Here is a 72,089-nt window from a genome sequence, read left to right as displayed (position 1 = left end):
ACTACGATAGATCGACCATTATCTGTAGAAGGCAAGGAAGGACTGAAAACTGAACCTCTGAATGTTGATAAACTGAGGAACGAATGTAGTAATATGCCCACATGAGTGTGTTGCACTATGTCCAGAACATTCCTTATCACCCTCCCATGCATGTGTTGAACAGGTATGTAAGAATACTTAGCATTTGTGTGTTGTTGTTGTAGTAATGACGTTAGTAGTAGTAGTAGTAGTAGTAGTAGTAATAGTAATAGTCTTTAATTAGTAGATCACTTTTTGCAGGCATACTGGACACGTCTTGATATTACAATTTAGGAACGATAAATTACTGTAAGTCACATAAAGAGACATTTGCAGGCTTATAGGTCTAGAATGGCAAGAGTGCGACAAATAGTTAGCTGTGACCTTATAGTAGGAATAAACCTAGCATTTAGCGGATATGATTTAGGGATACCACGAAAATCTAAATTAGATGAGTAGATGAAGAGTAGAGCATCCACCCTCCCGAATACAAGGCCAGTCTGTTTATGACAGTGCTACCTCATTCGCTTTATCTCTTGCGTACAATACTTCAAGTGGCAGGGAGCTAGGTTGGAAGGGTAAGGTGCTGGAGCCCAAATGAAACAGTCTATTACACAATACGAATTCATCAAACAAACTCGATAACTTGAAAAATTACAGAGGTCCGTGTTTAATGAATTTTGCATGTTATATGAGCCACAGCCTATGAAACGTTAACAAAATTTAACTGTATTTTTACTCCAAGGCCGTCTAGCAACACTACTCACACTCCACAGATCAACAACAGCAGTTGCTTCGAACTTAACACCGAGTGACGCATTCAGTTAAATTCAAATAGAATGAAATAATAGGTCAAAAAATGAAAGAATCAATAAGTGAAATTAAATGTATATCAGGCTTGTAGTCAAATAAATTCTTAGTACACTAACCAATGGCAAAAGGTTTACTAGTTACATAGACAACAAAACCAAAATATCTTCATGAACAATATGGAGACGCTCTGTACAAGCAAAATCTGAAATAAGAGCTTCTTATACTCATTAGGTTTCCCAACAAAATTGTTCAAGGAATCTGACATGATTTAAAATTTACAGTCCTCGCTCCGAGAGACAGTTTGAAGTTACAAATCAGTACCGAAAATCATGATAAGCCACTCAGTTCAAACCGGCGAACTATTGGCTCAATCTATTATTTAACACATCAAACGGGCACGCTAAAAGGCGCCTAGTCTCTACAGCAATTAATCTTGCACCCAAACACAAAGAAACAGTGTGCTAATATAGAGATTAAGATAGTGGACCAACAATTATACCTGTTGTCACACACACGCCAGCACTCTGTGGAACCAATTTTTACGCTCTCTCGGATTCAGGAACTTACGTGACCAAACATCCGCCCCAAGGTAATGGTCTACCTTGGTCGTTTTAAAACAACTTCGTCGTAACTGAAACGTGTTGTTGTTGTGGTCATCAGTACAAAGATTGGTCTGTTGCAGCTCTCCATGCTACTCTATCCCGTGCAAGGTTCTTCATCTCCAAGTATCTACTGCATCTAACATCTGCTTAGTGTATTCATCTCTTGCTCTCCCTCTAAGATTTTTACCCTCCACGCTGTACTCCAATACTAAATTCATGATCCCTTGATGCCTCTGAAGATGTCTTACCATCGATCCCTTCTGCTAGTCTAGTTATGCCACAAATTCCTCTTCTCCCCAATTGTATTCAGTACTTCCTCATTAGTTACATGATGTACCCATCTAATCTTCAGCATTCTTCTGTAGGACCGCATTTCGAAAGCTTCAATTCTCTGATTGCGTAAACTATTTATCGTCCATGTTTCGCTTTCATACATGGCTACACTCCATACAAATACTTTCAGAAACGACTTCCTGACACTTAAATCTATACTCGGTGTTAACAAATTTCTCTTCTTCAGAAAGGCTTTCCTTGCGATTGTCAGTCTACATTTTATATCCTCTCTACTTCGACCATCATCAGTTATTTTGCTCCCGAAATAGCAAAACTCCTTTACTACTTTAAGTGTCTCATTTCCTACTATAATTCCCTCAGCATCAAGTAATTTAATTCAACTACATTCCATTATCCTCGTTTTGCTTTTCTTTATGTTCATCCTATATCATCCTTTGAGGACACTGTCCCTTCAGTCCAACTGCTCTTGCAGGTCCTCTGCTGACTCACACAGAATTACAATGTTATCAGCAAACGTCAAAGTTTTTATTTCTTCACCATGGTTTTTAATTCCTACTCCAAATTTATCTTTTGTTTTCTTTACTGCTTGCTCAATGGAACATAGGGGATAGGCTACAACCCTGTCTCACTTCTTTCCCAACCACTCCTTGCCTTTCATGCCCCTCAACTCTTATAACCGCTAACTGGTTTCTGCAAAAATTGTAAATAGCCTTTCGCTCCCAGTATTTGACAACTGCTACCATCAGAATTTGAAAGAGACTTCCAGTCAACATTGTCAAAAGCTTTCTCTAAGTCTACAAATGCTAGGAACGTAGGTTTGCCGTTCCTTAGTCTATGATAAATCGTTGGGTCAGAATTGCCTCACGTGTTCCAACATTTCTACGGAATCCTAACTGATTTTTCCCGAGGTCGACTTAACCAGTTTTTCCGTTCGTCTGTAAAGAGTTCGTGCCAGTATTTTGCAGCCGTGAAATATTAAACTGATAGTTCCGTTATTTTGACACGTGTCAACACCTGCTTTCTTTGGGATTGGAATGGAATTATTACACTCCTTTTGAAGTCTGAGGGTTCTTCACGTGTCTCATACATCTTGCTCACCAGATGGTAGAGTTTTGTCAGGGCTGGCTCACCCAAGGCTGTCAGTAGTTCTAATGGCATGTTGTCTACTCCAGGGGCATTGATTCGACGTAGGTTTTTCAGTGCTCTGTCAAGTTCTTCATGCAGTATCATATCTCCCATTTCATATTCATTTACGTCCTTTTCCATTTCCGTAATAATGCCCTCAAGTACATCGCCCTTGTGTAGACCCTCTACATAGTCTCGCCACTTCTCGACCTTGCCTTCTTTGCTTAGAATTGATTTCGATTTGAGCTCTTGATATTCATTCAGATTCACCTTTTCTCCAAAGGTCTCTTTAATTTTCCTGTAGGCGGTATCTATCTTACCCCTAGTAATGTATACCTCTAAATCCTCACATTTGTCCTGTAGCCATCACTGCTTAGCCATTTTTCACTTCCTGTTCTGGCGTTAGTAGCTTGCTCATTCTGTATAAGAAGTAGTAGTAATTAATAATAGTGATGCTGTCACTGTTAATTGGTAATATTTACTGGCAAAATAAAACCTAACACTAGATTGCGTACTTCCAGCTATCCTGTGTGGCCGTTTTTCAGTACGACTTAAAAAGAGAGAAAGATTATTAATTGACCACCGATGCGTCGGTTCTCGATTGTGTTCAGGTGACGTACTGATTGATGACGCCAAGGGGTTTTCTTAATTGACCTTTTGACCTGGATTGCCTTCACGCTATCAGAATCTTCGATGAAAATACCTAAGGGTCCTATGTGAATATAAAAATAGAAATGAAAGCAAATTGGTCGAATTTCGTGAGAGAAAGATTAACAGATCGGAAGTTGAACACTTTTAATGACGTATGAAATGAAGAGCGTAACATAAATTGTGCCTTATCACGCTACTTTTCCATGATAAGTAGTTAGCGTAATTAAATCGATACAGTAGTTTCAGTATCGTCCGATCCAGCTCTCCAAGCATTTCTCTATACATATCTAAAATTACTTATACCATGCATTAGCGGTGAACAGTGTCTGTTAGCTATCTTCTGTTCTGGGTATCGTAAAATTGGGTTCCCAAAAAAAATTTTAAAATAATATAAAAAATACTTCTTGCACTAAATTATTTTACTTATAATTGATCTTTGAAAGTATTTCAGCTGCACTCTGCCGTAAAATTCCTATGAGCGCATACGGTTTTCTCGGTACTGTAATAAGAGCCATTGAGTTGCACACTTCTTTCCTGCTACCTGATTTATTTGACACATATATGTAAAGCTGCGGTCTGTATCAACTGCTTTTCACGGGTGGTCTCATAAAAATTGTTATCAAACACTCCTTATACATAACAAAACATTTCCCTCCTAAGAGTAAGCGACCTTAATCAACTTTTACTTACGAGATATCATTCTGGTCCGAATGATCATTTTAATTTATTTCACTCAAGAGGAGAGAGCTTTGTTATACTTAAAACTAGTGGTATCAGGTGGCACTTAGCACGTCTCTCCTATATTATTTGTTTTTCAGCTCTTTGGCTGTGGCTGCTCATGGCTCAATTAACTTAAAACTTAACATCTAAGGCAAATCTTGCTCTCCTACAATAAATCTCTTTTATTTCAGGCACACACATAAATAACTTCTCTTGTGGAGGCAGGTGGACAGGGTGTTAGTCCTGTGCAATATTCTTATGTACACTTATATATATATAAAGTCTGCGTGATGAAACAATCCTTTTATGCATCCAGATACAGGGTCAGCTAATAGATAGCAACCAATGTGCGGCTTTCTTAGTATAACAAATGGTCCTTCATACAAGTTATGAAACGTCCCCTTTGAACAATTATACACGAGACTGTGCTTAACCTGACACACAATACTTTGTTAGCGCAACGCAATCTGACTTTCAAAATTCCCTACAAAAGAATGGCCCTGACTAACATTAAACTATACCTTTCACAAATCACTTACCTCACAAAAATCTTCGCTGCTCAAGCTACTGCAATACAGCAAGCGCCACTACTGCCAGCTAAATAAAAGATTCAAACTACTAAAGGCACTAACTACTGATAGGGATAGTTAGCAAATGAAAGATATTAATAGAGAACAAACAATGTATTTACCTTAATATCATCACAAGTCATAATATATATATCAGTTCATGACAAATTGCAAAGTTCCGCCATCTCTCTCCCCACATCCACCACTGCTGGCGGCTCACCTCCAACTGCGCAACGCTACGCGCTGTTCACAGCCAGCTGCCTAACACTACAATGGCGAGTATTACAACAATGCAAAGCAGCCACAGACTGCCCACAGCACAGCCTAGAGGTGGCGTTACTAATAAAAAACCTAAACAGCCTACTTACATAGAGAAAACATAAACAGCCTACTTACATAGCCCCCATGCTCCCCACAAAAAATTTTTACAAATGGTGTTGGGCACTGGCCAATACAGATTTGACAAAAATTTTTCACAATTACAGTAACAAAGATATAAAATGCACACACTTATTGATACAATGTTGGTCAAAAGCTAAAATTGTCTCACAGTCCATAAAGACAGTCCTAATCGTACATAACAGGAGAATAGCAGTGTTTTTCTCAAAGTCTGAGCAGTAAAAGAAAATGCACACGGAAGTAGTGGATTTCCATGCAGTCTTGAAGAAGTAGTGTTGTCCTTCCAACGGAAAGACAGTGCTGACTCTCGACATGCTGACAGGTAATGGGCCACAACAGAGCAAACCCACTGCAGAGTCAGTCGAAGTTTTGATGAAAATTGGTAGGTAGGTCACAGAGCAGACCCACTGTAGTCCTGGTAGAGAGTATGGTATTGGTGGGCCACCAGAGGTGCAGACCCGCTGCAGTCCTTGTAGAAATAATGGTATTGGTGGGCCATCAAAGATGTAGACCCACTGTAGTCCTTGCAGAGATAATGGTATTGGTGGGTCATCAAAGATGCAGACCCACTGTAGTCCTTGTAGAGACGGCCAGCAGCCATCTGTTGCGACTGTGCAGGTGCACAATCACCATCGAAGAGTCTTGCAGAGAATATAGCAAGTCCATAAACCACCACTTGTCCACTCACAAAAAAAATTGTTTGAAATGTCCTTAGAACCAGCAATGCTGTTATCCAGTCCCTTGCTGAATTATTAACACACGTGCAAACACTAACAGTCCCTACTTCTCACATATTGTCCACATACTATGACCAACAGAAACGTGTGCAGTGAAATGTAACTAACAAGTTGATAATGTCATGAACTGGTGACAATTACAATTTTATAACATAAGAATACAATTACAAAGGTACAAAATACATAATTAAAAACATAATAATACAGATAACATTTGTAGTACAGGCTTTACAAAAGAATAGAAATAAACATATACATCAGTGTTACAAAAATAGTGACATAAGTACATACATAGAAGATCAGAATAACTTGCGAAACATCAACTTCACACATGAGCATTTAAACAAAATGAATAATGTCTAACATCTTTACAAAGTAATTAACATATTATTAATGCCAATTATATTTGAGGATAACAGTATTCCTCATCATAGTGAATGTAGCTTAATATTAGAAGAGAAAAAAATTCTATGAAACAGTACACAGAGACAGGAAGAAAACAAATACTCAAGGGTACACAAACACATAGTGGGATAACACCAATAGGAAAGGACAAGGTTCGATTTCAGTGTAACATTTGGTACTGCAGTCCAACCCAAAACTTCATATATCTTTCCTCTTATTTCATCCTTTGTTTCCACCAAAAAAATTCTATCTAAGCATGCTTTCTGTATTTATATGTTCATACATTTCTTACCTCAACATTTATTTCCAAGAAAATCCTACCTAAACCTGTTTTCTCAATGCATTTCTTTACCTATTCTCCATAGTCAGTTTCTTATATAGTCTACCCCCTCTTAAGCTAACTTAAATCTACTGAGCTCAGATGCTAAACTAAGGGACGAGGCAATGCAGCAGCACATAAAACAATTAACACAAACAGCAATGAGAAAAAAAATGGAAATTTGCAAAGCAAGCTACAGTAAATCTAAATTAACAAGCAATGCAACATTACAACTAATGTGAGCCAATGCGCAGTAAACAAAAAAATTAAATCTGGCTTAGCAGAGTAACACAAATTAAAATTCAGTAACACTATGCCTGGCAAACAGCAGTAACTTATACCTAAACATGACATAGCTCAAGCAGAAAAAATAGTACACTAAAGATAACAATGCAGATAAGGCAAATGTATAATCACATCTTAATGTCTAAGTAATTAAAGTGGTGCACCACAAGAAGTTATTCTACCAAAAAGTTACCAATTACTTGAAAAGAAAATTATGAATGCAGTTACTAGTTCCTTCTTATTGTTCTTTCCTTTCCAAGTGCTCCTTTTTTAAAGAATGTGGATCATAAAATAATTATTTAATAGATCTGTTGACAGAAAGTGTTCACATTAGCAAATGCATTTTATTTTATAAAAGCAATGCTGCAACACAGCTGGAAACCAGATATCAAGTGAAATAAGCAATTATGAAAAGCAAAGCATAAAAATATCATTCAGTAGTCATGTGACATTTCATAAGTTAGTAGAAATTCTCTCAACTCTCGTAGAAAGACGCTTGTCGTAATCAGGTCTGCAGATGTACGAATATTTCCCATCAATTCATAAGCATTTCAGTAATTAGCACAAAGTGCGAGTAATCATATGTTTTCAAGTAACGAGGGTGTCACATTAGCGATGAAAGGCACACCCTAATGGCTTGTTCTCCAGGTGTTTGACACGTCCCACGTCCCCTTTTTTTTTTCTACCTGTGCCGCTGAAAAGGGCTCGCAATAATGGCTTTTTCTCCAGGCGTCTGACACAGCTGGGTGCCCGCGACGCATTACGTGCAGGTGGTCACTTAACTTTCGTACGGAAATATTTACGACAGCAGTTTCCGCTACCGTGGCAGTCATATAAAAATATTTCACAGGTCAAGAATTAGCGTTGCAAATCTGTAGAAACCAAATCCTATAAATATAAGTGTCCAAAAAAAAATATTCGTCAGCATTGTGATACAGTCACACATTTCATAACTCTTAAAGTGCGTTTCTTGGTTTCCAACATCCTTTTCATAAATCAGAGTCCCTAAACACTATTCATTACTCCTTACCTTATTACACATATACGTATCCATCGACACTCGTCAATATTTCGTCATTATAAATATGAAGCATAATCAAATAACTCATATAGCCTCAGCCTATTAATCATAAACATACCTCAGCAGCATAATACACATCGTCGTCGTAAAAATAACATCATAACACCTCAGTCAAATCTCAAAATCGTCGTAGCTTCCTCCAATAATTAAAAAAAATTCTCTGCTCATGTCAAAAGTGTCATCTGCCTCAAACGTACTTTAAAATCATGCTCCCTTACCAAATATATCATTCAAAGCTCTCATAGTATCACAATGGTTCCGAAAAAATATGAACAGTTTACAAAGTACAGACAAAATACAGTTTCATAAGTGTGAAGTTATCCAACTGTGTAATTGCGTAAACATGTGTCACTGATGTAGTAAAATAAATGTTTGTCTCTCTCAGTTAAATGATCAGATAGCTGTGTAATTTGTGTGTTAGACTGTGCTTAACCTGACACACAATACTTTGTTAGCGCAACGCAATCTGACTTTCAAAATTCCCTACAAAAGAATGGCCCTGACTAACATTAAACTATACCTTTCACAAATCACTTACCTCACAAAAATCTTCGCTGCTCAAGCTACTGCAATACAGCAAGCGCCACTACTGCCAGCTAAATAAAAGATTCAAACTACTAAAGGCACTAACTACTGATAGGGATAGTTAGCAAATGAAAGATATTAATAGAGAACAAACAATGTATTTACCTTAATATCATCACAAGTCATAATATATATATCAGTTCATGACAAATTGCAAAGTTCCGCCATCTCTCTCCCCACATCCACCACTGCTGGCGGCTCACCTCCAACTGCGCAACGCTACGCGCTGTTCACAGCCAGCTGCCTAACACTACAATGGCGAGTATTACAACAATGCAAAGCAGCCACAGACTGCCCACAGCACAGCCTAGAGGTGGCGTTACTAATAAAAAACCTAAACAGCCTACTTACATAGAGAAAACATAAACAGCCTACTTACAAAGTACTGCCACTTGCAATTCTTATGATAAGTCAAAAATGGTTTGAAGTCGGTCTTTAAAAGCACTCGTTCATTTACATGATACGATAAGACTTTGGTAATGTGTTTGTCATGCGCCTTTTTTCTTAGGTTGGCATGAGTGATTAAAGATATGAGAGCTTGTCTTAACTTGTCGTCTAATGTTACTCCAGGGTGTTGTAATTTTGTTCCGCAGCTTCCCTGTGGAGGCATAAAGAAGCTGCTACTAGTTTTCCGACATAGGTGGAGTTGAAATGTCAATTAATTTTACTTGAGTAGTAGGCTCAAAACTTGCGTTCGTATACCATACGAAATGTGCATCAATTGCGTGTCATTTGACATTGCGTTTGATGCTTGGTTCGCCTCCATGTAAAAAAATTGTCGGGTTTCCTTGGCTATTGTGACTGGCGGTGTTAAGAAAAGCATGCGACGGATTGTCCTGATTATTGTTCCTGAACTGTTGGTTGAGTTGGTGAGAAAGTGTCGCATTTTGAGGCTGCAAAGAATTCTTTTGATGTGAGAGAGTGAAGTGACTTGGCTGACTATACTGTTGTGGCCCGATATTATTGTTCCATTTCTTTCCCTCGTGACGCTTTCCATTACATTTCCAGTAGTTCGGATGCTTGTAATTACAGTTGTGATTTATTGGTGAGTTACCGTATTGTCGCTGTGTGTTTTGGTAAATCAGGTTGTATCTATTCTGTTTTGGATATTTGCTATGTAGTTTTCCATTGCGGCGGTTTAAATTATTATGACTGCTGTAACGCTGAGCGTTTGGTTGTCCGCTGTTATGCTGGTACGACATTCCGTTGACACAGTTTGCTACGTGCTGTTGCGAAGCGTTTGGTCCATTATTGTAATTATTCCGCGCACTCGCACGCACGTCCTCATAGATCATATCCCAATTGTCAATTGAAATGGAATTTTGCATCGTCACTAAGCTCTAAGTGTGGAAGAGAACTGTCATCCTCCATCTTTCCGGGAACGAAATTACAGAACTCCACACGTTGTCGTTTTGTTACCTTCACGAAAAGCTTGCCGTAGCAGAATTTTGTACGGTTTCGTATGTAAACGTCTACGCAACAAACGCCAGGACGGACATCGGGGACACGTTGAGCTGTCGTGCTGTGCGACCAACGGATTGCTGCGGACTCCTTGTGAAACTATGGCGGATGCGCTCGACATCTTCGTCAGACACTCGGGGACGGCCCGGCGATTTGCCTTTACACACACAACTTGTTTCTTGGAATTGTTCATCCCATTGTCTAACGATCTGTGCTATAGGATGTTCCACACGAAAATCGCGCTGAACGGTTATTACTGACCCGCAGTGCGCAAAACTTTGAACAAAAAGCGCTTTCTGTTGTCCTGACACCATTTTTACTGGAACTGAAACGGGCGCACACTGCTGCTGACTGGCTGAAATGGTGTAAAACTCGGACCTGCTCTTTCCACAAGTAAGTTGTTCATACACATACGTCAAATAATATAACAGTCACGATAGTTTTGAAATCGGATGACGCATTCTGATTCACCCTATGTTTCTTGGAGCACAGTTCCCGCCAGCACGACACTCGGAAGCACACGCTGGCGTGTCTCTAGCCGCCTGAGGCTCGTCTAGCTGGCTAAAGCACACTGCTGCTGTAGGCGAGACACAGCCCCTTCCTTCTCTCCGTCTGCATACCAGATCACCACGTATAGACATACACTATGGTTTCACTTGAAAAAGCGAAGTTGATCCCTGTCTCCTGCAATTAATACGAGTATCACAACGGACTATACGTCGCTCATACAGCAGTTTCTCGCAATTAATAGGGTGCAAACATTATAACGATCTCTTATATTGTTTCGACAGTATTTGTCTTAAACAGTGGAGCTGATCAGCCAGTATACATGGTGGTTCCTGAACATACTCAAATATTTTAGTATGTTATCCTACAAGTAAAACTAAAGAAAAAGTTCATATAAACATCGGTCCGCAAATGTTTAGTTACGAAGTTCTGGCTAATAAAGGATTTTTCCGGAAATCTAGCAACTTCACTAATACGAAGCCATCGCAAAACTGTACGAGGTTAAAGTAAAGCATGATTCCCATTTACTTCGTCGTCATTGATATGATGAATCTAATAAAAATATTTTCCCAGCACGTCTAACTGACGAGACGTACTTACAATTCCTTCAAGAGGAAAACCCCGCTTGCTCGAAGATGTTCCACTTGCTACGCGATTTCAAATGTGTTTCCAACGTGACGGCGCGCCTCCACATTTCGCCAACCCGTCACTACACATTTAATTGAACATTTTCGCCATTAATGGATTGGTCGAGGTGCTACACGTCTGTGGCCACTCAGAACGCCCGATTTAACACCAATGCATTTTTTTATATGCAGATGGGTGAAAGACATAGTTTATGAGGACAAAGTCAATACGCGTGAGGCATTACTTGCTAGCGTTGTGAATGCAATAGGCAAAATTAAGAACAACTCTGTGGAACTGAAACGAGCAACAAAATCAATTCATACATGTGTAGCTAAATTCATTGAACTCAGTGGATACGTTTTTGAACATTTATTGTGAATGTATTGTGTAACTGTATGCCCACTGTACAACTTCCTTAACACTGAGCTTTGTTTTATCCGCTGTAAGATGAATTCACGTGTGATATGGTATTAATAAAAGCAGATTATCTGACAAATTCATACAGTTTCAGTTAAAGTTATTAGCATCATTATTTCAAAATTAAATTCTCTACAACTTTTGCTGAAATCTTTGTGCAGTCGCCTCGAATTTAAAAAACTAATTGGGCCAAGTAATAAATTAAAAATTTTACGAAGTTACTTCGTTGCTTCACTGGATGTTCTGAAAAACTACTGCAGATACACGCCTGGAGCATCTCTTATTAGTTTCACCAGATGAATAACAACAAATTAAATGGAAATCGTGCTTTACTGTAACCTCGTACAGTTTTGCGATGGCTTCATATTACCGAAGTTGGAACATTTCAGACAAAATATTTTACTAGCCGTAACTCCGTAGATGAACAATTGCGGACCTTTGTTTACACGAACTTTTTTCTTTAGTTTTACTTGTAGAATAACATATTGAAATATTTGCGTACCTTCGTGAATCACACTGTATATTCGGAACAACGGAATGATATCCATCTTGTAAAATGGTGTAATTCATATTAATTTACACTTCTTTATTTACTATACAGGTAGTTGCAAAGAATTGTGTTTTGTGATTCCACTTGTTTGTAAAATTTCAGGTTCTTCATCAGACGGCAAGTTCGGTAAAGTTATTTTGAGGGAAAAGTTTTTTACTTGGCCCGACACCTGCGACCTTCCGTGATGTTCCGCAGAAACGCTAGTTGGTTCATCCGCATTTTTGTGGCGGTGGTCATGTGTAGTGGCTACAGTCGCCCAGTTTCCGTTACAGGTAAAAATTAAATTTTTTTCGATTCCTATGAGGCTGGGTATGATAATGGACAGCAATTTTTTTGTGAAGTAATGAAGTAAATGTTTAAGTTTTGCACTGAGATTTTTACGAATTTATTTTCCGGAATCGTGTACAGACGTCACCGTACATAGATTAACAGCCGACAACTCAGGTAAGTGTTTCATCCATTACTACTAAAAACACCTCATGGTCCAAGTGGTTCTTTTGGTGCTAGTTTATTTAATCACGGTAGTCTTATCTCTGGTTTGAGACGTCCCCGCCAGCGCCGTGTGAGTGCGGGCGTGTGCAAGCTTCCCTTCAGCTGCCTGAGACACCTGTTGCCTGCTTGTCTTATTCAAACACACTAAACTAGTAGCCTACTTGAATATATCGAGGTTCTATTTTTAGAACAGCGAGAGATGATATAAAATAATTATACCTCATTTGTTCAGAAATCTCTCTCGTCCAAGGGTCACACAGACTTGTATTCAGTTGCTCCTGCATGATAGGCTATACGTACGTCAGACGCTATTGTTATGCATGTAGCATAACTGGCAGAGTCGGGGGCGACCCACCCGTGGTACACACAGGCGTGAACTTGTTGGGGTAACTGCTTTGGGCCACAGGGCAGTCGTAAGAATACTGCGAGGGAACTGCGCAACATCGTTGGGTATCAGTGTATCATTGCCTTTGGTATTGTAGAAAGCTCCAGTTGGAATGTCATTTGGTCATCATGTTGCGTATACAGGGTGTTTTTCAAGTGGTTCAAATGGCTCTGAGCACTATGCGACTTAACTTCTGAGGTCATCAGTCGCCTAGAACTTAGAACTAATTAAACCTAACTAACCTAAGGACATCACACACATCCATGCCCGAGGAAGGATTCGAACCTGCGACCGTAGCGGTCGCTCGGCTCCAGACTGTAGCGCCTAGAACCGCACGGCCACTCCGGTCGGCAGGGTGTTTTTACCAACGTGTACAAACTCTGGGGATTGATCGATGACAGAATGCGGAACAACAAAGGTCTAACGACCTTACGTCCGGAAATGAATGATTTCCACGCTAGAGACCACTTATTCAATCATACACTGTTACGAAGACTAGTCTAATAGTCACTGTACCACGCAGCGACAGTTACAGTATGTACTGAAAATGCTTTCCATGTGCCTCAATCTATGCGTGTATACGCGCCGTAGCGTGCTCCGTCTCACACGCTCGCACCGGCCAGGCTGCATACAAACAGCGTCATAGGCAGGATGAATACGCTGCTCCAGTGTCTCCACATCTGGAATGCGCTCTGCGTACACGATACTTCTGAGGTGGCCCCATAACCAGAAACCGCACCGGTTGAGATTCTGTGAACAAACAGGCCATGCAAATGGACAACCTTCTCCAATCCATCAACCGGGGAAGACACGATTGAGATGCGTCCGAACGTTATCGGCAAAGTGGGCTGGAGCCCCATCATGTAGCAGCCACATAACCATTAGAATCATCAATAGCACTTCATCCAGAAAGACGCCCGCAAGTAATGCCGATAGTTCGGACCTATTAGGCGACGTGGATGGAAGACTGGTCCCAAAATATGGCCGCCAGTTATCCCGAACCACACATTCCGGCTGCACCGATGCTGTTATGGCCGTTCTGCATACCATCCCACAGATGGCTGTTATGAGAGTTGAAGACACCATTCCACGTAAAGGTTGCGTCATCTGTGAATAGGATGAATGACACAGATCCCGGAATCGTGGTTACCTGGTGAAGAAACCACTGACAAAACTTGTCCCGATGTGGAAAGTCTGTCGTTAATAAGTCCTGCACGCACTGTAACTGATAACGGTAGTAACAATCGTCATGGAGAATGTCCCACACGGTCGTCTGGCTTACCCTGTAGTGGTGGGCTCACTGCCTGGTACTGAGATGGCGGTCGCCTTCCACAGTGCTGATTACATTTTCTTCCAACTCTAGTGTCTGATCATTTCGGGTACGTCCTTCATGACTTCGTGCATCCTAGGTCATGATGTGCGAGAAACAGTATCACCCTCTAGGAGGATATCATGCATACTTTAACTGTAGCCGCATGGTGTTACACTGCAGCTTCTGTAACAAAGAATGACTGAATAAATGGTCTCTGGCATAGGGACCCCATGCATTTCCGGACATCATTCGACTTTTTTTGTTCCTTATCCTCAAATTGATCAACCACTAGAGATTGTACATGGTAGAAAAAAATCACCTTGTGTATTCCATAGACCCTTACAGTGATAAAAGTAATCTGTCTGTGGAACGTATCGGCAGAATTTTCGCAAAGGTTTAGCAACGCACCTTTAGAGACATTCTGATGTTGCAGAGTTCATTTTTGACAGGCAACTGCAAAATGTGACACGAAACCAGCTAAATGGAGAATCTAACAGTTCCCATTCCTATTTACTCATAATTTCGTTTACAAACCGACTTCCTCTACTTCCTTCACGTCAAAGTAAAATCAGATATGACAGACAAATTCTCCTCTAAGAGTCACGTCCTAAGACTTCACATAAATTTTAAACATTTTTGGTCTTAACTGTATTAAAATCCTACAATATACTCAGTTTTCGTACGCTGTGTACCATCAGAAACGTATTTTGTGCTATAACATCAATTGCGATCAACATTTATCCTCGATAAAAGTTATCGGAGTAGCAACTTCATTCAAAGAAACATTTATCCCATGTTTAATTGTGTATCAATGTTAATAAACGTAAATTTTATTTAATTTTCATAAGTTACCAGTGTTGTGTGGTACGTATGTCGTAGAAAATCAGTGTTTTTGTAGCGCTTGTTGTAAGCAACATGTCGTATCCCATTGTCTGGATTTACTGTAAACTAACGATAACTTTCATTTGGTTTTCGACTACAACCTCTAATAATTTCAAGAGATTAGTAGCGTTTATAGATGGTGCTACTGCAACTATATTGGAAACATCGATTTGCCTACGGACCGCTTCATATCTTAACAGTGGCTAGCTATACTTGGAGCTTAACTGCTCCAGAACATAAAAAAGAATCTGCAGGCTCACTTCAATGGTACCTGTTTACTGTTCTGTAGAACATTACGCCATCCACAACACACTGCAGCCCTGCTGTGAACACCGTCCTCGAACGTGGGAAGAGTTTGCTGATGTTTATAAGCTAAGATCAGTCGCCTGGAAGCTACTGTATATGGGTGTTCCTGGAGAGTTACCAGCAGTCATGTATCAGATATGCCACAAATACCTGATTTACTATCATCTCCTGCTGTCGCTTCTACAGGGAGTACATGACCTGTCCTCACTGATCCACTTGGCTGTCAGCAGCTTGTACAGGAAGTACATGATCTGTCACCATTCATCCACTTTGGTGGGAGCGACATGTCAGTGGCAGGACTAGGCTCCCTGTACAGGGGTGGCAGGAACCAGGGATGACTCAGCATGTGGTACTCATCACCCTAACCAAAGAAACTGAGGTGCTGTCTTCCACTGAAACCGAAACTGAGTCACTCAGACTCACTTCAGCTGATGGTATGTTCTGTGTCAAGAACAGGCAAACGCAAAAGGGTAGGATCTATTAACAGTAGGAAGTTCAAATGGATGGCGAGTAAAGGTATTCCTTAGGGAAATGGTAAAAAGAGAGAGATGGGAGGGAACACTAAGTGTACTCAGTGTGTATGGCTGGCAGCCTTATTCAGCCTGCTGAAGAGGCCATTCAGTCATCTTCTGAGGGAGTGGGGTGCTACTGGCTGCCGCCTGTGCTCTGCGGCCACACTTGGATCATTCAACTGGCAGAGAACCTTCAGAAAGCTCATCTAATTTCAGTGAGACTCTCAATTTGCAGCAGTGTAAAAGTGAGCATGCACTTCCCGTTCTGAATAGAATGAACGACTGACTCAGAGTTCGAGGGGTCTGTGACAAAGCAGGCTGAAATATCTTGGACTTGCATACTAGGGTTGAGTACTCTAGGGACACACCAAATGGGTCAGGCGTGTGGTACACATCAGAGGCTGCTACTCAGGTAGCTGTTCGGGTGTGGAGTAGCTGCGGTAGCACCTTCTATAAACGCTACTAATCTCTTGAAATTAGGTTGTAGTCGAAAACCAAATGAAAGTTACCGTTAGTTTACGGTGAATGCAGACAATGGGATACGACATGTTGCTTACAACAAGCGCTACACAAACACTGATTTTCTACGACATACGTACCACACATCACTGGTAACTTATGAAAATTAGATAAAATTTACGTTTATTGACATTGATACACAATTAAACATGGGATAAATGTTTCTTTGAATGAAGTTGCTACTCCGATAACTTTTATCGAGGATAAATGTTGATCGCATTTTGGTTTTCGACTACAACCTCCAATAATTTTCTGATGGTACACAGCGTACGAAAACTGAGTATTCAGCAGCCACTGATGAAGTGAAAGCACCTCTCAACTATCGGTATTATGGCAAGATGTACTAAACTGACTTTGGAGATGAATATGAATGAGTGACTGCAACATGATGCATTTGTTGAACGTTTTGCTGCACAGTTGTTTTATATTCTAGGACTTTTTTACACGCAATCTCTTTGACACAAAGGGCTGAGCGTTTTTAATTTTAACCTAGGCCTTTACTTGGGAACACGGGAAGTGGGAGGCATTAAAGATGATAGTATTCTCCTTGCCACCAAGAGTGAGTATCTGCTTTCTAATTTTCTTATCTGACAAGGTCTAGAAATAGAAAAAAACTCGCTCTTATTAAATATTTCGCTAAAATTAAGTCTTAACACAGGAAAGAAATGTTTAGATACAGGTACTGTAGACTGAGGTGAAGTAAGTGAACTAAGGGAACAGTCCCTCTCTTCTATCCTACGCAGTTGGCACAGTTAGGAAATGGAGCCTGAACTTAAGTAACAGAACTTCCAACCGTATCCTCCTCTAGCATTCCTTTTCCTCAACAGTATTTGTCGATACCAGTATTATTTTCCGAATTTAGGACAGGTCAGTATCATCTCAGTTGATTTTCGGAAAACTTTCAGATAATTTTATATACGGTATGTTATATTTCGAGCTAAAATTTACGAAAAGGAACTATTTTCATAAGATATTTTAGTTCTGATGCTATAACCGACACGTATTAATTGTGGATATATAGCTAAAATAATTTTTTTGCAAACATTGCAAATTGCTAATTATTGGCACACTTAAAATTTCTATAATTAATTATGTAACCCTGAACTGTTTACTGTATTTGTTTCTGGATTCATTTATGAAATAATAATCCAAATTAATAATGTAAATAAAACTACAAGGGATTCATTTGTTAAGAAAAGTGGTAAAACGTTTGGAATATTGTTATTTCCTCAGAGTAAGAGAGTCGTAAGCATGCTTATGATGTGATGGGATGTATTTTTGTGCGAACAATTTAATTTCGGCTTTCTTAACGTCAAAAATCAAAATACTGTATTATATACTAAAATGTGAGAAAACATATCTACATACAAAAATTTTTCCAACAACAACATTCAAATTTATTTCGTTTAAACCAACTGCGAGGACCTGATCTGACATTTACATCTTCAAGAATCAGACCCCTACACAAGAAGAACTGGAGCCAACTCAACATGGCACGCTAAGCATACTAGAAAGATTATTGTAAACTACGCATGTCTCAAATCCTGATAACAAACTTTGTTTAATGTGGATAATAATGGAAAGAGAAAGGGGGGGGGTGAGATTACAAACTGACGGAATGGTCCACCATTAGGATGTCAGGACTAAGGACACCTAGGTCCTGGGAGTCGGCTGTACTCAGTATCGAGGGAGGGGAAATTCGTTCTCACGGATTCTAATTTCCAATATGTAGGGGAAGGCAGAAGTAAACGAACTACATGCTAGTAAGAGAAAGGACACTTCTAACAGATCTTTTCTAAGAGTAGTTCATTTCAACTAGTTCGTTCATGAACTACGGATCCCTAAACATACCTATTCATCGATGTCAGTGCCGTCAACTTCTGCGTTTAAAACAAAGTATCAGGCGAAGCGACTGTATTTCTGTGCATTGATACTGCAATGAATCAGAATGAAGTTCTTAAAAATTCAATCAAGTTCCTGAATTCGTTGATTTGCCAGGCCTTTCGCTGCACGGTTTAAATCTGAAGATTTGCTTGGCTGTCATTCCTCTTCGAAACATATAGAAACTACGATTTTGCAGTGGTACCACGTTTTCTGCAAAAACCGATGATAATATCATTGAAGCCACAATGTTAAATGGGAACATGGCAGGAGAAGATATACTGCTACGACACATCCCAACGGTCCCAGCAGATATGCCGTTCAAGTTGAAAGGTTTGCTGTTCCCGATGAGTCTCACATTTTCAGAGACCACCAACAAAGCGCCGGCCGAAGTGACCGAGCGGTCCTAGGTGCTTCAGTCTGGAACTGCGCGACCGCTACGGTCGCAGGTTCGAATCCTGCCTCGGGCATGGATGTGTGTGATGTCCTTAGGTTAGTTAGGTTTAAGTAGTTCTAAGTTCTAGGGGACTGATGACCTCAGAAGTTAAGTCCCATAGTGCTCAGAGCGATTTGAACCCACAAAGCACAGGGATGTTCGCTACAAGTCTGAGTACTAAGTTTTTGCGAATCCATGCTTCACGAATGCTGCATGTGGCCTGATGGAAAAGTGTCATGATTTATTCGTGTGTGCACCAGACAGAAAAGGAGAAAAAATTCAGTAACCAAAATATTTGACTACACAGAATTTAAACAGAAATACTTCCTTTGTTTTGAGCGGCATGAATCACATGCCCAGTACTCGGTATAACTCGAAAATCGAGTCTTAAGTAATTAACGTGGCTGAAATAAAAGTACTGCGTTGGTCTGTGTATATCAAGCGATAAATATGAAAAGAAGACGATTGTCTGTGATTAGTACTTTTAAAGGAGTACGTGTGTGTTCACAGGAAGACAAATGAGAAGAACATTTAATGACTAAGCTTGCTAAGTTATGTCTGGATATAAATACGAAGCTACATAACCACCGGAATGTTTTCCGCGTTGTTACAAGTGTGTGAAAGGAAAAGCCAACGGGCAATACGCAAAGAACGTACTGGATTACTGGTATAGTCCTGCGTATTCAATTACAGAGACATATAAACAGGTAGAACACGGCGATGCGGTCGGCAACACCTGAAAAGGCAACAAGTGTCTGGCAGCGTTGTTAGTTCGGTTACTGCTGCTACAATGGCAGGTTATCAAGATGTAAATCAGTTTGACCGTGGTGTTACTGTCGGCGCAGGAGCGACAGGACACAGCATCTCCAAAGTAGCGATGAAGTGGGGATTTTCCCGTACAACCATTTCGTTGAAAGTGACAAAAGTGCAACGCTTCCGCAAATTGCTGTATATTTTAATGCTGGGCCATCAGCAAGAATCAGGATGCAAACCATTCAAGGAAACATCATCGATATCGGCTTTCGGAGCCGAAAGCCCACTCGTGTACCCTTGATGGCTGCATGACACAAATCTTCGCGCCTCGCCTGGGCCCGTCAACACTGAGGTTGGACTGTTGATGACTGGAAGCATATTTCCTGGAAGGGTGAGTCTCGTTTCAAATTGTATTGAGTGGGTGGAGGAGTACGAGTATGGAAACAACCTCATCAATCTGTGGATACTGCATGTCGGCAGGAGACTGATCAACCTGGTGAAGGCTCTGTAATGGTGTGGGGCGTATGCTGTCGGTGTGATATGGGTCCCCTGATACGTCCAGATACGACTCCGGCAGGTGACGCAAACATAAGCATCCTGCTTGATCACCTGCATCCATTTGTGTCCACTGTGCATTCCGACGGACTTGGGCAATTCCAGCAGGACAATGCGAAACGTCACACGTCCAGAATTGCTACAGAGTGGCTCCAGGAGCACTCTTCTGAGTTTCAACACTTCCGCTGGCCACCAGACTCCCCGACATGAACATTACCGAGCATATCTGGGATGCCTTGCAATGTGCTTTTCGGAAGAGATCTCCACCTCTTCATACTCTTACCCTGCAGGAGTCATGGTGTCAGTTCCCTCCAGCACTACTTCAGTGTTAAGTGGAGTCCATACCACACGTCGCCTTGCAGCACTCCTGCGTGATCGGGGGGCGGGGGAGGGGGGGCGCTATACGAAATTCCTTTGGTTCTTCAGTGTATATAACATGCAAATGCTTAACGTGTTTAGTTATTTATACGTCCAAATAATATACCTTCCTACGTAGACAGATATACATGGTGCAATGGGTATAAGTACACATATTTCTATCGGTGACTGAGAGCAGTCTACTAAACAATACCATATCAGTACTTACACCATTTGCAGATTAATAATTATAGCTGTTACAGAGCGTATATTTTTAGATATGTTAGAATTTGCAAGTGCGGATGGCACAAGCAAGTCATTAAAAATGTACCTTCCTGTGGTCAGGAGTTCAGGTCCTAAAGTGTGGATGCGTAGAGGCGAAACGAAAGTTTATAGTGACAGGGGTAGTCCACTTTGAGGTATAATTACGACGGTGCAGTACGTAAAATATATAAAAAAACTAAACATGGTTCCTAAATACTTAAATGCCTATACAACTAAAGTTAATACTATTAATCTTTAAATTCTGTGTCAGAAATCTTTAACTGTGTGTCAGAAAAATCTGGTAAAAACATAGAGGTAATATGTATACAGCAGAGACGTCTGTCGTTATTCAGGAATGAGACCAGATATTATAGGTAAATCCTAGAGAATTAATAAAATACACACAACAGTATAGTGTTCACTGACGAATCAAAGACGTAGACTGAAGCAATCGCCTGTTCTCTGCTGACCACCCAGGGGCAGAAACCCTAAAGGAGGAACGTAAGAGAAGAATTGTTAGTATATTTTGAGTATCGAGGAACACAATCTGTAGTCTCCAGACAGACTTGCATAGAGAGAAAAATATCTTTACAACCCCTCTTCCGTGGCGACCAAATTGTTTTGACATGGAATACGACGACCGTGGTGCAGTATAGCTTGCCGTTCTCAGTAGGGAGTAGTGTATCAGCTCTCCTGTAGGTGTGGCGGCCGTAGGGAGACATAATAGAATAACATTTAATGACTAAGCACTGTAAGATGTGTGTAGAGGGGGACATAACCACCGAAATGTTTGACAGAACACAAAATATAAACGTTTTCCGTGTGTGAAAGGAGAAGCCAAGATGCAATACACGAAAGATGTGTATGTGTGTATGCAGTGATTCTGTACACCTGTTTCAATATTGCCTACGTGTACAAGGGAAGCCCATGGTGTAAGTTGTTCTGAATCAGCAGCTTAAAAGTCCAAACCCCACGTTTATCAACCGTTTACCTGTCAGGTAGACGCGAGCGCATATTTCGTCCAAGCAACCCCTTTCCATAGTCGTAGACTTCGCACACGGCTCAGCTCCAGAAACAGGTGTTCCTCCAGCAGCAGTGCGTGTCTGCGGCCAATCACGCACTGAAGACAGTTGACAGTGATCAAGGACAGCGACAGCACGCCAGTGGCAAGACGCAATCAATACCTTCACCGCGCGATAACAACGGTGAAGTCACTGATGACAGTGCCACTAAAGCAGAGTTATTAAACACGGTTTTCCGAAACTTCTTCACCAAAGAAGACGAAGTAAATATTCCTGAATTCCAATAAATAACAACTGCCAAGATGATAAACATAGAAGTAGACATCCAGGTTGTAGCAAAGCAGCTTAAATTAATTAATAAAGGCAAGGTTTCCGGTCCAGATTGTATAGCAGTCAGGTTCCCATCAGATTACGCTCATGCGATTGCTCCATATTTAGGAATTATATACAACCACTCTCTCACAGAGAGTTCTGTACCTAAAGACTGGAAAATTGCTCAAGTCACACCAATACCCAAAAAGAGAAGTAGGAGTAATCCGCTGAATTACAGGCCCATATCACTAACGTCGATTTCCAGTAGGGTCTTGTAACATATACTGTGTTCGAACATTATGAATTACCTCAAAGAAAATGATTTATTGGCACATAGTCAGCTAGGATTCAGAAAATATTGTTCTTATGAAACAAAACTAGCTGTTTATACTCATGAAGTAGTGAGGATTGCGGGGAAAGTGACAGGGGATGTCATATTGATTCTATACTTTTAGATTTCCAGAAGACTTTCGGTACCATTCCTCATAAGCGTCTTCTAGCCAAACTGCGTGCCTATGGCATATCGCCTCAGTTGTGCTACTGGATTCGTGATTTCCTGTCAGAAAGGTCACAGTTCGTAGTAATAGATAGAAAGTAATCGAGTAAAACAGAAGTAATATTTGGCGTTCCCCAAGGAAGTGTTATAGGCCCTCTATTGTTTCTGATCTATGTTAACGTTATAGGAGACAGTCTGAGTAGCCGTCTTTAGATTATTTGCAGATGATGCCTCCACTTACCGACTTGAAAAATTATCAGGTGACCAAAACGAATTGCTAAATAATTTAGGTAAGATAGCTGTATGGTACGAAAAGTGACGAAGAAGAGTGAAGTTATTCACTTTAGTACTAAAAGAAATCCGCTGAATTTCGATTACGCGATAAGTTACACAAAACTGAAGTAAGGAAATTCAACTAAATACCTAGGGATTAAAATTACAAATAACCTAAATTGGAACGATCACACAGATAATGTTGTGGGTAGAGCAAACCGAAGACTGCGATTCATTGGCGGAGCACTTAGAAATTGCAACAGTTTCGCCCTATTCTGGAGTATTGCTGTGTGGTGTGGGTTTCACATCTGGTGGGACTGACGGATAACATCGTAAAAGTTCAAAGAAGGACAGCTTATTTTTTATTATCGCGAAGTAGGGGACATAGTGCTACAGACGTGATATGTGAATTGGAGTGGCAATCATTCTAACAAAGGCATTTTTGTTGCTACGGGATCTTCTCATGAAATTTCAATCACCAGTTTTCTCCCCTGATTGCGAAAACATTCTGTTGGCGCCCACCTACATAGGGAGAAATGATCATCACGATAAAATACGAGAAATAGGGGCTCGCACAAAAAAATGTAAGTGCTCGTTTTTCCTGCGCGCCTTTCGAGAGTGGAACAGTAGAGAGACAGCATGAAGGTAGTTCATTGAACCTTCTGCGAGGCAGTTTGTTGTGAGTAGCAGAGTAATCACGCAAATTTTTATGTAGATATTGTAGCAGCAAGAATTAACGACCAGCCCCATGCATCCTTCCATCGCCCAAGTGTTCCAGGTGTCCAGGCATCGCCGTTGCTAGCCAGCTGGCACCCTCCAAAAGGACCCACAGGCAGTGACACGATCTGCCTCCCTCACTCCTCGTGTTTCTTACGAACTACTCCCTGTCTGTCAATTCTGTGCGCCTGTTTCAATGCCGTCTCTATGCAATAGCTCTTGTCATTAGTAAAAGAACGCTATCCATGGAAGTAGGACAGACAATCGTTGCGTCAAGGCTGCTCCTGCGACCACTGGGTAGTTGTGGTAGCCTGGTTTTCCAGCAGACTCATGCTCTCCTGTCCTGCACTCACATCACTACGTTCGTTTTTCATTCATAATTGTGTCTTGCCTTCCAAAGTTGAAGAACGTGTACTTGCCTAAAGTGAAAGATGTAAGTGCAAGAGTCTGTCGTATTTTTGTGATTATATGGTTTAGTAAGGAAAGGCAAAACCTACGTTTCTAGCATTTGTACACAGAACCATTAAGCCCCAGAGCCATGGAACAGCGGTTGTGTTTCGCCAACACTATTGTCTACAGAACTGATGAACAGTGCTTTGATGTGAATATAGTTTGGTTTAGTGGCTAAGCCAACTTCATGTTGCGTGCGTTCGTCGATAAGCGTAATTGGCGCATCTGGGGGACTGAGAGTCTGCATTTGGCGGTCTAGAAGTCTCTTCACTCTCAACAGGAGATTGTGTGCAATGTCCATTCACCGAATAATCGGTGGATATTCCTTTGGTGACTACAGAATGGTACGTGAAGGTGTTGAAAAATGATTTCATCCCCATTATCGAAAGTGGCAGTGATTTCGACAAGATGTGATCTGTGCAAGTATGAGCTTGACCCATATCGAAGCACTGGAGCGTTTGATGTCCTTGAGAAGCACTTTGGAGACTGCATTCTGGTTCTGGGGCGCTCAGATTCCACTGGCGTGTGCCTCGATTGGATTCACTTTCAGATAAAACAGATATGCCATGCTTACCTGTATATGTAAAACTTCTCTCACTTTCTACATATTCGTTGAATAGATTAAGAATAATTGTTTGTAGCACACTTCCTTGCTGGACTCATTTCTGAACATGTGTATAACCTGTGTAGAGCGCACACCAATAAAAGTCCTTTCTTTTTGTATACAGCTTCCACAGAACATATCAGTGTCTGTGCATATTCCTACTTTCTTCTATAACTCAAAGTTTATTTAGCCATTTTACATTATGAAACATTTTCTGTATACCTACAAAAGCTGAGTATTTACATTTTAAAATTAAGTTTAAAGATATTATTCCTCCTTCGATACTTCGGGTTTTCCTGAATCGAAGCTGACTCTGATAATCTTATGTCAACTGTTCGAAGACAATGGAAGCTTTTATTTTATGAGGCATCTCCAACTAAGCTAAGACTTCGGTAATATTAGTATTTTAAGACATCCCTCCTTTTAGGATTAATATAATGATGTTTCTCTAGAATCTAAGGACAGTTTTCCCTCTTCATATATGTTACACTTAGGAGTATATAACACACTTATGATTTCGATTCCTCCAGGTTCGAGTAAGTCAGCAGGAATGTTGTCTTTCCCTTGTGCTTTCTTGTTCCTCAGGATTCTCAGAGTCAGTTGATACAAAATAACTGCAATAAATAATAATCATTTAACACGTCGTTTAAAGGATCAACCTGATCGTCTGATGTAGTAACTGGAACTGTGACTATCTTCAGCACTAATTATACCTTGTAATAAAGAACTTATATAAAGAAAGATTAGTTATCAATGCCATCTGGAACAATGTGGTAGCGTGACATCACTTATGAAATGATGGCAAATATGTTAGTTGAAAAGGTGGTATACTCTCCATAACTGGCCCTGACATATCGCCCTACAGTAATAGCTTCCAAACTTTCTGAGACCATATTCCCAGAGTGCAACCAGATACTAGCTAGGACTCGCAAACACATACACACACACCAAATCATCATCTTTAGCGATTAACTAAACTTTAAAAAGAAGAATATTTTGTTTGGTAATTTTTGTTTTCCAAATGATGAAACATAAATTATACTCAGCTTTTGTAGACGCTTTATTAAAACTCAGACTAATGAGTTAATGACACAATTTGTACTTCTTATTTGTAACAGCCATTTTCCATGGAATGTTAACTAACGCTCTACACTGACAGTATGCACTTGTTAGAAAACATGTTTCCTCTACACCACTTCTCTCTCTCATGACAGTCGCTTCACCCTCTCGCTGCAGCCTTACTTGAAATGAATCAAGCTATAAACCGCGCACTATACTTATTGTTTGTAAATCATATGACTGCTGGAATCCTTACTTCTGAACTGTTAGAAACCGTACGATTTCAACTTGCCACCCTTTTTGTCTGACTACACGCTACAAATAATAATAATAAAATGCTGTACACACCCTACAACAGAATAGTAGCCACTACATAGAAAGTACTGAGTTGAAGTTTAATTTATTTCGTTTATTGTTATGAAGTGAGTAATGAAGAAATTTCTGGTCTACTGCAATAAATTTTATGAGATATTTAACCATAAGTGATTTATATGTCTCGATTTCTTTATCGTAGGTGCATGGCAAAAAGTACAAACTATTCTGTATAGCACGAGGATTATGTGTGGAAGATGAAGCTCATACATCCATTTGACGAGCTCTATCTTCACCACATTGTGTCATTCGTTAATGCTATTATTTGAAAGTAAAAGTTAGCAGTAATAATAAGAGCGACGTTTTTTAAATAATTTAGTATTGTGAGCGAAACACAGTTAGGCACATTTGTTTTTATCCCTCACGAAATTTAATTTTATGCATTGTGGGTGGGGGTTGTAACTGTGCTACTACTCTACACAATGTTGGGTCTTGTGATATTGTACTATGTCAGAAGTTGCCATCTAGCTATGCCTGCCACCTTGATGTAATGTTTCTAGAAAGTCATTACAGACTGTGATAGCAGTTAGTTGATCCCCTGTGGGTATCAGTTCCAGCAGAGAAACGTGTTGGATTAGCAGTTAAGGACAGAGGGATACAGATTTCAGGCGTAAAATATCATTGTTGTCTTAAATAACTTTAGAAATCAGGACTGTGTGTTGAGTAAATTATGAATACAGTACCTTCTGACGCTCTTAGTATTGTGATAGATCTCCATTTTGATATTCTGAGCAAGTAATTGTAGAAAGACACTAACGACGAGAGGTCTCTATTCCTTCTGGGGCTTTATGTACAAACAAATGGGAGAGTTTTAAGGGAAGATGTAATAGATTTTGCTCCAAAATTTCGATTTTTTTCAAAAATGTCATTTTCTTGATCTACACAGTTTAATCTATGTTGTGTGCGAATTTTATCATGATAGCAGCTTTAGAAATGCCTTTATACTGTTAAACTGATTAAATCTGCACTGCTGACCACTCCCACCTCTCGTAACAATTGGGAAACTGGTTGCTTCAGCGGAATTTTTGTCAGTGTTAAAGATATTTTCTTTCGATATCTTTGGCTGGCATCCATATCTTTGCCTGAAAACTTGCTTGTATGTGGTTGATTTACGTTTTGACAATATTAACACATATTAGTAGGTGGAAAGTTGAATTCGCAAACCTTTATGTGGAAGTCTAAATTTATGCATAATGGGTGGTGGAAAAATTGTGTTTAGGAAACGGAGGTTTCAAGGAAATCGGTTCACCAACAAAAAAGAGGAATTAGCTAGAAATGAAGAACACAAGCTCTCAGTTTATCCACTGATGAAGCACCAATGCACAATCTGTGTCAAAAGACGATTGTTAAACAACAATTCCATTGGCTCTGAGCACTATGGGACTTAACTTCTGAGGTCATCAGTCCCCTAGAACTTAAAACTACTTAAACCTAACTAACGTAAGTACATCACACACATCTATGCCCGAGGCAGGATTCAAACCTGCGACCATAGCGGTCGCTCGGCTCCAGACTGTAGCGCCTAGAACCACTCGGCCACTCCAGCCGGCGTTAAACAACAGAACTGAGTCGTATTCATATAAACACTCATTACCAGAACATGTTATGAATGCATTTAAACCCACATTGAGGTTTGTTGCAAAACCTTCTTTATTGGGGAAGTGTCTTCATAGAAAGAGACAAAATGCAAATGAAAGCCTCAATAATTTAATTTGGATTATATGCTCGTAAAGGACATTCTGTGGACTTGAAGTACTCAACATAGGTGTCTATTATGCAGTTATATGTCACAATAATGGAAATAATTGCAGAACTGAAGTTGACTGTTGGTATAGATCTTGATGTGTTTACAAGAAAAGCATTTTACACTGTCGAGAAAGCTAACAGGTCAGTGTCTTACCTGCAAATGCAGGCCAGGCAGATTCGAAGAGGAGAGAAGAGAAACCTGAAGGATGAGGAATATCAGTATGGAGGATTTTAAAATTGAGGTAAGCTTATTACATGTATAAATATGAGAAGAAAATCTTTGAACATCATTTTCTCTGTTTCACAATTTTTACGTTATTAGAAGTCTTTTCTCAAAAAGTATATGCTCTAAGGCTTTGAAATTTTCGTGAACTGTTCACAACGTGCTGCTGTTTCCCCGGAACTAAAAAATTCGAGATCCTACAAATACGTTCGGATTTTTAGTTGATTATATGCAGAAAAAGTTAATTTTGGATGTGCAAGATTAAAAACATTCTTAATGACACAATTTGTACCATAAGATTCAAAACTGCGGTTCAATGGACTTATAACCTTCTTAGAACACTACATTATACATTTCAGATTAATTGCATGGTTAAAATATAAGTTATGGCTTTTTATAAGAAAACAATAAAAATAAAAAATTCAAATTAATGGCAAAATATTAATCCTGCTTATTTCAATATATTTTTCTGTTAGAACACTGCTCTTTTGTTTTATGCAAGGAAAATTTTAGAATTGTACATTAATAAACGTGGGTGTAATGATTTTTTAAATAAACATTTTCCATTACATACATACTGAAACAGTTTTTCTTAATGATTTGCATCTATTCGCTTGTGGCATCAGTCTGACACAGAAAGTATATCATATTGTTGCAAATGGCGTGTGATTGGAAAAATATCCTAACTGAAGGTTTATACAGATTTGATTGTGTGGCTCATACAAGTATAGAGGGTACTGTATGAGGGCAAAGGATTGCTGAGTGACACCATGTTCCAGAAGCCCTAACAGTGGGACGAGTTCATGAGGCTGAGGAGGCCACAGCCGTGGATCTGGGTGCCCTGCTGGACGCCGGGGACGGCGCTGTGGTGACTCTGCTGGCCGGGGACAATACGCAGCTGGTGGCTCACAGGGCTATCTTGGCCGCCAGGAGCGCCGTGTTTGCGGGCATGCTCCGTCGTCTCACCTTAGAGGCCAGCAGCAGCCAGCTCGTACTCTCCGACATAGAGGGCCCTGTGCTGCGCCAGGTGCTGGCACACCTCTACACCCTCCAGCCCCCACAGCTGCCCAGCATGGCGCCACAGCTGTTGGTCGCCGCTGACCAATACGGCTTGTCAGTACTGAAGGTGCAGTGCGAGCAACAGGTGGCCGCACAGCTGTCTGTCGAGACTGCATCAGCCACAGGTGTTCTCGCGATTCGGCACTCCGCTAACATGCTGAAGCAGGCTGCCGTCGCCTTCATAAAGGCCCACTTGCTCAGTGTGATGGCGACGCAGGGCTGGGATGAGGCTGTAGTCAACGACCCACAAACTTTTATGGAGTTGGTTCACCTGATTGCAGAGACACCGACAGACACCAGGTAAGCATGAGACAAGCTGCTCATCTATGTTACACAGCTCTAAGTGTGCGTACTGACAAGCCTACAATGTCCACCACTAAGTGTAATTAGAGGTGCCTGCGTCATAAAATACACTACTATTCATATTGAAACGTCCCCTTAGAGAAATTATACATGACTGTGCTTAAACTGACACACAATATCTTTTTAGCGCTACGCAATCTGACTTTCAAAAATCCCTACAAAAGAATGGCCCTGACTAACATTAACCTATACCTTTCACAAATCACTCACCTCACAAAAATGTTCGTTACTCGAACTACTGCAATACAGCGAGCGCCACTACTGCCAGCTAAATAAAAGATTCAAACTTCTGAAGGCACTAACTACTGATAGGCATAGTTAGCAAATGAAAGATTTTGATAGAGAACAAACAGTGTATTTACCTCAATAGTGTTCAAAAGTCATAATGTACACTCCTGGAAATGGAAAAAAGAACACATTGACACCGGTGTGTCAGACCCACCATACTTGCTCCGGACACTGCGAGAGGGCTGTACAAGCAATGATCACACGCACGGCACAGCGGACACACCAGGAACCGCGGTGTTGGCCGTCGAATGGCGCTAGCTGCGCAGCATTTGTGCACCGCCGCCGTCAGTGTCAGCCAGTTTGCCGTGGCATACGGAGCTCCATTGCAGTCTTTAACACTGGTAGCATGCCGCGACAGCGTGGACGTGAACCGTATGTGCTGTTGACGGACTTTGAGCGAGGGCGTATAGTGGGCATGCGGGAGGCCTGGTGGACGTACCGCCGAATTGCTCAACACGTGGGGCGTGAGGTCTCCACAGTACATCGATGTTGTCGCCAGTGGTCGGCGGAAGGTGCACGTGCCCGTCGACCTGGGACCGGACCGCAGCGACACACGGATGCACGCCAAGACCGTAGGATCCTACGCAGTGCCGTAGGGGACCGCACCGCCACTTCCCAGCAAATTAGGGACACTGTTGCTCCTGGGGTATCGGCGAGGACCATTCGCAACCGTCTCCATGAAGCTGGGCTACGGTCCCGCACACCGTTAGGCCGTCTTCCGCTCACGCCCCAACATCGTGCAGCCCGCCTCCAGTGGTGTCGCGACAGGCGTGAATGGAGGGACGAATGGAGACGTGTCGTCTTCAGCGATGAGAGTCGCTTCTGCCTTGGTGCCAACGATGGTTGTATGCGAGTTTGGCGCCGTGCAGGTGAGCGCCACAATCATTACTGCATACGACCGAGGCACACAGGGCCAACACCCGGCATCATGGTGTGGGGAGCGATCTCCTACACTGGCCGCACACCACTGGTGATCGTCGAGGGGACACTGAATAGTGCACGGTACATCCAAACCGTCATCGAACCCATCTTTCTACCATTCCTAGACCGGCAAGGGAACTTGCTGTTCCAACAGGACAATGCACGTCCGCATGTATCCCGTGCCACCCAACGTGCTCTAGAAGGTGTAAGTCAACTACCCTGGCCAGCAAGATCTCCGGATCTGTCCCCCATTGAGCATGTTTGGGACTGGATGAAGCGTCGTCTCACGCGGTCTGCACGTCCAGCACGAACGCTGGTCCAACTGAGGCGCCAGGTGGAAATGGCATGGCAAGCCGTTCCACAGGACTACATCCAGCATCTCTACGATCGTCTCCATGGGAGAATAGCAGCCTGCATTGCTGCGAAAGGTGGATATACACTGTACTAGTGCCGACATTGTGCATGCTCTGTTGCCTGTGTCTATGTGCCTGTGGTTCTGTCAGTGTGATCATGTGATGTATCTGACCCCAGGAATGTGTCAATAAAGTTTCCCCTTCCTGGGACAATGAATTCACGGTGTTCTTATTTCAATTTCCAGGAGTGTATATAGCAGTTCATGACATCCAGTATTACAAATTTCAAAACTCCGCCATCTCTCTCCCCACATCCACGACTGCTGGCGGCTCACCTCCAACTGCGCAATGCTACGCGCTGTTAACATCCAGCTGCCCAACAATACAATGGCAGACAACAATGCAAACTGGCCACAGACTGCACACAGCACAGCTAGTGATTTTCATACAGAGCGCTACGTGGCGTTACCAATATAAAAACCTAAACAGCCTACTTACAATATCCAGTTTCTTGTATACGCTATGTGATGAAAAGTATCTATACACCTGGCTGAAAATGACAAACAAGTTCGTGGCGCCCTCTATCGGTAATGCAGGAATTCAATATGGTGTTGGCCCATCCTCAGCCTTCATAACAGCTGCTGGAAGGTTTCTTTGGGCCCATTTTTCACGGAGTTCACGGCGTTCCAAAACATCCCAAAGGTGTTCTATAGCATTCAGGTCAGGACTCTGTGCAAGCCAGTCGATTACAAAGACATTATTCTCGTCTAACCAGTCTGACACAGCTCGTGTATTGTGAGCAGGTGCTCGATCGTGTTGAAAGATACAATCACCATCCCTGAATTGCCCTTCAACAGTGGCAAAGGTTCTTAAAACATGAATATGGGAGTGTGGTGTGATATTGCCACGCAAAAGAACAAGGGGTGCAAGAACCCTCCACGAAAAACACGACGACACCATAACACCACCGCCTCCGAATTCTACTGTTGGCGCGACACGCACTGGCAGATGACGTTCACTGGGCATTGACCTCAGCCACACCCTACCATCGGGTCGCCACATTGTGTGCCGTGATTCGTCACACCACACAACGTTTTTTCCACCGTTCAATGGTCCAACGTTTATGCTCCTTACACTAAGCGAGGCGTGGTTCGGCATTAACCAGCGTGATGTGTGGCTTATGAGTAGCTGCTCGACCATGAAATACAAGTTTTCAAACCTCCCACATAACTGTCATAGTACTTGCAATGGATCCTGATGCAGTTTGGAATAACTGTGTGATGGTCTGGATAGATGTCTGCCTATTACACGTTACCATCCTCTTCATCTGTCGGCAGTCCCTGTCCGTCAAGAGACGAGGTTGGCCTGAACGTTTTGTGCTGTATATGTCCCTTCACGTTTCCACTTCACTATCGCATCGGAAATAGTGGACCGAGTTATGTTTAGGAGTGTGGAAATCTCTGGTACAGACGTATGACACAAGTGACACCCAATCACCTGACCATATTCGAAGTCCGTGAGTTCCGCATAGCACCCCATTCTACTATCTCACGATGTCTAATGACTACTGAGGTCGCTTATATAGAGTATTTGGCAGCACAGTGCACCTGATATGAAAAACTCATGGTTTTGGAGGGTGTCTGGATTCTTTTGATCACATCGTGTAAGTAATGTATTTACAGCTGCAAGTAGGATGAGACTCCAGCTGTACAGTTCTCTGACGATATATTAGAATTTGTGTTGCAGTGGAGCTCGAGCTTAGGCTTGCCACTTTATGGGACAGTTTGCCTCAACCACTTTGGCTATCCAAGCACTCTTCCAGACCTCCAAACTTCACCATGTGTCCACATCCTGCATTTGCACAAATGCTTTGATTCTCACTCAGAAAGAGACATACTTATTATTGTCATGGTCTTTCCTAGACATGTAAAAATTTTCCATTCTCTTTATTTGTTATGGAATATCCTCCATACATGCATGCATATCTGAGGGAACTCACACTGCTATGACCGACAGCTGTATGAAATACAAGAAATGCATTCGCAACTGCTAATACAATGACACACCAAGTATACAATATAGGGTGAATCACTGGAATCTTGCAAATGATGTAAAAATAGAAAGCACAATTGATGTGCGGTTTCACAAAATTGATTAATAGTGAGGGACTCGTGTTATTCACTCATCAATAGATTGTAATAATACATAGAATAGGTTTTCTTGGTGAAAACATTCAATTCTTTAAAAGGAACAATGCCAGTGATACTAAACAACAAAAAGTAAGGTAAATTAGAATGTCCATGCTGTTTGGTGCAGGATTCTATGTGACTCAATTACGACATATCGTAGTTTGAAAAGTCCCCACGCCAAAACTTGTACCTATGGTCATCATCATCATCATCATCATCATCATCATTGGGTTGTCTGCCTTGCAGCAGGTTTTAACTGCCTAGCCCTCCATGCTTCTCCGTCTGCTGCGTTTCTCTTCATTCTTTGGTACCCACCTTGTGGCCTGCAGACATCGTCCAGCATCTGAAACCTTCTTCTGCCCTTCCTTGTCTTTCCCAGAAGGAAACGTTCAGTTGTCTCTACTAGAAGGCAATCTCTTCTTAGATTGTGGCCTATCCAGTTTAGTTTTCTGTCCTCCATCGCTAGCAGCATCCTCCGTTCTTCTCCAACTCTCCTCAGTATATCTGAGTAATTCCTAACTTTATCAGTCCAGCTGATCATCGTTCCACACCATATCCACATTTCACAAGCTTTCTCTTTTCATTCTGCTTTATCAAAGTCCACGTTTCTGCTCCATACAAGGCCATGCTCCATATCAAGCACTTAACCAGTCGCTTCCTTAATTCCTTGTTTAAACAACTAGTTAAGAGTCTTCTCTGCTTTTGAAATGCCTATTCCGCCTGAGCCATTCTCACCTTGATATCTTGTTGTCAGTCCGTATCTTCTTTAATCCAAGTTCTCAAATACTTGAATGCTCTTACCTGTTCTATGATTACTGACTCCAAATTAATTTTTACTTTTCTTTTCTTTAGGCTTATGGCAATGCTTTTGGTTTTCTTTTTATTAATTGTCATTCCATATACTACAAAGACTTCATTCAGGTCATTTAGCACTTGAGTCAGCTTCTCTTGATTTTTTACGAGGATCGCCATGTCATCTGCAAATCTTATACATTCAATATTTTGTCGACCTATCCTGACGCCTCCTGTCAGCTTTCCAGTACTTCCTCCTGACAGATGTTAAATAAGATCGGCGAGAGACAATAGCCCTGTCTAACAACTCTCCCAATCCTGTTGTCTCCAGACATCTCATTACCTATTCGTACCCGAGCTTTCTGATTCAGGTACAGATTTGCCATCAGTCTTCTCACATTCCACTTTACTCCCTTCTTTTTCTAAAGACCTACCAGCTTATCGAACTGCACTCTATCAAATGTCTTTTCAAGGTTTATGAAGACAGCACACACTTCTATGCTCTTTTCTATGTATCCTTCGCCGATGGTTCTTAGAAGCCCAATGGTATCTCGTATTCACCTTTCTCCTTACGAAACCATAGTGTTCTTCACCAAGTGTTTCTTGCAGTGTTCCATATAGCCTCCTATTCAGAATCCGAAGAACTACTTTTGCTACTTGCGGTAAGAGGCTGATTGTCCCGTGGTCTGCACACTTTTTACGATAATTAGTCTTTGGGATTGGGACTATTATACTTACGAGAAAGTCTTCTGCCTATTCACATTTGTCGTAGATGTAGTTGCAAAGAGAGGTCAACTCATTTTTGCCTGTTTCTTTTAAACTCTTCAAGATTTCCGTCGGAACGTCATCTACACCGCATGCTGTGTTTTTTCAAGTTCTCCCAATGCCTTATTTGCCTCTGAACCTAGGATAAAATCTCCTTTTTAATTTCATTTACTCATTCTTCCTCCTCAATCTGCAGATCAGAGTGTCTGTGGTAGCACACAATAAAGAAAAGCAGAAGTGCATACATTAGTTATGTGGATTCCGGCCAGCAACGTGGTAGTTGACCATCACAGGTTGTGTTGAAAAGCAGCACCAGAAACGGCAAAACACAGTTCCAGTCTGGTTTCAACGGCCGCTGCAGCGGAGATGTCCAAGAACGCTGCAGTAATACGTCGCTGCATATCATCGACTGTAGTCTGTATGTCCCTGTAGACAGAGACTTTCTGCTTCCCACACAGAAATATGTCTACAGGCGTAGAATCTTGGGAATGGGACAGCCAAGGTACACATCCTCAGCATCCAATCCAGCAATTTGGAAAGATTTCGTGAAGATATACTGCAGTACTTAGTGCGCTATTGGTTGAACAGCCATCATGTTGGTACCATAGGATCCTCCTAGTCTGCAGAGGAAGAGCAGAGCATCCATGGATTATGGCAGCTGTGATACTTGTTCGCGTTCAGATTTGCGTATATTAAAAACGGACCTGTGAACCGGCAGTTCACTATCCCACTGTATTTTGACGCCCATTGGTCGATGACGCTCCATCTGACGAAGCCGACAGCGATTGTCAACAGACCAACAGGGTATGTGTCGATGATTTACTTGGCACGTTTATTAACTGTGGCTTCATCACTGAACAAGATACATGATACACATGGAGTATTCTGTCTTAATGCCCATGTATAGAAGTTAACACGTTTGTCATAATCGTTTCCATGCAGTTCTTGATGGAGAGAGAGATGTGATAGTGGTGGAATATATGTCAGGGGACAATACGTCAATACGTACGACAATTGCCTGACTCGTGCCACGTCCCCATGCGATTACACGGCAGCTAACGTGCGGATCAACTGCAACAGCAAGAAGCACTTTAATTTGCCCCTCTTCTGTCGTCACTTGTTTTTTTCTGTTACGCTGTCTGGGTATTACATTATCTCTTTCACGTGAATGGCCTTAGAGGTTGATAAATAATTGGTAAGACGCAAATTAAATTCCTGTAGAACAGGCCATGAAGGCCCAACGGTACCGACCGGCCGCCGTGTCATCTTCATCCCACAGGCGTTACTGGATGCGGTTATGGCGAGGTATGTGGTCAGCACACCGCTCTCCCAGCCGTACTTCAGTTTCCGAGACAGGAGGCACTACTTCTCAATCAAGTAGCTCCTCAGTTTGCCTCACAAGGGCTGAGTGCATTCCACTTGCCAACAGCATTCGGCAGACCGGATGGTCACCCATCCCAGCCCAATAGCATTTAACTTCGGTGATCTGACCAGACCCGGTGTTACCACTGCCTTGGCCCTAATTGGTGAGATGGCTGATGTCAGTTGGGATCTCTCTACACATACACTGTACGAGAGAGAAATGCATTCTTCCCAGACTCTACATACATAATACAGATGCCAGCTTTTACGACCTACTGCTTGGATTCTCAGACACTACCTGAATAGAAAGTCGAAATGCACTCAAGGTACACACAAGCACTCTGTAAGCAAACATTACAACATTGTACCTAGCAACGAAGCAGGTTCAATACCACAAATAAATGGCAGTGTCGAAATTTTTCAGAATATTGTATCTCGAAAACGACTCGCACTATAATCCTGCAACAAACACCACTGACATTTGATTTGTCCCACTTTTAATTTGTTAATGTCAATAGGAGTTGTTCTCTTTAGAAAAGTGTAATTTTTCACTAATAATATACTTCCTAGTTACTAATACAATCTTTTGTTTGGCTAAAAATACGAGCTCGGAGTTCCAATCCACTGTATAAGAGCAGCACATGAATAGCACTTCCAATATCCGCCATTTTTTTCTGTCGAAGTTTTAGGAGATTCACCTGTATATTTGCGTCATAGTAAAACTTCTTCCAGACGAGACACGAATCCGGAATAGCAGAAGTTGTTAAGGCGACTGCTCGCATAAAGTGGGATATCCACGTTGGGGTCCCAGTCTGGCACAAATTTTCATACGTCACCAATAAATTGTAGAGCAAAAAAATGGTTCAAATGGCTCTGAGCACTATGGGACTTAACATCTGAGGTCATGAGTCCCCTAGAACTTAGAATAACTCAAACATAACTAACCTAAGGACATCACATACATCCATGCCCGAGGCAGGATTCGAACCTGCGACAGTAGTGGTCGCGCGGTTCCAGACTGAAGCGCCTAGAACCGCTCGGCCACAAGGGCCGGCAAATTATAGAGCACATTTCGTCTGTTCCTTCAGACATGAATCCTTGTCTGAAGGACATTCTATAGAAGGTTTTTAAACACAGGCACTGTAGGTAGTATTTACATGCCCAGGCAAAGGCCGCGACAACAGTAAGTGAGTTTCTTCCTGTGTGAGTGTTACAGTGACTGTTCTACAGCAAGACATGGAAACTCACGGTGATGTGTCGAGCTTTGGGTCGGTCATTGAAGCACGCTCCCATGGACGAAGTGGTTGCGGCGACCACTCGTGTACAGTGGGATATTCTGATTCCAGTCCAGGTCTGATATCAAGTTTCATACGTCAACAGTAAACTGTACAGTTGGAGTGACGTATTCGCCGTTGTGAATAAGTTTCCTGTATTTTACACAGCTGTAGATCACAGCAGCATCTGTTTTTTCAGACATGCATGCATGTCTGAAGGACATTGCATAGTAGGCTCTTATTTCTCTTCCTCGTGATGACTGGGTGTTGTGTAATGTCCTTCGGTTGGTTAGGTTTAAGTAGTTCTAAGTTCTAGGGGACTGATGACCAGAGATGTTAAGTCCCATAGTGCTCAGAGCCATTTGAACCATTTGAGTAGGCTCTTAAACACAGACACTGAAATTAGTAATGAGATTTTCTGATGGCTCACGAGGCTTTCGTTAAATTCTCATGAGAGTTTCATCAAATCACCGTACTAAACTGAGTATGCCAGCAGGTAAGTTAGCCTCCAAAAATCCTGCAATAGCAAGACGTTCATAGCTTTGTGAATGATTTTGGTCTTATTTGTAGTCGTCATTTGCATTAAATTGCATGTGTACAACAAGCTGTTATTTACGTTAGCTCATCAAGAGGTTGAAGAAAGACGAACATTAGCTCTGACCGCTGCAGGTGTCATTCTAGTGACAGACACAATGATGGGCTGCTCAGATCACAGACAGACACAGTGACATGTGCTGTTGGCAGCTAGGGCAAGCACGCTCTGTTCTTTGTGCTGTACATGCTACCCTAAACCTCTTCATTCAAAGTAACCTTACAAAGCAAGTGTCGATCAAACATGTGCCCCACTCTTCTCCAAGGTCACGGAACGGGGGCCTACCATGACCGGTTCAAGATGTCCCGCATCGCGATGGCATCGGCCTCTGAGTTAGGCATAGCTTCCACTGTGTGGGGTGTTGGTGTTTGATTACACCGCTTAGTATCCTGTGAGGCTTTCGACTGAAATTCTCTTTGCCTCTGCGCGTTATTCAGCATATTTGCGTTACTTTTCTGGCCGCATTCCGCTGTCTATTGGTTATTTGGTTGTCTGGTATTGTTTTGCGTTTGCCAACGATCGGCTAACTGTTGCCGGAGGCTTGTGTCTGTACATACTGTACAGGCTGGCCGTGCGCTTCTCGCCCTTTGTAGTTGTTTTTGCTAAAGTTTTGCCCATTTCTCTTATATTCGCCTTTACATTTACGACTTTCTCCATTGCCCTTGTGATTATCGTTACCATTATCCATAAATCTCTGTGACGCTGTCGGCTTATTAAAAGGCTTGGGTTGTACTTGTCTCTCTTCGTTTATCAAATCTATTGAGTCCAGTACAGATAGAAAGAATTCAATTTCCGGGATGTTAATGAGTTTTCCCCTAACGTGGGCAGGAAGACGGCTCTTTAAAATTTTCAGCTTCAGACAGCGGATTCGTCCAGGCCTGGTTTTATTCAAATATTTTTCAAAATATCCTCGTAAGCTTCCATACTTGCTATTGAACGGAGCTGGGTTGAATACTTCACGTCTGAGCCTCTCTTGTACGGCCGCAGACCAATACTTATCCAGAGATGCCGTCTCATTCTGCTCATAATAGTGACAGCGTTCCGATATGTCCGTAGCTCACAGCAGAACGTCACTCTGTGTGTTCAACAACAATTCTAATTTTCTGGGCTTCGTTCAAGGTACGAGGTAAAACATTTCGAAATGGTCTGATAAAGATCACAGGGTGTGTTCTTCTCCCTTCATAAGCAAACATCGGGAATAGTCGATGCGAAAGTAATCCCTCATCTGCAAGTAATGTTGACAAACACGCCGCTCTGTCAGTGACAGTCATGTTTATGTTCGCTTGTGGCGTATCCATGGTAACTGCGCTTGCTCGACAGGTGCAACTGCCGGCAAGTGTTGTTGAATTGTGCAACCTTCGCTATTTCCCTTCTAAGGGCTAATCCAGAATTGTTGGTAACCAGTGAAGGCATCTAAGAGCATAGCTTTGTTTTCTGTCATATGCTGTTTTGGAATGTCCGTAGTTTTAGCAACACTGCCTCGCAACCTTTCCTCTGCTTCGTGTAACACCAGTCTGTTTTAGCAGGAAGTCCGCTTTCCTTGTCTTTTAGAGCTCTAAAGAGCTCTACAGTATTTACATAAGGGCCACGCGGGGTAGCCATGCGGTCTAAAGCGTCTTGTCACGGTCCGCGCGGCTCCCCCCGTCAGTGGTTCGAATCTTCCCTCGGGCATCGGTGAGTGTGCTGTCCGTAGCGTAAGTAAGTTAAGTGTGTAAGCTTACGGAGCGATGACCTAAGCAGTTGGGTCCCATAAGATCTTACCACAAGTTTACAGTACCTACATAGATTTTGCACTCTGACACTACCTTTCCAGCAAAGGTGCTGCCCTTCTCCAGCATCCCAGCTTCAGCTTTTTCAGTTATTTCCTTTACATCTACACATAGTATACCTCTCTGTTTTTAGCAAATTCTGACTCTAAAATGATCTACTCTTAGACTCAAGTTTTGTATTTCTGTAGTTAGGTTTTTGCTTACGTCTTGCAGCTCGCTGACTACGTTCGTGACATTTTTTACCGACGCATCCACATGGGATTGCGTGTCCTGAACTTGACAAAATGCTTTACTGAGGTTTTTCAACTCACCTGCAAGTTGTTCCCGATTACAAATTACGGATCTTACCTTTTCCGTTAACATATTTATATTGCGGGACATGTCGGTAATTATTTCTTGTTTTAGTTGTTTACCGTGCTCTGTGAACTTACCGGATAATTCGTCAGATAATTCAGTGCCTACATTTTTGCCCACTTCTCTGAACTGTTGACTAACACTATTCTTGAATTCGTTAAACGCCTGGTTTTGCTGTGCAAACTGTAGTGTTAGTAGCATTAGCTGTGTCAGAGTGTGTGTCTCACTGGTATTTGCATTGCTTTTGTGAACTGTTTCCTGTACTTGTGTCCGCAACGTTGTGAGCAGATAATCAAAGGAATTTTCGCTGTTGCGCACTTCAGATTCACTATCTGAGAAAATGTTTCCCGGTGAGACCTGAGAAATTGGCTCATAAAGCGTCATAAGAGCGGCATCATTAGTTATATTACCAGTATGACAATTTTTTAATAATGGGACGCCAACCTCGTCGTTTTGGTAGTTATTGGCCAGTTCACGAGTTGGTGCGTGACCTTCAACTGTTGCCAAGCTCGGATTTCCGCCATCTTGGCATATTGTGGAGGAGGAGGATATTAGTGTTTAACGTCCCGTCGACAACGAGGTCATTAGAGACGGAGCGCAAGCTCGGGTGAGGGAAGGATGGGGAAGGAAATCGGCCGTGCCCTTTCAAAGGAACCATCCCGGCATTTGCCGGAAGCGATTTAGGGAAATCACGGAAAACCTAAATCAGGATGGCCGGAGACGGGATTGAACCGTCGTCCTCCCGAATGCGAGTCCAGTGTGCTAACCACTGCGCCACCTCGCTCGGTGGCATATTGTATTTTGTAATGAATTTTCTACAATGGCCATTTCCTTTGACTCCATTCTGAATAAAATTATAGAAGGAAAAGAATTTTAAACATGAAATTTTGTTTGAATCGCTATCCTTCAATTAAATCTTGACTTTACACATATCTTCGTCTTTTCTATAGAAATCCACTTTCCGTAAAGGATATTAATTGGAAGGAACAAGGATTATCTACTGCGAGAGAGACGGTGCCAAGCAGGGCCATATAAGCATACAGCGTAGCAACTTACTACTTTAACCGCTGAAATTCGCATTCCCAGTATATCTCGTTCGTAGGCAGAAATTCATTTTAATTTGCTCCTTCAAGTTGTTAATAGTTTCAACCTCACGGACATGTAAAACTCCAACAAAGGCCTCATTAGTTCTTTTTTTTCCCAATCGTATTGGCTTACACTTACTAGGATCACGTTAACAACTTCAGTTCCTCTCCTTCCTTTGTTGTTGTATCCTATTTTTTCAGGATTCCCTCATTTTATCCCCATGAAGTCTCTTCTTTTCTTTTGTCCATGTTGTTCACGATTTTTTATTTCTTCTGCTTTGAAAGCCTTCCAAATTTTGTATTTTGTTTTTAAAATGGTTTCTTTCTGCTATTTCTGATTCTTTTATGTTGTTTCTTTCAAGATCTTTTCTTACTTCTGTAATCCATGCTATTGTCGATTTCTTCTTCCAGAAATGTAGCAGTATTCGTTTTGTTGGTCTATTTCCATCCATTCGGTGGAGATGTCCAAAAAAGTTTAATCTTTGTTTGGCCATTATTGCAGATATTTTCTCTATATTTTTTGGAGATCTCCTCATTACTTCTTATTTTCCAACCATCTGCGGTTTCCATTGCACCCATTATTTTTCTAATAATCCTTCTTTCCAGTACCTCTAGTTTGTCCATCTTGTAGTTCATCGTTAGGCATTCAGATCCATATAAACATTCGGGTTGTACCATTGTGGTGCAGTGTTTTAGTTTTGTTTTTCTACCTATTCATTTCTTGTTGTAAATATTTTTGGTCAAACCATATGCCCTTTCCATTTTGTTAATTCTTACATCTATTCCATATTTTTCTAGTCCAATCTGTTGTATAGTTTCTCCAAGATATTTAAATTTATTTACTCTCTCTATTTTACCTATTTGTGTTTCTATGTATTTTGGTGCATTTTTTATATTTGTCATGAATTTTGTTTTTTCAGCTGAAATGGATCATTTACCTAAAAAAATTTTTTTCTTCAAGAATTGAAAGGTCTGTTCACATTCCTCTCGGCGCCGTCGTCTCACGGTTGCCATTGAATAGTGGCGGGGGGACTAGAAATGTGATATATAAATTGAAATCTTAATAAATATTTGCTGTTTAAATAATTAAAAAGAAAATTTTGAAAGAATGATTGAAAAAAAAATAAAAGGCACACATATCCTGTGTGAACTTTAACTGACTCTAATAGAAACGGACCTCCAATATATAGTACATGTATTCAGCATTCAACATTCGTAAATTTACATACATCCTTTTCTTGTTACCGCTATTGTGCACGAATATTTGTATGACAAAACTGGTTCGGATCGAACCTCCTCTGCTAAAGCGAATTCTTGTTGTTATCTTCGATCCTCTTGATGCAGAATTCCCGGCGCAGCACTGTAAAGCCACAACGACCTCTGACTGTGATCCCTGTATGCTTCAATTTATGTGTCAGACAGCGAATTATTAATTATGGAACAGTGACTCGTAACAGCACACTTGTTTCAATCCGTGTCTTCGCTCGTCTTGGGATTCACAGAATGAATAGCGTTCAGTTTTGAATTGGAATGCCGACACCTTTTATTTCACAGATAAGAGAGACATCAGTAACTACCGACCTATATCACTACTGATATCATTTTCCAAAATTTTTGAGAATGAGATGTATTCTATAAGATTATTACATCTTGGCAACAATAATGTCCTCAGCAAATCACAATTTGGGTTTCAGAACGGTTGCTTCACTGAGAATGCTGTTTACATGTTCACACACCAGATATTACAAGCATTACATAACAAAATAGTACCGGTAGGTATTTTCTGTGACCTATCCAAAGCATTTGATTCTGCAAATCATAGTATACTCCTTGATAAATTGAAGTTTCTTGGGATTGATGGTATAGCCAACCAATGGATCATGCATATCTGATCAAAAGAATGGAAAAATTTGTACTTATTAGTAATTCAACAAACAGAATCCAGGGACATAATTCTGACAGGGGAGAAATCACGTATGGGTTTCCCCTATGTTCAATCTTACGTCCACTAGCGTTTCTCACGTATATAAATGATCTACAGTCTAATGTACAACAAGCAGAACTAGATCTTTTTTCAGGTGACACCAGTATGGTAATCACTCCCAGTATACATGCAGAAATTGAAAACATGGTGAACAAAGTTCTCAAAAGTATCATTGACTGGTTTTCTGCGAATGGTCCCACCCTGAATTTCACAAAGACACATATTATTCAGTTCTGTACCTCCAGGGGTACTGCACCAGTGATAAGTGTAACATGTTGTGATGAAATAATTCACATAGTGGGAAATTAAAAAAATCTTTGGTGTCCATAATGATGAGAATTTAAATTGGAAAAAACACAAATTTCGGAACTCCTAAGACAATTTAGTTTAGCCTCGTTTTAACTTAGTCATAGCAAAATTTGAAGAGATAGAAATCAGTAAGTTTACATATTTTGCTTATTTACATTCAGTAATGTCATACCGAATAATGATCTGAGGTAACTCATCATTAAGAAAGAAGGTCATCATTGCCCAGAAACATGCTGTAAGAACAATATGTGGTGCGTACCCATGATCACCTTGTAGACATCTGTTCGAAGAGTAGGGTATTCTGACCACTGCTTAACAGTATATTTACTCCCTCATGAAGTTTGTTGTAAATAATCCACTACAGTTCAAAAGCGACGATGAGGTACGTAATTACAATACTAGCAGAAAAATGACATTTATTAATCAACATTAAGGTTGTCTTTAGCACAGAAGAGGGTGTACAAAGCTGCAAAAAAATTTTTGGCAGCTTACCCAGTGATATAAAACGTCTAACAGATGGCAAGGTGAAATGTGAAAATAACCTGAAAAAGTCTCTCCTTGACAACTCCTATTCTGTAGAAGAATTTCTATGTTTGTAATGTGTAAAAGATGGTGGGATAACTCAATCTGTATTTATTACTTACATTTTGGAGAAAAAATAAGTGTATGGTGATGTTTATAGTACAAGTAGAAGTACAAATTAATTTGCAATATGAATGCACCAATAATCTTAGGAACCCACATCCCTCGAACTAACGACATTGCACAACATCGTATCACTGGTATAATTTCCCCTTTGTAATTTGTATCCCATTTCTTCGGGTTCTAGGTTTATTTTCGTATCATTCTTACACACAACAGGGACGAAACAACCGAAAAAGATTTTTAGCACACATCTCTCCAGATTCTTCCTCCAACAGTCGGATTCGTGACTGCTAAGGGGAGGATGTCAAAAATTTTAGAAAATTGATTTTTCAAAGATATGCCTATTTTGTACCGCATATCTTCCTGAATAGTACGATGTATAAAAAATATACATTTTAGTGATTATAAGCCAAACCCCTTTGCACAGCTTCAATCCTACACAAAGTCACCAGGGCAACAAATACAGAACAAAGGGTGCTGCAACAAATGTTTCACCAATGGACTTTAATGGAAGCCACCAAACCTATATCAGGGACCTTGCAAATGAAAACTTATTGAAGAAATGTGTTCATGGTGGTACCCAAAAACCAAATGAAAGTTTTAACCAATGTGTATGGGAAATATTGCTAAAAACCATTTTTCTTGGACAAAATGCAGTTGCTATTTGTGTTTATGATGCGGTTTCATGTTTTAATGATTGTGTGCAAAGCAAGAAATATGTTTTAGAGAAAATGGGAATAAAGACCGGAGTGAACTGCATCAAAGCTTTGTATGCGATAGAGAGTGTGTAGTGAAAGCAAATAAATTATTTTTGGAGGTGATAAAGTCAGGAATGTGAAAAGAATGAAAACCGACTAAGAAAATGGAAAAGAACTTGCTTATGGTGCTGGACAGTTCTAAAGGAATGACACATACAAGCAGAAACTTTAATGGCCATTTTCCGCAAAACAGACATTTCTTAACTTAGGTGCATGTAACATTCATAATAAGAATCCTATTACTTTCAAACTTGGTATGCTCATTAAACACAAACTCCTTAATTCAAATCTCTAGAATTTTGGAAGTCGATTAAAAACTGTGCTAAAAATGTAGGTAATATAACTATAAAACTTGAGTTTTCTCTAAAGATGAAGTTAAAAATGCTACAGCACATTCATTTTTTCATAAATTAAATAAATTCTAGAGTTTCATGTACCTGTAAGCATGGTTTGCATGCCGTGCATGATTCATCGAAGGATCTCTCTTACTTATGAAGAAAGGTGTACCTATAGCGACAGCTGCAGCCGATAGGAAGAGGAAAAATTACGAAATTTCACATGTAAAAAAAATTATTTCTTTATGTTTTTGCAGTTCCACTGCTATGAGTGTGAATACTGAATCCTTCCTGGACATTCTGACGAAGTTTTATGATTTTATTTGTAAAAGTACAGACTGTGGAAACTAAAATGTCCTCTGGTGTCTCTCCTGCTCCAAGTCGGCCGCTTTGACATCCTACCCCCATAACACACGAGCTAGGAACACCATCCCATAACGACAACACTACATTAATTGCATTGGAGGGATACTGTCATTCAAATTTCTTTGTGATTTATATTGTTATGTATTGAAACTATGTTGACTAATAGTTGTCATAAGCATAATTGTTGAGCTTAGTATCAACCTTACATTTGTGCTTTGTTTTGCACCAAATACTGTGTAGTATGCTAGCCTACAAGTATGAGAAAATTAGGAGATGCAATGTGTGAAGCGATTAGCTAAACGCCTTAGTTGTCCCACTACTGTCTTTGGTAGTGTGTGTTCCATTATCTGTGTGGGGACAGTACCTCAGCAGTACTGTCTGTGGTAATCTGACCACTGGCTTCGATGTGAAAACCCTTCTCGAAGCAGTGTTCCTTCTGCGCAGCACGCCAAGCGCTGCAGAGAGCAGGACCGGCCCCTCCTCGCAGCTGCACAGTGGCCACAGCGACGACGGCTGGAGCCCAGCCACAGCTGTGCCTCCCACCACTCCCCAGGCCACTCCACAGCCTGATGACGCTGCCGTCTCTCACCTGCGGTGAGTTCTGTCACAATACCAGCGTTACGCGTTGGGCAGTTAGCCCAGTGCTAAAGTGAAGAAATCGAATGTTGCTATTTTATGTTTTTGACGAAGCAGATGTTATAGTTCTGGTATTAATTTATTTCTTTTATAAATTATGATGTTTGACGAGGCAAGGATCTAAAGGTCTGCATCGTGACGTATTTTCGATTCCTAACACAACTGAGCCACTTAATGCAGTTACTTGTGTAAGATACTTCCCCAAAGATAGCGAGTGGTGAGTTAGAGGCAATTTCTGTTTTCAGCGATGATTTGCTATATTATGAATTAATTCTGCAGAGACCGGATCTTGTTTGTTTCTTCTGACTTGCAACCACGTTCAGTATTATTCATTATTGGGCTGCCTCACCAAATAAGCAGGAATCTCTGAAACTCCCAGCGTCACTTGCATTTTCGCGATCACTCTCCCAACACTATAATGAGATATTCTCTCAAGGGTCTGTGGGAACCCCACCACTGGGGGAGGAGAATCATTTGAGATCCATGTCTTACCCTACTACGAGAGATGTATGTGAGAACCTCTAGTGGCAGTTTTTGGAAATCATTCGTGACAACATCAGCCTCTACTAAACTGTCGGTATCTTGCTGATTAACGCAGGCATGTTGGATCAATAAAAACCAGGTCAATTGTAATGCGTGGGGATCGTTGAGTGGAGATGGACACAGCAGCCATATCTCACCACCTGTAATACCCTCTGTGTCTCAGGGAGTTTTACAGCTGACATTGCAAAAGTTTTTCTTTTTATTCACTGCAGACCAGCTTCAGCGTAAATTCGTCATCACGTCACTTTTCTTCTTTGAAATATTTGATCTATAGTGGTAGCCACAGAAATTTGACTGTCGCTTCGTGAAATAATGATAATCTGATAGTGAACTGATATTGTTGCAAAATGCATTTCAGTGGCTAGCTGAATTCTACAGGCCCAAGAGTGGCAATTCAGAGTATTCAACATGCTTTTATAATTAATCAGAGTAGAATCCAACAAGTTATTGGACAATAGAGGAGTCTGTACCTATTCAAGGGGAAATAAGGAAGGCTACCCAGTATTTTAACATTGACATGGGATAAGTAATGTTTCAGGTTACTTAAGAAAACATATCTCTCCCAGTTATTCAAGGATATCGAGCTTTAATTACCTTTTAAGGTCAGCCACAGATGTACAATGTCATTAGATTTAATGTCTGTGCCAAATTGAGCAAGATACAGAGAAGGTATGGTGTAATTATATAAATAAGATAGCCTGACGGGTATTTACCTAATTTCTCGTACACAAATAGCATCAACCATTCAACATAAGAAGACAACCGACGATAAGGAAGTGTAGCAGGAAAGACTAAAGATAGAGAGCACAGGGAAGAATACTTTGTGGATAATCCAGAAACTCATTATGCAGCGTAATGAATAACTCTGAATACAATTTCAGGGATAGTCTTTAAATTACGTTGCACATACTGGACACGAAATTAGTACAATCTCAGTAGAAAAGCGGCAGAAAACAAAGTAGAAAATAAATTATTGTGGTTGAATTAGAAACAAGACATGGAAAGGGAAGAATGTTTCAGCATAAAAAGACTGACATAAAAAGTTAAGAAAGCTGGCTAAAAATCGAGAGGGAAACAACAGGATGCGGAAATAAAAGATAAAGAGCAGGAAATGAAACATATTAACAAAATACTTGATAATGGAGTGAAAATTTTGTTGACAGAGAGTTAAGAAAACCAGGCTGGGGAACAGATCGAGCGTAACATGGTACTGATGTGAATAACAATATACAGGGCGAAGACAGTGAAGGCTTCCTTTTTTCTTGGGCATCAGACAGTTGTGATGACTAATAAAAGGTCCTACATAAAAAAATACAGTCTTTCGGAGACTAAAAGCGACAACTACTTTAAACAAGAATAGTTTACAATCATAAATACACTGATAGAAAAGAATCACAAAACCGAAAACTTGTCAATACAGAGTAGTGAAACATCAAGGATACATTTACAAGGGTAACATATTTAACTGATTAACACTGCAAGATCGCAGGTCAATGTAGGTGTGAGATAAGCCACTGGAAACGTGAAATGGTCATACACTGTGAGAAGGTCGAATTAAAACATGCAGACATGCATGAATTTTGTTGCACAAGTATCGGACGAGAGTTTGTGGAATGGAGTTCGATGTCAGATGCACTTGGTTGGTCAGTGCAGGGACCGTAATGCTGTTTGTGAATGATGCTGGAGTTACTGTATGATGATGTCCCATATCTGCTCGCCTGGGAACGGACCTGATGATTGAGCATGCCAAGAGACATGTCAACACTCTATAGAGCATGTTGGGCTACAACAGCGGTAAGTCAGCTAGCGTTATCCGGTTGGAAAACTCCCCCTGGAATGCTGTTCAGTAATGGCACCAGAATGGGTCGAATCAGCAGATTGAAACAGATATTTACACTCAAGGTGTGTGGGATAACAACGAGAGTGTTCCTGCTGTCATATAAAATCGCACCCCAGACCATGACTCCAGGTTTAGGTCCAATGTGTTAACACACAGATAGGTTGGTTGTAGGCCCCCAACTGGTCTCCTTCTAAATCAAAACATGGTCATTACCGGCAGCGAGGCTGAACCAACTTTCATCAGAAAATACAACAGAGTTCGACCATTCCCTTCAGTTTGTCACCACTGAAGTGCCAAACGGTGGTGGTGTGGGATCAGTGGAACACACGCTACAGAGCATCTGACTCGGAGCTGTCCGTGAAGTAACCGATTTTTAATACTTCATTGTGTTACTTGCCAACTGCTGCTCAAACTGCTGCTGGAGATGTATTACAGTGCGCCAGAGCCATACGGTGAACACGATGGTCTTCCATCTCAGTAGTGTCACGTGGCTGTCTGAAACCCAGTCTTCTTCCGACGGAATATTCTTGGAATCACCGCAGCCAGCAGGCCTGCATAGTGGCTACATGCCTGTCAAATATTTATGCATCACGGTTGGAACATCCAGCTTCTCATAGCCCTATTACAGATTTCGTTTAATCTCTGTGAGATGTTCATAACGGCGTCTCTGTCGTGTCGAAGGAAATTTTGACTAACATCAGCTTACTGCAGCCAATCTCAAAGGTAACTAACGCTCACGCTCGTTACAGCGTGTAATTACAACAAGCTTGATTTGCTTCCTCATAATGGTACTACTAGCGCCACTCTTAAGCGACGCGACTGCCACAGAAAGTCATCATCATTCAGATGTAGAAACACACGTACCAACTTTCGTTTCTGTCACACAACTTCTTCGTGCTGCAATATTTTTCCGTCAATGTATATACCACTGCAAAAGAAAAAGACGTTTTTTAACATTGTTACCAAGAATCTCAAAAAGCTCTTAAACGACTTACTTCACATTTTTACAAGATAGATAAATGCTGGGACAGTGTTTCTGTTATATACCAATGGTTTAGGAGTGCACCATTGAGTAGTAATGAAAACATCCGAACACAGACGCTGCTTAACCTCTGAAAAAAATTAAGAGCAGCGGCAGCAGAAGTCATCCAGTTTAAGAGGTCGCCATCTTTCTGACAAAGGCCAAAGAATGTGTGTGTGTGTGTGTGTGTGTGTGTGTGTGTGTGTGTGTGTGTGTGTTTGGAGCTACAGGCGCTCATCGCCAAGGTTATCAGCTTCCTGGCAACCAATAATAGAAGGGTCAAAGAGGGAGGAGGAAAGGATAGAGCTTCAAGGAACTCTATTGCCCTTCAGGTAGGAAACTGCCCCTAGAAAGCTGGAGAATCAAAAGGGATCAATGACATGAGGATGCAGAAGGCAATGGAATCTAATAAATTAAAACCACGTAACTTGCATCCACAGGAAATATGACAGTAACAGGAAAACGGTTGTGATGCCATCTGCATTGTGGAAAGATTCCAGACAAGTTATCCTTTTGGATCTCTGCAAATTGTCTGTCATGGTGGAAGTGACTATGAAATAGAGACGGAATAAGTTATTGTGGGATAAGATTCTATGACTTGGAGCTTTGAATTCAGAAGTTTGATTGTAATTGGAAAGCTAGAGAGTCTAAAAACGGAAGTGCAAAAGCCCAGTCTAGATACATTGGGGGTCACTGATGTGAACTAGGAAAAGGCTAAGCATTTATCTTAAGACACATTGAGGTATATCATCAGCAGCAGAAAATGCTATGTTGGGAGGAGGGTTCGTTATGAATAGGAAAATAGGGGAGAGAGCGGACTACTGTGAACTTCTCAGCGACAGAGTTTCTCTCACCAGATTCGACATCAAACGAATTCAGACAGCGACAGTTCAGGTACACATGCCAATGTCACAAGTAAAAAGGAGAAAAGAAAGTATGAAATTAAAATGCGGTTGCAGGGGAAGGAGAAGCAGAAAGGGTCATCGGATATATGGGATTGGCATTGGGATGACAGAGATGAAATTCTAATTGAGTTGTACAACCAATGTGAGATGGTATTTACGAATACTCTGTTCAGGAATCGTGTGACGAAAAAGTATACTTGGAAGAGACCCAGAGACACTGAAAGAGTGCTGTTGGATTACATCATGGTCAGAGATTCGAAATCAGATATTGGACTGTAAGGTGTACTCAGATGTAAATACAGATCTAATAATTATGAAGAGTAGAGTGAAGTTCAAGAGAATCGACCAGAAGAATCAGTGTAGAAGGATGTATCATCATGCAGTACTGAGAAATGATGAGATGTATTTGAAGTTTACCAACGATGTGGATATGGTGGTAAGGAACAACACAGTAGGCTGTTCAGTTGAATACGAGTGTACATCTCTAGAATGTAAAATAACCGACGGTGGACAGACGACACAGATAAAGGGAAGCTAACTTCGGAGAAACCCTTAGTAACAGAAGAAATACTGCAACTGATCGACGAAAGAAGAAAATATAGAAATGTTCAGAGAAAGACAGGAATACAGCTACATTCACTGATGTGGCAAGAGTCGTGGGATACCTCCTAATATCGTGTCAGACCTTCTTCTGCCCAGCCTAGTACGACAACTCGACGTGGCGGGGACCCGAGAAGTCGTTGAAGTCACTTGTAAAAATATTTTGCTGTGCTGTCCCTGGAGCCACCCACTACTGCGAATGTGTTGCTGGTGGAGGATTTTGTACAGGAACTGACCTGTCGATTATGTCCCATAAATCTTCTATGGGATTCATGTTGCGCGATCCAGATGGCCAAATCATTTACACGAGTTGTCCACAATGTTCCTCAAATCAGTTGCGGACAGTTGTGGCTCATTATATCGTTGTTTGAGAAAATGGAGTCAAAAAATGGCTGAAAATGGTCTCGCACTAGCCAAACATAACCATTTCCAGTCAACGATTGGTTCAGCTGGACCAGAGGACTCAGTCCATTCCACACAAACACAGCGCACACCATTATGGAGCCACAGTGTCTTGTTGTCAACTAGGGTCCACAGTTTTGTGGGGTCTACGTCACACTCGAACACCACCATCAGTTTTCACCAACGGAATTCGAGACTTATCTGACCAAGCTTTTCCAGCCACCTCGGATCCTACCATTTTAGTCACGAGACCAGGAAAGGAGCTGCAGGTGATACCATACTGTTAGTAAAGGTACTAGCATTGGACATCTGTTACCACAGCCCATTAATCCCAAATTTAGCCGCACTGTCCTCACAGATACGTTAGTCGTACATTCTACATCGATTTCTGCATTTATTTCACACAGTGTTGCTTGTCTATTAGCACTGACCACTATGGTAGACAAAAATGTTCTTCGTTTTTTTTTTTCCAACTTAACAGAACTGCACACTCAATTCGACTACTGGTTTAATGTGCTCAGCATAGTTTGTGACCGCCTGACAAAAACAGGGCAAGCTGCGAATGAAGTCATCACTCTCAAGTGGAGGCAATAACATCATTCTTCCTGCAGAGCAACTCACAAGATTTATGGAATTGTTTGTGGATGCTTATGTGATGCAACCCATCTCCCTAGTGTATCCGCAATATGCTCAATGGGATTCAAATTGGGATCTCCCATGTGTGCAATATCTTCTATTTCCAAGAAAACGTCAATCACCTGATCTGTATGAGGCATATCCCTATGAGGCCACAGCACCTCGCAACAATGGCATATGAGTTTCCCAGATCTCGTTACGATACCTGACAGGAGTTAACCCTTGCCAATTCACCCATACAGTGTCATGAAGAGGTGTCAACGTAATCGCTGCTCACACCATTAAAGATCCTTCTGGATAACAGGCTTGTTCCTCAATGTTTGGGCTCCAAAATCCTGTTCCACGTTCCCTCCATATGCAAATCTGTCGATAATCACTCTCCAGTCCACACTGGGATTCACCTGTGAAAATAACATTGGCCCATGGTTCAGTCATCCAGTTGGCGTGTTGATGACTTTACATATTACTCTCTGTGGAGATGTGTCAGGGGTTCATATACAACAGGTCTCTGACTATATAGGCTACTCTGCTGTGGCCTTCTGTATAACGTTTGCCTCGATACAACACATCCAGTGCATACTGCGAGGTGTGATGCCAGTTGCCATGCAGTAGTAAGGCAGTACTGTGATGCCCTTTTAGCCAAATAGCGGTGCCCCCTTTCTCGTATCACACGTGTTGGATCCTGCCCTCGTCTTCGAGAGACAGTTTCTGTCTCTACCAACTGTCGCCACATCTGAGAAACAACAGTAAGATCCACATTGAGCCACCAGGCCACTTCAGTTTGTGATTGTGCTGCTTCCATTCTTCCTATGGCCCTCCACTGCAGAGAGCCTGGCATGCGTCTTCTCTGTACCATACTCCACCGTCTGTGACTGTGCCTACAGAGATTGTGGATGTGGGACTACCCGGAAAACACTATCCCATTTCATAGGTGCACTGACTTCATTGTGAGCTTGGTTGTCTGTTGACTGGAATGCTGTCTTCCGTGTAGAACACGATGGTGCTGACATCTGTAGACAGTATGCATGATCATATCGTGAATTAGACACAGGACAGGGAAATCGCAGTTTGTTGCTTTAATTTTGGACACCAGTGTATTGTGGTAACCTTATTGGGGAGATGTGTTCTTGGAACTCATCACAGTTCTGCTTCTGCTTCTGCGATCAACAGACAACCAAGCTCACAATGAAGTCAGTGCACCTATGAAATGGGATAGTGTTTTCCGGGTAGTCCCACATCCACAATCTCTGTAGGCACAGTCACAGACGGTGGAGTATGGTACAGAGAAGACGCATGCCAGGCTCTCTGCAGTGGAGGGCCATAGGAAGAATGGAAGCAGCACAATCACAAACTGAAGTGGCCTGGTGGCTCAATGTGGATCTTACTGTTGTTTCTCAGATGTGGCGACAGTTGGTAGAGACAGAAACTGTCTCTCGAAGACGAGGGCAGGATCCAACACGTGTGATACGAGAAAGGGGGCACCGCTATTTGGCTAAAAGGGCATCACAGTACTGCCTTACAGGAGTAACCCGTCCATTTCAGCAACTTTCACATGCTACGTCACATATGTGACATAGCATGTGAAAGTTGCTGAATTGGACGGGTTACTCCTGTAACTTAAATATCAGATCTGAAGATGGTTCTGAATGAACCGAAACCGGTCATATGAATAATAAAAAAAACTTGCAATCAAGACGGATTTAAAGTAACATTATAAAATCACTGATTGCTGTCATCCCATAAGACATTATGTCTGTTTTTGCAAAATTTGAAGAAATTTGTTAGTATTGTCCTTTTGTTGCAGAAATCTATCTGGAGACATGAAGGGCGAGATGCTGATTGCTGCAGCTAAGGATGGGTCAGTGAGCAAAGTGCGAACGTTGCTGGCAGTGGGGGCGGACGTGGAGGCGAAGGACGAGAACAAGCGGACAGCACTGCACTGGGCAGCAGCCATGGGGCACGGGGAGGTGGCGGCCCATCTGCTGGAGGTAGGAGCAGGCGTTAACGCCAGGGACCGCTGGCAGAACACGCCTCTACATCTGGCTGCATGGAAAGGCCATGCAGCTGTGGTGCGGCTGCTGGCAGCTTCCTCTGCCGACCACAACGCCAGGGATCAAAGTGGGAGCACGCCACTGCACGATGCAGCACGGCGTGGCCGTGCAGAGGCGGCGGCTGCACTGTTAGAGGCAGGGGCCGACAGAGAAGACAGGAATTATGGTGGGGACACGCCGCTGGACCTAGCCGAGCGGAACAACCACCAGTCGCTCATAGACATCCTAAGATCAAGCTGAGTGTAATGCAGACGACTACGGAGTAAAATAAATAAAGCTTTCTGTGTAACCTCTGCTACTTTTAAAATAAACAATTCAGAAAAGTTAATCCTGCAGTCTTGCTTTGTACCCATATTTACGTAGTACATACAACGAATCCATTACCGTTACAACCAGAGTGAGAACTGTAGGTAGAAGAAGGGTGGAATGTGTGTTCTTATATGACAACTATCCACGGATTTCCGCCCAATAATATCCAAACAGCAGACTTTGTACACAATTTATTAAATTGCCAATGCTAAACTCTTTTAAGTAACAATATATTCGTGTAACTTACAGAGCTTAACAAATAGTTAAAACAAACAGCTTCAAAAACAATAACGGCGTCTTGCCACCATAAAATCAAATGACCTTTTACAATAGTGCCTTTGGAGTTTACCCAAGAGACAAAATCCACTAATATGTTAACTTGGCATTACAATTTAAAATCATTTATATAAGAAAAATCTTGAGAAAGATAATGGCACTTGGCACTATAAAATCGAAGAAGCGCGACACACAACCAATAAATATAACAACAAAATAATAATTTGATATAACCAAAGGGCAAGGCCAACCCCCAATGCAAACACAAACGTGCGAGCTCTCAACACTTCAAAGCCTTCCCACTAGAAACGGTCCCCGAAATAAATCACTGAGAGCTCCCCGACATGCCTCCCACAACTGTCCACTACTTATGCACCTTGGTTATGTTCTGTAACACACGACAGATAACATCAACACAAGATAAAATTTTAAAAATCAAATAACAATATAACATCCCGACAGCACATGATAACCATGGCGCCATTAACTCGGGCGCTCTTAACAAGTGCTGGAAGCCAACACACACAAATATTAATAAGCAATTCTCGCTTCTTAAAACAAAACAATAAAAGCCAAGCGCATATGAATAGTAAAACCACAGTCTTAGAAGTGCTTTAACGATACCAAACACAACTATTCCACCAAGTTAATAATAACACAGTGAGAAAAAAATACAAAACATACCACCAAATTCTGTTACACAAACCGAATTGACGAGATCATGTTGTTCAGGTCGCAGAAGACCACATATACCAAGCACCAGTAAATCAGTATGCATATACTTTCCAAAAACGCCTTTCTTAGGCAGACTTTACCTAAAACATCAAATGCCAAATATACATGAACACAACTCCGGGTGGGTAACAGGAACCACCTATGTGAATTACTTCAAAAAAGGAACAAACAGATACCACCTAAGGTAACGCTGAGCAGACTGGGTGGGCAACGACCCACTCAGCGGGATAACCAAAAGGTACTCCAGTTGAGCAAACAAATTAGTACCAACAAATACCGTTACGTGCCACACACACACACAGCACAAACTTCCAGCAACGCCGTCCCACATCAGAATGAAGTTCAGAAACCGGTTCTGGGGCTTCCAGCGGAAAATTTGACTAACCAACCGAGCTCACATCCCAACCTAGCAGACGACTCCAAAATTCAGCAGCTAGTTATCTCTGGGCCAGAGTATCACAGGACCCCACCCGACCTCCACATCAGACAGGCAGGCTGAACAAGTATGCCAACTCAGATTACTCACCACCGCATGGCCGGAACAGCGGCGAGTCGCCTCCGCCCCAGACCACCTTGCTCATATTGCGAAGCACAACAACCTTAGCGCTAGTCACCAGCAGGTCAGGCATAGCGAACTTCACCTTCCGTGCAGTACCTGGAAACCGACTACCCTGTCACTTTCCGCCGGCCACTGCAATTACACACCAGCGATGTAACAGCAAATCACCACCGCAGCGCCACTCACACCAGAACAGTGAACTATAATCGATTATAGCGTGCGCTCTAAACATCACAGCATAGCGGCAGGCGCCATATCAGAGGGAATCTCCTTTTGCTGAAAATTCAAAAGAAATTGAGTAATCCTCGATTACTAATAAACACCAGTTTTCTCACAACATTTATTAATAAATACTTGTTCGGTAAATGTTTGGTGCTATTGGAACTTGTATAAAACTCCAGACTCCTGACACATAACTTCTGTACTTAAAACACGTCTTCATTTTAGATCTTCGACCGAATTTACTTCTGTATCTAATGTGCTGACAATCCTGCATCTTTGGTGTGTAGTTTCAAAGTGGTATTATCACCAGTACTTACAGCACATTAGTTTCGATTACACGCTGAATTTTGTTGTATCCTGCCTATTTGCCAAATATGGTGTGTCTAGGAAATCCGCTTCTTGGATTGGTAAACAACAACTCAAGCAAAATGTATAAAAGACTTTTATTACAAAATAAGTAAATGACAGTACCTAAGTTTGACAACAACACAGAAGTGTCGCAAGCAAAGGGTGACATTCAAATAACAATCTCGTCAGCATATACAATTCCTAAGGAGGTAGTCTTAATGTACCCAGTCTCGGATGCTGCTGTAGCAGTGGCCGCTACCAGTCAGCAGCGGCGCTTGTGTTCTCTTCGGCGAGAGGCCGCTGCTGTCGATCGGTCAGCGTGCTATTGGCTGACGTCCTCTTCACAGCCCTCTCTGCTCTAGCGTTCCCGACTGACGTGCCGGCGCTTGGCTTTCTGCCGGAAATTTCCTCCCCTCCCAAACCGACAGACTGCCGTCTGGAGGGGAGGGGAGGCAGGGTCGTGGTCGCTGCGATTGACTGGAAGCTGTGGCTGCAGGGAATGTCAGGCTTCCTGTGGTACCCCACCATCCGGCCTTCACTCTGGCGGAAACGTCCCCCAGAAAACGACCAGAAGGGTATGCATCCACCTCTGGAAGCCAATAACCAGATGTAGAAGGCGTCAGATGCTGCGGTGTGGGTGGTTCCAGCGCCATCGGTAGGACTAGAGGAGGTGAAGGCACCATCTCCATCATTGCGTCCCAAGATGTGATGACACCCACTGATGGCTGCTGTGGCTCCACTGTCTTTGGGATATGTGAATCTTGGGGAAGAGGCACAGAAGAATCACTGTGCACTAACAGTGGCGAATTTGATTGCTGTGCAGCTGGTCGCGGCGGAGGTTCGAGTCCTCCCGCAGGCATGGGTGTGTGTGTTTGTCCTTAGGATAATTTAGGTTAAGTAGTGTGTAAGCTTAGGGACTGATGACCTTAGCAGTTAAGTCCCATAAAATATCATACACTTTTTTTTAATTCGATTGTGATGTCGGCCCTGCAATCCATCTCAGCCTGAAATCAGATACATGCAAGTGCCAAGTCGACGAACGATCTCGCCTCGCACCTATCCTCTGCGTCCTTACTTGGGCGCTGGATGTTGAGGAGGGTGGAGCAGTGTCCGCCAGCGATGTTCCATCTCGTGGACGTGAACGATAGGAGACGACAAACAGTTGCATTGCTCGATGCCTAGTGTGTGCCTTGTGATGTTCAGCCATCTGCTGGTTGAAAGTTCTGACAAAACGTCCCACCTTCCAGTTTGACTGTGGATGGAACAGTGCACTAGTTAGCTATGTATGCCATAGCATACACAGAATGTTCTAAATTCATTTGACATGAAATCAGGGCCGTTGTCCAACCCTAAGACAGCAGGCAAGCATTCGAGGCAAAACATAGACTTTGTGGGATCTTTCTGAAACACTCGTTGGTTGGTTGTGGTATACACTAATAGCAAGTTTCGTTTGGCTGTGCCAATGAACTCGACAACATCAAGTAGCACAATTCAGGTGTTGTCCTCTTAGGAAAATATTGTGTGGAGTGACAAATCATAGTACACAACGTGGTGATTCGATGGCAGGGTGTGTATTGGGCGAATGCCCAGTGAACGTCATGTGTAAGCGTGTGTGGTGCCAACAGTAAAATTCTGAGGCGGTGGTGTAATGGTGTGGTCGTGTTTTTCATGGAGGGGCTTGCTCTCCTTACTGTTTTGCGTGGCACTATCACAGCACAGGCCTACATTGATGTTTTAAGCACCTTCTTGCTTCCCACTGATGAAGATCAATTCGGGGATGGCGATTGCATCCTTCAACACGATCGAGCACCTCTTCATAAAGCACGGCCTCTGGCGGAGTGGTTACACGACAGTAACGTCCCTCTAATGCAGAGACTCCTGACCAGAATCCTACAGAACACCTTTGAGATGTTTTGGAACGCCGACTTCGTGCCAGGTCTCACTGATCGACATCGATACCTCTCCTCAGTGTAGCACTCCGTGAAGAATGGGCTGCCATTCCCCAAGGAACCTTCCATCATCTGATCGAACGTATGCCTGCGAGAGTGGAAGCTGTCATGAAGGCTAAGGGTGGGCCAACACCATACTGTATTCCAGCATTATCGATGGTGGGCGTCAGGATTTTGTAAGTAATTTTCATCCACGTTTTCAGATACTGTCGATCACGTATTGTATGTTCTCACAATCGCATGACTGTAGCACAGTGAACGCTACAGTTCGTGTATGTGAGTGATACATTGCAGGCAAAGTACGTTTTCTGAGAACATGAACGTCTTGTCCATTATACGCCATCAGGTGCGTGCTAGTTTTAGACAGGCATGGGGAGCCAAAAAGTTCATATGTGTTACGATTCAGGTACGTTACAGAGGCACCCATGTCCAACTGAAATTTCACACGTTTTTCACTAATATGCAAATTAACAAAACGTTTGTGGTTGCTAGTTATGCTAATACCTGCAGCAGGCTTTGAGTACACTGCATTGATTACATGGGTCTTATGACTAGAATTTTGTGAGTGAACAGAAATCTTATGGTTGTTCCGTTGCAAACATACTGACTGTTTGTGACCTTTCTTTCTCCAGGCATACCACTGTACTCGTCTAGAAGGGCAATCTTTGCGTTTGTGCTGTGAAAAGCACTAAGGGCATGACTCAACTCTCATTACCTTATAGAGAGCTGCTTACACTGAGTAGAGAACTGTTTACGAGGCGTGGCGTGCACAGGCAGCCGCCACCTGACGGGCCGCTCGTGAGCAAGACACTCAGCCTGACAAACTGGTGGCCGCTCAGATTTATCAGCGACATGGCACCTGAACTGCACTGATCTAGTATTTGCACTACTTGCTGAAATGGTGGATCGGCCAGTTTCAAGATTTGTTCTCTAAGTGTGACATCAGTTACATTGTAAATGATCGCATCACTCAACATAACATCTAAATATAGAGCACCAAAAGCACATTTTAATTTGAATTTCTTCATCATACCCTCCAAATCTGTTAACCACTCATGATATGTTTGTTCTGACCGTTTCTTGCAGTGAAAGAAGTGATACCTAGCTTCTACAACAGTGACTTGTTAGTCATAATAGTTAATTATCGAATCTACAACTTGATCTCAAGAAAGTTCTCTCAGAGCTGTGGTAGGGAATAATCTCTGAGTGAGGCGAAACACAGCACTTCCTACTGCTGATAAGAAATAATGGAGTTTCACAGTACCTGGTATTCGTGACCAGGTATGTGGGCTTCAAACTGTTGCAACCATTCGAGCCCTTCCTCTTGTTATTAATTGAACTGGCGAAAAGGCAGTACGGCACTCGAAGCTGGAGGGCGGGTATTATGGGCTGCATTATTGACTTGAGCGGTGAGCACCTGCTGTACTGTAGAGTTGCGATTTGCTGAGTCTGCAGCTGAAACATTTGTGATCTGTGTCAGCTGCGTTGCATCTATAACTTGCCGCTGTGGCCCTGGAGCAGGGGCTGGGAGAGGTGGTGTCGCGTCCCAAGCGTGGGTATTGCGAGGGATTGGGCGATACGGTTCGTGGATGGGATTTTAGCCGGTTGACCGTAATGAGAGGGAGACTTTTGATCTGGCTAAGATGTATAATCCCTGGTTTTCACAAGGCTAGGAAGGTGATAGAAATTAAAGTCGTGATAACTTTAATAAATTGCAGTTTATTCTAAGTGAATACAAATCGCCCTATCTGACGGTGGTTGCACTCACAGGAAGGCCAAGTCTAACACAGAGACGGTGACTGACTCCACCGTTCCGACTGCCTACTAGAAGTTCTGCAACGTTTCTTAACACCCTACGTTAGAGTCCCGCGGCTACGCCCTGACGCTCTCCAGCGACTATCTCCGGCTGCCTGCCTACAGCCCGTTCCCCAGCCCAAGTCGACTGCTGCTATCTAACTCTTCGCCCTCACCAGACAAAACTTAGCTGCCCAGAGCGGCGTGCTCTCGGGTTTTGTTAGCGTTTCCCCTTCGACCCCGCCAGCGCTTGGCCTGACGTAGCGTCGAAGGCAACGTGCCCTTATTTGGTATCGTTAAAACATTGTTGTTGCTATTGTTCTTCAGAGGCTGAGTGGAGGGGCAGAGGCGCCTCTCCCTATATGGTCACGCACTGCGTCCTGAGCCCTTCATTGGCTCCTCGTGACGTAGTGCGGTCCCCACCAAGGGCCCTCTTTCTTTCTCTCTCCACTCCCAGACCTCTCTCTCTAGCCAGGAATGCTTACTGTTGATATTCTTAATTGAATGCTTATCATGAGTCCCTGCACAGACCCTCGTTTGTATCTACCGGCTCTTTACTTTCTTATCAAAGCACCCAGCTGCCCTGCAGCTCGAGTGCCGCCTCGGCTGGCCCTTCTGCCACGCCTGGCGTCCCACGCTACAGTTTTAACTTCGTCCCACGTACTATTCTTAAGGTACTGCAATTAGACTTGGCTTGTTCCTGCGGTTACAACAGTGGGTTGTTCATTTTGGAAGAGAGAAATGCAATAAACAGACAAAGCAAGCAAAAAAGTAAGTACAAAAGCAAAGAAAATTTCCGCAGCGCCCTCCTGAAAACACTGATTAGCAAAAACTCTATAAGATACGCTATTCAAGCATGTAAACACGCCTCTGCAAAGAAAAGCCAATGTAGATTTAAGGCGGCAGCAAAACACGAAAGAGAATCAGTGGCCGTCATGCACTGGGTTCCTCTTAATACTCATCGCTCATGTTGTATCCTCCCTCGATATCGCAAATGGGGTGCCTAGGAAACCTGCTTCGGGGGTATCTAGACAGCAATCGAAGCAAATAGTGTTAAAGAGACTTATTACTAAATGAATCAATGACAATACCTAACTTTGACAATAACACAGAAGTGTGGCAAGGAAAGGGCGACATGCAAATAAGAAATCTCTTCAGTATATACAATTCCTGAGTCGCTGGTCTTGATGTTCCTAATCTCGATGCTGCTGTAGAAGTGACAGCGACCAGATGGGCGCGGCGCTTACGTTCTCTTCGCCTAGAGGTCGCTGCTGCCGCGTTGTCGTCCTCGAGAGGCGTGCTATTGGCTGACGTCTTCTCCACAGCCTCTTGCTCTAACGTTACTGACTGGCGTGATGGGGTTTGACTTTACACCAGAACAAATTTACTCATGTATGTGAAAACAGATGGTTCAGTGATTAATCTGCATAATTACAGTGTGGCAACTGCAGCAATAATCAGTTATGTGCTGATCATTTGAAAAGCGCAATAGGTTATCTTAAATTATAAAGAATTGTAGAACGACATATGATCAGAAATAAAACTCACAGATGTAATACTCCACTTAGGAGATGTATTACCAGGTATCATGTAACATTGATCTCCTCTATCACATTACAGGAAGCCAGAGGAACTATTCTCTTTTTCCACATATTCCATTTGGCCGTCCTCAGTGCATTTTCCTCTGTCAGGCATCACGTCTGCAACGCGTCTGCAGGGGCCGCCCTGCTGCCAGCTGCACAGCAGCCCTGGACAGACAGCCGCCCCTGCCGATAGCATCTCCATTGCCTCAGGCATCAGTCTGCCCAACTACTGCTTGCAGGAAATGTACATGTGAATGAGGAATTTGTGTAGGCGATTGTGTCAGAAAATTTAACATGTCAGATGGTGTTTGAATGCCACTCCACTCTCAAGGGGTAAAACCTGAAACCACTCAGGCTATTTAAAAGAAATGGCTACAAAGCTAGAGAGATCTTTCGCTTTCGCCAAAACAGGCAGTAGAAGATTACAGTGAGCAGAGTCAGTTCTCAAACAGAGGACTGCCAGGGACTGCCAGTTAACAGCTAACAATCTTTGATATAATGAGAAAGTAATACAATACTCTTTGAGATTGAGTATCCAAAAGCAAGTTATATTCAATGAAATATGAACAACAGATCAATTTCGTTTAGAGTAAAGAAAGCTGGAGGGGTGACGGGATGCACTAATAAAGCCGTGAATGGTAGATGGCGCATGCGAAAAATAAAATTAGTATAATCTTAATATTGTCCTGCCTATTTTGTGCCACCAAAGTACAACCGTCAAAAGAACTGAAGTTGCACTTCAGACAGAAGGCAGACTGTCAACTATGAGCACAAAACAGCAACACATAGTTCACAATGCTGGACACACACATCAGCCACAAGGGTGCAATTACGGTTGTAGTTAGAGTACTGGCAATAAAATTCTCTACTTTGGCCTATAAATCAAGTATATAATTGAAGTTAAGTTAGTGCTTCAGTAATCAAATTAAAGGTCGATACGTTTATTGATCGCAATTATAGAGTGGCTCTGACTGTTGCAGGATGCTAAAGCAAAATATTTCTTCTCAGTTTTTGTAAAAGTTAAGGTATCCAATACGGCTCCAAGCAAAATCAGCTGCAGCCTATGAATGTCTCATACTACTCTATGTAAATGTTGTGTAAGTTATACCCTCCACAATAATCAGTCAACCATTCGATGTTCAACAGTGAATAAGGATATTTCATTGCAAACATGTTTTGGAGATGTTTATCTGCAGTATTCATTGATAAGTATGTACAAAATATTAACCTAATCCATGTCAATTTGCATCGACTTTGAAGACACTGGTCATAAAAATTCCAGCTCACGGTTTCCTCGCAACATACCCTTAAGACCATGGATAAAGGCAGTGCACATATCGTAACAACTTGATAACGTTTAATAGCGTTACAAAAAGTGGCAGCTTGCTTTAATTGATCAGAAATATAAAACTGTGCATTATACAAAATGCGAAAATGTTGTGTTCTATGATTTGAATATCAGTGAATAAAATCTAGAATCAGTCAACCCATACAGATACCTAGGGATAACTGTTTGTAGGGATATGGCCATAACGACCACAAAAGCACAGTCATAGGTAAAGTAGATAATAGACTACGATTCTTTCACAGGATATTGGGAAAATGCAGTGAGTCTACAGGAAAACAGCCAACAAAATTCCTTTGTATCCATTCTTGAACGTTGATATAGTATGTTGGACTTGTAGAGAATAGAACTAACAGGAGATTTTAAAAGCTTACAAAAAGGATATCACAAACAGTATTTCACTGTAGTATTTAAATTTACCATTCTTTCTGTGTTCCACATGGGAATGGAAAGAAAACAGAAGCTAAGAGTACCATATGGTACAGCTGTAATGGTCCACTGCCACCTACCTGTAGGGTTTGTATAGTGTGAGTATTGGTGTAGATGTGTTGAAGAACCTAACAGAGCAATGCACAGTAAATGGCAGACTGGTGTAAAGTGATTATGCATGTACAGCCTATGTTTGCTAGATAATTTAAGTAAACACCTTGAAAAATTGCTGTGTCTATCCTATAAATACAGTAACAACTACTGTCACCAGATTCTTACTGAACAATAGGCACACATTTATAAAACCGCTGCTGGGGCTCGCTCCTCCGCCGATCTCTCGTCTGCTGATGCTCTTTGTCGCTGTATTTTAACTTCATCCACTTGTAAACTATTGAGGCCATAGTGTAGACAAATATGAAACAAATTATTCAAAAAAAAATTTGTAAATATCTCTAACAGTGGTATCACACACGTGGAGGTTTCTCAAACCTTCTTTGTAAATCTCACCGCACACGAAAAAGAAAGAAATCATAAGCCATGTGTCATAGTTTAACAGTTATAAGGTTGGTATTGTTGCCATTAGCTTGGAGATAATCCATAACCGCCTTTTTAGCTTTCTCTATGGTAAAGTGGCAAACAGCCAGAAGACGTTGATTTTAAAACAAATTTGAACATGTTGGATCATGGTATGAATCTCCCAGGGATTTTTTCGATAATACTTCTCAAAACTGCCCGTTACTAGAGTTTGCGATCCTTCAATGAAAACAGACTCTTATATCTCACGTACTGACACTTAGAAATCACAGTGCAGATAGTTAGGAACACGAAGCTGCTACTACCATGTACAGTAGGGGATATGTTAAAATGTCAGCAACTAATGTAACATCACTCAGAATTTTCTTATGTTTCTGGAACAAGAACAGCTGTTCATCTTTCCTGCTGTCCTGATACACTGTTCTAAGTCGTTCCCTTAGTCTGCAGTGGGTGGCGTGCATGTTACACAATGGTCTGTTCTGAACAACAAACTGATTCTCTCAGAGACAATACGCTCAAACTTGCCACTTGAATACAAGGCCTATTTCCTCAGTCTCCTCAACAACAGCAAAAGTAATATTGGTAATGCCGTGCGCTCGGCTGTTGGCAGCACTGTCAGCGAACTTCAATCGAAACGAATTTCAGGCTATGGCAGGCCCAGCTGTCAGGCATTGCAGTGATCTGACGGGAAACTGTGTAACCACTGCGGCAACGCCATTGACGCTCTCTGCGTACACCAGATGAAAATAACATACTTTACCAATACATTACATACTGTAGTATGCTGTGGAATACTGCAAATGTTCTTGTGTTGGGTGAAAACTTGATACGAATGTAAACATACTGTATTGCAAAAACGTCTAGTAAATATGCTGTTTCCTCATCTGTCTTGTATAAAAGTACATGGTGAGCCACATAAGCTCTTTGTACAAACACACAGGCCATGACGCTAAAGTGCTAATACATATAAATGTGCCTAAGTGATAAATCCATGTTTCGTTATGTTTCATTTCGAATTGTTACCTGATAACTATACATTCAATTCATCAAGTATAAGTGTATGAGTTCAATATCTGAATTGAAACTGTAATAGAACGGAAACTGTATGTTTCCAGATGTGGTTTCCTATTCAAGATATTATGAACTCACCTCTGTAAGTCCTAGATTTGTAACGGATATTTCCAAACACCCTGTATGCATACGAGTTATATTTCTGAGAGAAGAATCAATAATTACTTACCTACCAACACAACTTATTAACAGAGTCTGTTGAGAAATCAGACCAGTTCTCATTACTTCAACTCTTAACTACACAAAAGTGAGATATACATTTGATGAGGCTGCAAAACCATTTTAATTAGTTTCGTGCCTTTACAAAGCTGCATGGGTCATAGCCTTCTCAACAATTTCCTCCCATTTACTTTCCTTCTCCATTCTCTGATTCCTAGGGTTCTGATGTTTCCTTCCACATCATCCCTTGGTATCAACTTCATAACAATAGAGCCACGTCACATCACAATTATGATTCTCTTAAAGAACATCTCGTTCTCATTTGTGAAATCGAAATGTCTTCAAAGGCTACAAGGTAAAGATCTTTCTTGTTTTGACTCATGAGCCGTGGGACGAACTTGCCAGTAACTATGAGCATTCCAAGATGCTGTGTCAGGATTTCGTGACATGATCCAACTGAAATGCTACATTCTACTGCACTCTCTCGGACAATCAGTCTTCTATTGACAGGCACAATTTCGTTCACGTTCCTGACAGCGTCTTCGGTAGACGTCGAAGGGCGTCCTGAGCGTGGGTCATCTTCAACTTTTGTCCGGCAGGTTTTAAACCATGTGGAACATTCGTAACGCCGAGTACGGCTTAACTACTCATCAGCGTAGGCTTCCCGCATCACTTGGTGGGCCTCTGTAAAGGTTTCCCTGACTTTCACGTAAAAGTTAATGCAGACGCCGTGCTCCTCTAACTTTGCCATCACGACATTCGCACAACTTTCTACTCACTACAGCATTGAACCATAACTAACGGAACTTCCGGTAGTTACAAGTTAAAATGTATATGTAGTGTGACTAGGGCCTCCCCTTGGGCAGACCGTTCGCCGGGTGATAGTCTTTCGATTTGACGCCATTTCGGTGACTTGCGCGTCGATGGGGATGAAATGATGATGATTAGGACAACACAACACCCACTCCCTGAGCGGAGAAAATATCCGACCCAGCCAAGAATGTAACCCGGTCCCTTAGGACTGACATTCTGTGGCGCTGAACACTCAGCTAATGGGGGCGGACAGTTACACGTTAAACACAGGCGTTTTCAGGGATACCAACCCAATTCGTTCCAACACACCATTGGTCCGAAATTACGAATGTTCAGGAAATTTTTTAACATACCTCGTACACTATAAAATAACAGAGAGCGACAGCTCAACAGAAACCCATGTCTCACTGCGTGTGTGTCGGAAGACACTACAGAAGAACCCCTAGTTATTTCGACTCACATAAACCATGTGTCAGGCAATGTGGATTCTCAGCCCCCCAAATGCGTCAGTTTTTCTTATTGACGAACCCAAGCAAATGAGGTGGGCTTCATTGCTAAACCAAACCGGCATGCGCATATTAATTCCCATCTTGCCCAGAGGCCAACCGTGCAGTTCGAACGTCTTAAAGCAAACCGTTCAGAAGTTCTGACGATTTGGTTTCATGTAGTCCAGCAAGTGTCACCCTCTACCTATATATCCTTACGTGTCGACTATACGATTTCAGACGCTTTTTCCAGGTCTGCAAGTCCACTGAAAATGTGCTGTTTAGCTCTAATTACTTTCCACTACTAAAGTAAAAGCCCGAATTTCCTGTGTGGTACTTTTTATCTCTCCTTTAATAGTAAATTGTATAGATAAGTGATTTTTAATCAAGAATTGGAAAATGGTCGTTGGATAAGCAGCTGGCAGTCGAAGAAAACTTATGGCCAACTAACTAATGTCGGTGTTGGCTCACTCAAACGCATAGAGCGCAATCCCCGGCTATACGGATGCGCTGTGCAGCCTATGCCCGACAGCAGAGCACCGACCCGAGCGTACGAGAGTCATACGGAAGAATGAGTGGCAGAGACGGAGAACATTCGATGTCGAGGGGCGCGTTTCGCCACGGGATCGTCCACTCGACGCAGGAATCTTACAGAGATTTTCAGCAGACAGCAGTGGCAGTCGCTACAAGACAGTTGCTTTGTACCATGGAGAGGTCTTCTGCTGAAACGAGAGCGTGCGATCAAAGAAGAGACGGGAAACGCATCACTTCCTCTCACATGTGATGACTCGTGAAACCAGCACAACCAGAAAATCAGAGAAATCAGGGCCAATGCGAATGTTTATAGAAAGCCGTTCGGTCCACACCGTTCGAGAATGGAACAAGCGAGGGGGGGCGGGGGGGGAAGGAGGAAATCACAGTGGTAGCAGAAATACCCTCCGCCACACACCGTAAGCAACTTACGGAGGGCAGATGTAGATATGGAAAGGCAGGCGCTGATCGCATGGAAGCTCAAGACAGGAAAATCTGCCCAGGCTTTGACGAAAACTACAGAGTCCGCAAGCAAAGCACAAACGCATGTAATAGAAGCAGCCTCATCAATCACTTCAAACCTGCTAGTGACCACAACTCATCCTACTGAATTTGCTAGTATCACGTCGTCATTTGAAATATGTATGTCAGTTTGACAAAAGCACTTATTAAATACACATATGGTGCCCGTTCTTTAGGACATGTCTGAAAGGACGGACACCGCATATACACTGAAGCGAAAAAAGCAACTGGTATAGCCATACCTATTGAAACACAGAGATATGTAAACAGACAGAATACAGCACTGCTGTCGGCAACTTCTACACTACTGGCCATTAAAATTGCTACACCACGAAGATGACGTGCTACAGACGCCAAATTTAACCGACAGGAAGAAGATGCTGTCATATGCAAATGATTAGCTTTTCAGAGCATTCACACAAGGTTGGCGCCGGTGGCGACACCTACAACGTGCTGACATCAGGAAAGTTTCCAGCCGATTTCTCATACATAGACAGCAGTTGACTGGCGTTAGCTAGTGAAACCATGTTGTGATGCCTCGTCTAAGGAGGATAAATGCGTACCGTTTCCGACTTTGGTAAAGGTCGGATTGTAGCCTATCGCGATTGCGGTTTATCGTATCCCGACATTGCTGCTCGCGTTGGTCGAGATCCAATGACTGTTAGCAGAATATGGAATCGGTGGGTTCAGGAGGGTAATACGGAACAAAGTGTTGGATCCCAACGGCCTCGTATCACTAGCAGTCAAGATGACAGGGATCTTATGCACATGGCTGTAACGGATCGTGCAGCCACGTCTCGAACCCTGAGTCAATAGATGGGGACGTTTACAAGACAACAACCATCTGCACGAACAGTTCGACGACGTTTCCAGAAACATGGACTATCAGTTCGGAGACCATGGCTGTGGTTACCCTTGACGCTGCATCACAGACAGGAGCGCCTGCGATGGTGTACTCAACGACGAACCTGGGTGCATGAATGAATCTAGGTACTGTTTAGAGCATCATGATGGTCGCATCCGTGATTGGGGACATAGCGGTGAATGCACATTGGAAGCGTGTATTCGTCATCGCCATACTGGTGTATCACCCGGCGTGATGGTATGGCGTGCCATTGGTTACACGTCTCGGTCACCTCTTGATCCCATTGACGGCACTTTGAACAGTGGGCGTTACATTTCAGGTGTGTTACGACCCTTCATTTGATCCCTGCGAAACCCTACATTTCAGCAGGATAATGCACGACCGCTTGTTGTAGGTCTTGTACGGGCCTTTCTGGATACAGAAAATGTTCGACTGCTGCCCTGGCCAGCACATTCTCCAGATCTCTCACCAATTGAAAACGTCTGGTCAATGGTGACCGAGCAACTGGCTTGTCACAATACGTCAGTCACTACTCTTGATGAACTGTGGTATCGTGTTGAAGCTGCATGGGCAGCTGTACCTGTACGCGCCATCCAAGCTCCATTTGACTCAACGCCCAGGCATATCAAGGCCGTTATTACGGCCAGAGGTAGTTGTTATAGTTACTGGTTTCTCAGGATCTATGCACCCAAATTGCGTGAAAATGTAATCACATGTCAGTTATGGTATAATATATTTATCCAATGAATACCCGTTTATCATCTGCATTTCTTATTGGTGTAGCAATTTTAATGGCTAGTAATGTATATAATTTCATTAAACATTGAAAAACACTTGTGCACTGGTACAGATATGTATATATATATATATATACGGGGCTATTACAAATGGTTGAAGGGATTTCATAAATTCACTGTAGCTCCATTCATTGACATATGGTCACGACACACTACAGATACGTAGAAAACCTCATAAAGTTTTGTTCGGCTGAAGCCGCACTTCAGGTTTCTGCCGCCAGAGCGCTCGAGAGCCCAGTGAGACAAAATGGCGACAGGAGCCGAGAAAGCGTATGTCGTGCTTGAAATGCACTCACATCAGTCAGTCATAACAGAGCAACGACAGTTCAGGACGAAGTTCAACAAAGATCCACCAGCTGCTAACTCCATTCGGCGATGGCATGCGCAGATAAAAACTTCTGGATGCCTCTGTAAGGGGAAATCAACGGGTCGGCCTGCAGTGAGCGAAGAAACGGTTGAAAGCGTGCGGGCAAGTTTCACGCGTAGCCCGCGGAAGTCGAGGAATAAATCAAGCAGGGAGCTAAACGTACCACAGCCGACGGTTTGGAAAATCTTACGGAAAAGGCTAAAGCAGAAGTCCTACCGTTTACAATTGCTACAAGCCCTGACACCCGATGACAAAGTCAAACGCTTTGAATTTTCGGCGCGGTTGCAACAGCTCATGGAAGAGGATGCGTTCAGTGCGAAACTTGTTTTCAGTGATGAAGCAACATTTTTTCTTAATGGTGAAGTGAACAGACACAATGTGCGAATCTGGGCGGTAGAGAATCCTCACGCATTCGTGCAGCAAATTCGCAATTCACCAAAAGTTAACGTGTTTTGTGCAATCTCACGGTTTAAAGTTCTTCTGCGAAAAAAATGTTACAGGACACGTGTATCTGGACATGCTGGAAAATTGGCTCATGCCACAACTGGAGACCGACAGTGCCGACTTCATCTTTCAACAGGATGGTGCTCCACCGCACTTCCATCATGATGTTCGGGATTTCTTAAACAGGAGATTGGAAAACCGATGGATCGGTCGTGGTGGAGATCATGACCAGCAATTCATGTCATGGCCTCCACGCTTTCCCGACTTAACTCCATGCGATTTCTTTCTGTGGGGTTATGTGAAAGATTCAGTGTTTAAACCTCCTCTACCAAGAAACGTGCCAGAACTGCGAGCTCGCATCAACGATGCTTTCGAACTCATTGATGGGGACATGCTGCGCCGAGTGTGGGAGGAACTTGATTATCGGCTTGATGTCTGCCGAATCACTAAAGGGGCACATATCGAACATTTGTGAATACCTAAAAAACTTTTTGAGTTTTCGTATGTGTGTGCAATGCATTGTGAAAATATCTCAAATAATTAAGTTATTGTAGAGCTGTGAAATCGCTTCAATCATTTGTAATAACCCTGTATATATATATATATATATATATATATATATATATATATATATATATCACAAAGCACAACAATATTTTTTAAACTCCAGGCCTGAAGGGCCGCTGAACATTCACAACTGTAATGTCAGAATGACAACCTTAAGATTGAACATAAGGAGATAATCACGGTTAAAGGACCCAAAACTTTTGATTAATTATTCACCAATACAATAAGTTACTCAAAGGAATGACTTTAATCATTAGGCCAGAAAGGCCAATCAAATATAACCACAAATGCTGTTTTGATAATGCTGCATGAATGCAAAACCAACAGTTAATTTACTTCGTCCAAAGGAGCAGTAAAGACAAAATGAAAAATTCATATCCCAAAGGTGTTTTTTTTTTTAATGAAGCAAGCTAACAAGATAAAATTAATAACCAAAAAAAGGGTAGTGACGTCGCCACTCGGCCTGAAGGGCCTGAATATCAGTAGTAATAAATATTTGAGAATGGTTGAAGCTGTGCTAGGTTCAAATGATTCAAATGGCTCTGAGCACTATGGGACTTAACATCTGAGGTCATGAGTCCCCTAGAACTTAGAACTACTTTAATCTAACTAACCTAAGGTCGTCACACACATCCATGCCCGAGGCAGGATTCGAACCTGCAACCGTAGCGGTCGCGCAGTTCCAGACTGAAGCGCCTAGAATCGCTCAGGCATTCCTGCCGGCCAGCTGTGCTAGGACTGCCTGCTTTAGCAATATGGCGCAGACCAGCAGAATAACTAGAAACTTCACCTACGTGGCGAATCGTTCACTTAGGGCTTCACAGCAACTCGCTATTACACATAAAATAAAAATTACTAAACATTGAAACACATGGTTCAAAATATAACTCCTATCTAGGCAGGAACTAGTGATGACGCCCACTGGCCTTCGTAAATCTTCGACTTAGTAAATGTGACAGCCAGAACTAAATAATAATACCACCCAACAAATTGTAAAATACAAGATCGTTATTGCACTTGGGTCAGAATAAAATTTCAACCACAGATAATATTTTAGGTTCAGTTATTAAGGCACAGAGAGTTAACACTCTTTTC

At 42.1% G+C, this 72,089-nt stretch overlaps 1 protein-coding gene across 1 annotated transcript; it reads left to right on the top strand.

The window, feature by feature from the left end:
* The first annotated feature begins 12,267 nt into the window (after nucleotides 1-12,267).
* On the top strand, nucleotides 12,268-54,618 carry LOC124554153 (ankyrin-2-like). Its single transcript, XM_047128220.1, has 4 exons — nucleotides 12,268-12,437; nucleotides 28,873-29,452; nucleotides 46,101-46,250; nucleotides 54,044-54,618. Exons 1-4 carry the CDS (start codon nucleotides 12,350-12,352, stop codon nucleotides 54,528-54,530), a joined length of 1,305 nt encoding a protein of 434 aa, XP_046984176.1. The 5' UTR covers nucleotides 12,268-12,349; the 3' UTR covers nucleotides 54,531-54,618.
* The last annotated feature ends 17,471 nt before the right edge of the window (nucleotides 54,619-72,089 follow it).

This window comes from Schistocerca americana, chromosome 11, assembly GCF_021461395.2.
Source record: "Schistocerca americana isolate TAMUIC-IGC-003095 chromosome 11, iqSchAmer2.1, whole genome shotgun sequence".
In the NCBI taxonomy this organism is placed as follows: Eukaryota; Metazoa; Arthropoda; class Insecta; order Orthoptera; family Acrididae; genus Schistocerca; species Schistocerca americana.
The sequence above is the reverse complement of the archived record's forward strand: the minus strand, read 5'-3'. Positions and strand labels throughout refer to the sequence as shown.

What these genes read in the sequence shown, in the direction of transcription:
- LOC124554153 (XM_047128220.1), top strand. Translation starts at nt 12,350, where the DNA reads ATGTTCCGCAGAAACGCTAGTTGGTTCATCCGCATTTTTGTGGCGGTG. An exon ending in TCGCCCAGTTTCCGTTACAG is followed by an intron (nt 12,438 to 28,872) that starts GTAAAAATTAAA and finishes ACCATGTTCCAG; the next exon opens with AAGCCCTAACAGTGGGACGA. An exon ending in GAGACACCGACAGACACCAG is followed by an intron (nt 29,453 to 46,100) that starts GTAAGCATGAGA and finishes CCTTCTGCGCAG; the next exon opens with CACGCCAAGCGCTGCAGAGA.